Source organism: Cucumis sativus, chromosome 1, assembly GCF_000004075.3.
Source record: "Cucumis sativus cultivar 9930 chromosome 1, Cucumber_9930_V3, whole genome shotgun sequence".
NCBI classification, from domain to species: domain Eukaryota; kingdom Viridiplantae; phylum Streptophyta; class Magnoliopsida; order Cucurbitales; family Cucurbitaceae; genus Cucumis; species Cucumis sativus.
The window spans coordinates 17,829,141-17,901,229 of record NC_026655.2 but is presented as its reverse complement, the minus strand read 5'-3'; the positions used below and the strand labels follow the sequence as shown (position 1 = coordinate 17,901,229).

Sequence of the window (72,089 nt, the reverse complement as noted above, 5' to 3'; positions counted from 1 at the left end):
TTATATTTCATATCAAGGAATGTAAACACCCATATCATCATTGGTAAGTTATCATTGAATTGTATCACTTTCACATTTATTTATTTATCTTTTATTACTCACCTATATATTATCCAATAAATAACTTGTTTACACAATTTTTTAAAAAAGAAACGTGTTTTTCGTGGAGTTAAACTTGTGTTTAACGTTGTGTTGGTGTTAATTTTATACAATGTGGTTCGACTGTCTCTAGTATTTGATCTTTTTATTCTCTCGGTTGAATGCGTACGCTTGATATATGGAAGCGAAGTGATTCTTGAAGTTGGACTCTTGAAATAAGATTTGCTTATCTCCAAAGAACTTTAACTTCAAGGAGTGGGTTCCGTTTCTAGGAGTTACAGAGTCTTCTTGTTGTTGGTAGAACTCTCTTTAGGCTTTGTCAAGTCTAAATTTATGCACTCACGAATGAATAGAACTTCTTTATTTACAGAGTACGTTCTCATGTAAGCTTTATGAGCTTGGGTTTGGTTTCGCATTAACCTGACCTCTTGAACCCAATCATGTTAATTTTTGTCTTATTTAGCATTCAAGCTAACTTAAGCCTATTTTTGGGCGCAGTTGAACTTTGGTCCAAATAATACTATTTATTTGGACCAAAATAATTTTTTTATTATTTGGACCAAAATAGTTTTTTTTATTATTTGGACCAAAATAATCTTTTTTTATCAAAGGTAATGATGAAAACACATGGTAATTTGCCAAATTTATATCTTAAATTTAATTTGGACACATGTCAACTTTTAATTAGATCTATATTTAAATATTTAGAGTTTCATCATTAATTTGAGAAGTGATGGGGCAATTTGCGACTAGTAAAAAGAACTTCTCATTCAACGACATTATTTAAAATTATGTAACAACCTAATTAAGTTAGATAAAACATATCGCAATAGACATTCAGTAAATAATTTTCACTTTTTTTGTATCATCAATAGAGGATGAGAGATTCAAGAATAGACCTCGGAGCGATAAAACTTACTTCTTTGTTGAGTTATGCTTGTTTCGATGGTTTTAGGACAACCATCAATAATTAATTCGGACAATCTTTTCTTTTTTGTTTTTTCCTTTTTTTTATTTTTTTTATTGAGTAAAAGTTCGCAAAAATCTACTTTTTACTTTTAAAATTGTTTTTAGTACAAATTGGACAGACGGAGGAATTGGACCACAAACTTCTTAGTTCTTAAAATGCACTGATCTCGATTGACATAAACTGTTATAACTACCATCATCAACTAAGATTTCGTTTTTTTTTAAAGAAGGTTATTGTAGGAAGATTTACGGTAATACGAGCATATGGATTTATTTTTTCATGGACCACAATTCTTTTATTCTCATTTAATTTCTCTAAGTAGTAATTAAATTCTCTTAAGCACGATATTGAATGTTTTTAGATGAAAGTTAAGATTGTTGAGTTTTAGGCATTAAAATGGACCATTAAAACTGCTTGGGTATAACTTTATCAATTTCAATTTTATTAAGTTGCGTACCATCTTATCAATTTCATAAAACTATAGGAAGATTTATGGTAATACGAGAAGATTAAACTACAATTCTTGCTTTGGCCAACAAAACCATCTTATATAAACCCTCCGTTCCGCCATCCATTTCCACAAGATTAATCTTCTATTCTCCATTTTCTAGTGACCAATATGGAGAAAACACAAACAATTTATCTTCTCTTTCTATCACTTTTGTTCATAACCACAATGTCACATTGTTGTGGTACGTATTCAAGAATATTATTTTTCGTTTGTTTATATAAACGTATATACATATCACGTATGCATGTATTATAATTCTTTGTTTGTGTATTTACAGTGTTGCTTCATGTTGGATCACAATCTGATGTTGGCGGACCTCAAATGGTCATTCCACCACCTCCGTCACACAATCATCTTGATTCAGATGTTGGTGGACCACATATGGTCATTCCACCACCTCCACCATACCATCATCTTGATTCGGATGTTGGCGGCCCTCAAATGGTTATCCCTCCTCCTCCATCGCACAAGCTTCCACAATCTGATGTTGGTGGCCCTCAATTGGTCATTCCAACCCCTTCACCACACCATCATCTTAATTCGGACGTTAGTGGCCCTCAAATGGTCATCCCACCACCTCCTCTGCACAAACATCCACAATCCGATGTTGGCGGGCCTCAAATGGTCATCCCACCCCCTCCTCCACACCATCATCTTGGTTCTCACGTTGGTGGCCCTCAAATGGTCATTCCACGCCCTCCACCACACCATCATCTTAATTCCGATGTTGGCGGCCCTCAAATGGTTATTCCCCCTCCTCCACCACATCACATTCGCCTTTAAAATCGAACATCGTCAATGACCCCAAAATGGTGATTCCACCGCCCCCCTCTCCACATGTTCCATCCACAAAGTAATGTTTAGTGATATCATAACGATATCCCCTACCTCCTCTATAAAGCAACTTTTATTGCATGCAATTCGATCACAACTTTTATTGCATGCATTCATTTCTTGTCACTTCCCTTGAAGTATTTAGCATAATTAGCTAATAATAATAATAATACTTACTATTATAAATATTATATGTCCATGCATATATATAGTGTATTTAGAATCAAGCTTTTACTCCCCGTTCTAAAATTTCCATCTTTAAAAAGATGGTGGTGTGAGTCTACTCCTTAAAATATTCTTTTAAAACGTAAGATTTATAAAACACCCTTTTCAAGAGAAATGTATAATAATTTTGACAACACCTGCCCTAAAATATGAGGTAACCACACTTGAAGAAGTAGTCATTTTCACTTCTATAAAATTTTAAATGGAATTCAGATACTAAATACAACTAGTGTGTCTCATCACACACATCCAGACCGATTCAAAACTTTAAGTAGAGTTTAAGGTGCATACTACATATTAGATACATAAGTATTCAAACTAATTAAGGATCTTCCAAAACACAAGTCCATAGCGTCTCTCTAGAAGAGACTAACCACCTCGTGATGAATTACAAAAGTTTAAAAAAAAAGAAAGAAAGAAAGAAAGAAAGAAATTGAAGATCCACAAGAACGACTGGGCTGAAACAAAGCTTGGTCCCTGGGTCGCTACCTGGGATGGGGGAGAAAATATTGAAAACATAAGTTGAATGCTTGGTGAGTAGGAAGTAATTTGATACAAATACACGTAAAAATATGCTTAATAAGATGTGTAAATACGCATCGATAATAATGTGTTAAATAAAACAATATAATCACATATTCCCCAATCAACCAACCAACCTGCAGCCAATCCGATCGTGACAAGACGTCTAAACATACGGCCAAGAGTAGCACGAACATGATGAAGGAATCATGCAGCCACAACTAGGTCACACATATTTAGTACCCGCCACAATAGTAACATCCATCTAATCCGACCATGATAGCATACTAAACACACAATCCAGAATAGCTCACACGTGATCCATAACCACAAGGAAATTAAACACGTGGCCAAGCTTTTTAACCATACTAAATAGAGCTTTTAGTTCCACCTATACATTATTGGATACTCAACAAACTAGAGGCTTCTTGGAATTACGTGAAAAGTCTATGATCTATTTTCTACTTCAAAAATCATTCACTTAGCCTCAAAATTTGCTCAAATTTTATTCATGAAACTTGTTAGAAATTGAGTTAACTTTCAAACGGATCCAACTGTATATTTTAATTCTTCTTGTGTAGCTCAAACCACAATAAAAACCAGAGATGATTTGTGGAAACTATTCCAAATGTTACCAAGAACTCAACATAGTACCCTTGATTTCAATGGGCAACATCCTAAGTACCTTCTTAGTTCAAATCAACGGTCCACCATCATTGGTTACTTAAAGATAGCACTAGAATCAAACAGGTATTTAAGATTGACTTCAAGAAGTTTAGAAATTTACCAAATTTGTGTCAAAACACTCGATTTTGGGTTCTTAAACGGCTCGATAGCAGCTCCAACTCCTCTAATATTCATATCTAACATCCAAAATGTTGTGGAAAAAGTTAAATTTATGTCTAAACTTAATGGGTATTCACAATCGCCTAAAGAAAACAACCCCGAACCATAAAAATCTTACTCTAAGAGTAGGATCTGAAAGAAGAATGGATATGGACAAAGATTTACATGGCCTCTAGTGAGCTACCACGCACGACGGCTATAGGAGAGGTGTTGAAGAACCGGCTTACGACTGTGTTGAGGGCGACGTGGTGGGGCTTTGCTCACCGGCGTGCACGTCGTCGTCTGGTGAATCGAGCGACACATCATTAGATGGAGACAAGGCTTCAATACGACACCAAACGACGCGAAGGAGATGAGTGGCGCAGTTTGTGGCTGTCCTGAAGCGTGAGGAAGCGACGACGGGTGTGGCGGCCAACCAACGAAAGAGAACAAGGTGAGGGAGAGGGAACAACTGGAAGGAAGGGGAGGGAGTGCACTCCAGACCTCTTGTAGACGTTTCCCTCTTCTTTTTCTTTTAATTGCTTCATATAAGAAAAATACTAATAATAGATATAGACAAAAATACCCCTCATTTTCAAAATAAACTCACTTTTTGCCCCTATCATGCTCTTTTCAACACCTCAAAAAGTTGAAGCCTTAAATCAATCTAAATTTGTTCCAAACTTTCTTATTAAAACAAATTTACCTTATTAAAACAATTCAACCTTTAGACATTGACTACTAGATTTAAACTTGTTTTTGAAACTTAAAAATATTAATAAATAAAACGAGAAAAGAACGAGGACTTACAAGTTACTACCTCCTTTTTAAGAATTTCGTCCTCGAAATTCGATCATGGTGATGATGTGAAACGTTGTGGGTATTGAGCCTTCATTGCCTACTCAGTCTCCCATGTTGCTTCTTCATAAATATGGTTCCCCCAAAGAACTTTAACTAACGGTACGAATTAGTTCCTTAGCACCTGCTCTTTCTTGTCAAGAATTTGTGTTGGTTCCTGCTCGTAAGACAAGTTCTCTATCAAAAGAACTGGTTGTGTTTCAAGAATATGAGATGGATCAGAAACGTACTTACGCTACATCTACACATGAAACACATCATGAATCCTGGAAAGTTCCATAGGCAATGCCAAACGGTACACTGCAAGCCCAATACGTTCTAGTATCTCATAAGGTTCAACAAATCTTGCACTCAGCTTCTCTTTTCTACCAGAATGAAGCACACCATTCCAAGGAGATAACTTTAGAAAGACTTTGTCACCAACCTCAAATTTCAAGTCTCTTTGTCGCTTATCTGTATAACTATTTTGACAATCTTATGTTGTTTTCAACTTTTTTCTAATGATCACATTTTCTAAGGTGGTTTGTACTAATTATGGTCCTACTAACTTTCTTTCCCCAACTTCATCCCAGCACACAGGGGTTCTACAACGTCTGCCATACAAAGCCTCATAAGGTGCCATTCCAATACTTGAATGGAAACTATTATTATATGCAAATTTCATTAATGATAATGAGCATCACAATTACCTTTGAACTGAAAAACACAAGCTTGAAGCATATCTTCCAAGGTCTGATGGTTCTTTCTGATTGACAATCTGTCAGAGGATGAAATCTGGTACTGAAATGTAAATTGGTGTCCATTACTTGTTGCAAACTCGACCAAAACTTTAGAGTAAACCTGGAATCTCTATCAGACACAATAGATACGGGAGCTCCATACACACTTACAATATTATCAATGTACAATTTGGCCAACTTATCCAAGGTGAAAGTGGCCTTCACTAGTAAAAATCTTGTTTTCTTTGTAAGTTTGTCAATTATTACCCAAGTGCTATCAAACCCACTCGATGTGCAAGGAAGTCCAAATAAAAATTCCATGGTAACATGTTTCCATTTCCATTCCAGCACTGGAAGTGGGTTTAAAAATTCCGCTACTCTCTGTCATTCAGGTTTAACTTGTTGATAGATTAAACACTTAGCTACGTATTCTGCAGTTTCACATTTCATACCAGGCCACCAATAGTGCTTCTTTAAAGTTCTATATATTTTTGTATTGTCAGGATGCATTGCATATGCAGAACTATATGCTTCCTCTAAAATTTGATCTTTTATGCCTTGGTCTTTAGTTACACACAACCTATCATATTTCATCAAGGCACCATCACCCCTCAAGCTATAGTTCGTTCCTTGGTTCAATTTTACCTATTTTGCTAACTTTCTTAGCATTATATCTTCTAGTCTAAGAAATAATGGGGCAATTTGCGATATCATATTTCATCGAGGCACCATTACCCCTCAAGCTATAGTTCGTTCCTTGGTTCAATTTTACCTCTTTTGCTAACTTTCTTAGCATTATATCTTCTAGTCTAAGAAATGATGGGGCAATTTGCGATTAGTAAAAAACTTCTCATTCAACAACACTATTTAAAATTATATAACAACCTAATTAAGTTAGATAAAATATATCGCAATAGTAAATTGGTTAATAAATTTCATTTTTTCAAGATCAATAGAAGAGAAGAGATTCAAGCCATCGACCTACGAGTGATAAAACTTACTTCTTTGTTGAGTTATGCTTGTTTTGATGGTTCTAAGACAACCATCAATAATTAATTCATACAATCTTTTCTTTTTTTGCTTTTTCCTTTCTTTCTTTTCTTTTTTCTTTTTTGATTAAAAGTTCCCAAAAATCTACTTTTTACTTTTAAAATTGTTTTTAGTACAAATTGAAGAGGTGGAGGAATTGGACCATGGACTTCTTAGTTCTCAAAATGCACTGATATCAATTGACATAAATTGTTATAACTACCATCATTAACTAAGATTTTGTTTTTTTTTTTAAAGAAGGTTATTGTTGGAAGGTTTATGGTAATACGAGCATATGAAATTATTTTTTCACGGACAACTATTTTTTGTTACTCTCATTTAATTTCTCTAAATAGTAATTAAATTCTCTTAAGCACGATATTGGATGTTTTTAGATGAATGTTAAGATTGTTGAGTTTTAGGCATTAAAATGGACCATTAAAACTGTTTGGGTATAACTTTATCAATTTCAATTTTATTAAGTTGCGTACCAATTATGATTTAACTATAATTCTTGTTTTGGCCAACAAAACCATTTTATATAAACCCTTTGTTCCTCCATCCATTTCCACAAGATTAATCTTCTATTATCCATTTTCTAGTGACCAATATGGAGAAAACAAAAACAATTAATCTTCTCTTTCTATCGCTTTTGTCCATAGCCACAATAACACATTGTCGTGGTACGTATTCAAGAATATTATTTTCCGTTTGTTTATATAAACGTATACACATATCACATATGCATGTATTATAATTCTTTGTTTGTGTATTTACAGTGTTGCTTCATGTTGGATCACAATCAGATGTTGGCGGACCTCAAATGGTCATTCCACCACCTCCGCCACACCATCATCTTGATTCAGACGTTGGTGGACCACAAATGGTCATTCCACCACCTCCACCACACCATCATCTTGATACGGATGTTGGCGGCCCTAAAATGGTTATCCCTCCTCCTCCACTGCACAAGCTTCCACAATCCGATGTTGGTGGTCCTCAATTGGTCATTCCACCCCCTCCACCACACCATCATCTTAATTTGGACGTTGGTGGCCCTCAAATGGTCATCCCACCGCCTCCTCCGCACAAACATCCACAATCTGATGTTGGCGGTCTTCAAATGGTCATTCCACCCCCTCCTCCACACCATCATCTTGATTCTGACATAGGTGGCCCTCAAATGATCATTCCACCCCCTCCACCACACCATCATCTTGATTCTAATGTTGGCGGCCCTCAAATGGTTATTCTCCCTCCTCCACCACATCACATTCGCCTTTAAAATCAAACATTGTTGACGACCCCCAAATGGTCATCCCACTGCCTCCCCCTCCATATGTTCCATCCACAAGGTAATGTTTAGTGATATCATAATGATAATCCCCTACCTCCTCAATAAAGCAACTTTTATTGCATGCAATTTGATTACAACTTTAGATGTGTGATTCATTTCTTGTGACTGCCCTTGAAATATTGAGCATAATAAGCTAATAATAATAATAATACTTACTATTATAAATATTTTATGTCCATGCATATATATAGTGTACTTAGAAGCAAGCTAAGTAGTCTTCGCTCACTAATTCCATGGGTATATGTGGTCAATTTATTCTACAATCTTACACTCTTAGGAGGCGATTAAGGTGGATATTATTAGAGGGCTCGACCAAAGGTACAAAGCAGTGAGACCGGAGAGAGAAGAGGTGACGCCAATTAGACTTTTGGAGATTCTACCTTTGTGGATGAGTTCTTTTAACGTAGTTGGATTACAATAGTTTGTGTTTGGGTTTCGACTATTTTAGTTTTTGTTACAATAGTATGTGTTTGCTAGTAACTATGTTAGTTTGAGAAGGAAATAGTAAACATGGTTGCAAAACATTTAAAAAAACTAAAAAAATAAATTGTAAAAACGGTAGCAAAAAGTAAAAACTATACCAAATAAGATTTAAAAAAAGTGTTGAATGTATCTAATTGAGCAACTTTTAAATAGTATTTACTATAATAAGATCAAGTGGTTATTATAATCTTAAGATGGTGTAAAAATAATACATTAACGAAAGAAGACAATTAGTGTGGAGATAGTGAAAATTTTTGGAGAATTTCGACAATCACTACTACAAAACTGGCAATACTTGATGTCTACAGTTTTAATATTCTTGTAGAAAAAAAAGTGTCAAGAATAACCAATAATAAAAAATGCATAATTTTTTAATTTTTATTTTAAATACTTACAAATTAAAATCGTCAAAATTAATTTTAATTGTTTTGAGAGGTAAGATTTATTGTAATTGGTTTTGAGTTTGGCAGTCACACTTAGACATTCAACGTACTTTTCTTGGGAAAAAATGCCTTTTCTACCAATGAGTTTATTTGAATATCATTTTTGTCGACACAAAGCCAACAACGTGAGTAGGGAAAAATACAATGAGATTTTAGCCACGATGCATGGCCATGCAAAAATAATGTACGTCAACAGAGGTTTTGCCTATATTTTTCTTAAGATCTTGCCATTAAGATGTGTGTTCATCCTTCCCCATTGCTTATCCTAGAACTTTCCTAACTTCTTTAGTATGTTTACGAATGCATCCATATTCCGTTTATGTTTTCTTTTGCTTTCATGTCTATTATTATGAATTACTAAAATGCGTCCATTCAAATAAAGTTCATGTTCTTCCTTCTTATCATGTGTTGGTGAGTGTCATTTTTCATTGAAATAAATGTTTGAAATTCTAATGTTCTTCCTTTCTATGTCTATAATGTCATTGATTTCCTTGCGATCCATGTTTGGAGGACATTTTTCCCATCACGGCAAATTAAAGTTCAAATTCTTGAATTTCAATTCCTTAGTTGTGTAAGTTAATTTCCATTAAAATGCATCTTTCTAAATTACTTGTTCTTTCTTTCCATGCCTATAATGTTATTGATTTCTTAGCATTCCATATTTGAAGATGATTATTCCACTACATGAAGTTCAAGTTCAATTTCTTCTACGAATTTCATTCCTCTAAGGCACCAAAATACTTTCCCTTTCTTTCTTTACTTGTTTGCTCTATTTTCGCCGCTCACTGTTAACGATCTTTTCCTTTTTTCTATTGTATGGGTACATTCTGGATAGGAAACGGTAAGTAATCAACACTTTTATTTTCCATCTTCTATCAATATTATATATTCCTAATATTAATTTTGTTCATCATCTTTCCAGAACGCCCGAGTTCTTAATTTCATTTAAGAGGTACTAAGATTTCCTTGTTTTAATTTATTTTCCTTTTTGTTCGTCTTCTTTTCATGGTTAGTCACTAGTACAAAAGTGGGCTACGACGACAGTTATTTACTGTCGCGAAATCTTTCGCGACAGTTATTTTCAGTCATAGAAGCGGGAGTCATGGAAAGGCCTTCGACGACAGTTTTTGAAAACTGTCGCAATAGGTTGTTTTATGACATGAAATAAATGTCGTTAATCAACATTCAACGACATTCAATAACTGTCATAATTTATTTTATGACATTCAATAACTATCATCATTTCTTTATTAACGACAGTTAAATAATTGTCACGAATTCTATTATCGTGACATGTATTAATTGTCATGAATATGTTTTTCGCGACAGTTTTTTTTTGTAAAAATGTCATTGTTTAGTTATTGACGACATTTTTTTCCAGTCAACGATTGTGCAATCGTGACAGTTTTTCGATAACATTAAATGTCATTGTTTTGCCATTGACGACATTTTTTTCCAGTCAAATATAATGCAATCGTGACAGTTTTTTTTTTAAAAAAATTGTCATTGTTTATCTTATGACGACATGTTATTCCTGTCACATATAGAGCAATCGTGACAATTTATTTTGTTAAATAACTGTCATCGTTCTCCAATTTACAACAACTATTAACTATCACATTTCTCAATTTCCTATAGTTTTATTCTGTTCTCCATGCAGCTCCACCATTACACGAACCATTAGAATGACAATAATGTAGCTGAGAATGACAAATTTGAAATTATACAAGTTTCACACCAATGTACAAGAAAATAGCCAACACTTTAATATATATACACTATAATACGATTTATAATACTTGTACATCTTAATACAAGTTTCAGTAATCCACATGTACGAAATACTAACCCTTAATCAAAAAAATATCTTAAATAGCATTCGAATATATTTGACTGGACCAAACGAGAATGTTCGTTTCTGGAAATGATATTTGAAACAAAACTCATGAACTTGTCGACTCCAGTTGAACCTACAAAGAATCCATAACACATACGTACAGTCAATGAATAACTAAATCAACGTCTCAACAAAATACAGAACACAAACAAGAACTTCAACACTTGATTCCATGAAATGAAAAAAGAAGACCATGAGGACTATATTAGGCAAACACAACAAACAAAAACATACTGCTACTCTTTCTCTCTAGAATACACATACCAAAAACATACCCAGCTCACTCTTTCTCTCTAGAATACACATACCAAAAACATACCCAGCTCACTCTCCCATTCTCTATTCATTTTACTACCCCACTCATGGTGGTCCCTCTTCAAATCTGATAATGAAAATGAAGTTCCTAAGAAGAGGAGAAAGAGATCAAGGAGAAGAAGAACGTCCAACCAAATGGCCACTGCAAATTGAACAACTTCTTGGGTTGTTCCTAGTCCTTAGAACAAAACAGCCTACGACAATACATGTACGACAATTTGTAATCCTTAGAGTTAAACAGTTTGTATTATGCAATCATCGCCAATAAAGATGAACTATGAATATCTTCCCCATATATCATCAGCTGTAGTTAGAATTTACAATCAATTGACTAAATAGCTCTAAACTAGAATAGTATTACAAAGTAAGCAAATAAAATAACATACCAAATGAACATGAGACTATAAATGTTACCTTATAGGAAAATTTTCATAGCATTGGAGTGTCGATTTCTTGTCTTTAGATACTCCATAAAGAGTAAGCACAATGGCTAAATTCTCAATTGGAGATACCAAAACTAAAGTCTATCCCCTTAAGGTAAAGTCATTCTCATTAGTAGACATAACCAAATACAATCAACCAACTTCAGAAGTAACCATTTGATTTCTTGTCAATAAACTAAGGTTTTCAACTATTAGGAAATCAGATACTTAGATTTAAAATAATTTACATACATACCAAAACTAATGGACGTCCACTTCTAATATGAACCTTTATTTATCCTTGAACACTTCTGTGAGGAGCAACAGTTACTGTGTAAGAATAAGATAGCTTAGTCCATGAGAGAAAAACCGGAGTTAAATTTCTCTTCTAACTTTCAAGCATCTAAGGAAAAATTTAGCTAACTTGCATTCATCTCCATAGAGCACTATGATATAAGATAATTCTATTGACACATAATTTAATGAGTCATCTCATGAGGATAAAGAACATTAACATAAAAGGAAAAAATAAAAAGTAAATCAATTGTTAAAGTAATACATACTTCGAAAGAGTGGTTGATCAGATGAGCAATGCTTCCAGCCCTTGTAGCATCAATTATTCGTTCATCATCAATTCCAAACATGTAAGTGCCAGCACCGTAAAATAACTGGAACACATTAACTTTTCTCGGTCCAATTCCATTACAGTGGAAGAGGAAAATCCAAAATCTACTAGAGGATGCACAGAGGAATGCTTCTAAATTTACCAAATTCAGTAAACTCACAATTCACTTCTGTCCAGAGAACCATTTTATTTAAGCAACCGAACGTTTATTGAAAAAATAAAAGAACCAAGGGCAAACAAAACTCTATTCATAACAGAAATACCAAAACCAAATTGCAATAATAATAATAAAAAGACATACAACAGAAATACCAAAACCAAATTGCAATAAGAAAAACAAAAAAAAGACGTAATACTCATAAAAAGGAGTCAATGACTAATCACATAAAACAATCTAATAAAAAAGAACAAGATCATTATCACAATTACAAAAAGTCCTAGTGATCAATGCCCAAACTGAATAATTAAACCTCTTGATGCAGCAGGTTGGAGTACCATGCCAAATCCATTCTGGAACAAGAGAAATCTCATTCCTTAGAGATGAGAAAAAGCTCTCCAAGAACAACGTTCTATATTGGAAAGATATTCAAGAGGTTCAAATACACTCTAAATTGGCTATCTATAGCCTTACAGGAAAATAAGACAATTAACCAATTAACTAAAATATACTAATTATCCTTATCACCTCTCTAGCTTACTTTTTGCATTATGTTCCTATGTCTTTTTTTTGTGCTATGTTGCTCTTTTTCACTTCTTTGAACATTGGTCTTTTTTTTCATTCTCTTAATGTAAAGTCCCGTCTCTTTTTTTTTTTTTTCCAAAAAAACTCTCTAACTCCCTAGCCTCCCCTCTAAATTTCTCCACATAATAGCGAAGAAGTTTGCTTGCCACAACCTAGCCAAGTCTTTCCCTTTCCTTCAATCTAAAAGAGAAGCTCAACAAATAGGAAGACTATCAACTAGATCATTGTAAAGTTAACTATGATCAAACGTATTGTAGATGTTCAGTATATGGTTCCGACAACCCTTAAGGAGATAAATCCTCAAAGCGATTCTTGGTGTTAAACTAATTTTTTTTAAAGAATTTTTTCGGGAATGAATGGAATCAATAAGTGAACTGGTATTATCTTTAATAAATCCAAAGTAAACCAAACTTGCAAAAAAATGTGACTTTTGAGAAAATAAATATACATAAACTATCTTCAATCACTTAAGAGCTCTAAAAATGAACGTAATTCCGCAACTTGATTCTATCTTTTCACTCATGAAACGCGAAAGTACTATAACAACCTTGTAAACTCAGGTATAAGGATGTGTAATATATGAATGGCATTCTTTCAAAGGAATAAAAAAGCCCATATGAATATATCTTGGATGAAATCATTTTTCAAGATGCAGTCTTTTGACGTCCATTAAAGAGATACTTACCTTGGAGAATATATCACGGTTGCGCAAGTTGGATGTAGAGAATGAAAGATGCCATTAGAAGAGGAGAAAAAATAGGAAGAAGAAACGAATTAGATGGCTATAAGTTACATGAAGTTAAGAATAAGCAACGAAGGAGGAAGCAACCATGGCTACATCTACAACAAATCCAACATGTATACTCCAGAAGATAATACAACCCCATTGGAAACAGCAACATAGAATAGAGAGGGTTGTCGAAAACAAAATTGGAAGAGGGCGACGGTGGCTGCTGAAAATCCGTCACCTGGAGGTGGGCGCTACACACTGGCATTCAATGACTAAAATCAAAATCCCTTACACACCCCTTCCCCTAAAGAAAAAATCAAAGTTCAAGGACCCTATTAAAACGATTTTGAAGTTCAACGTCCTTTTAAAGACACAAAACAGAATTCAAAACCATAATTAAACAATATATAGAGTTATCAAATTCCCTTTCACACACTACCATTACTAAGAAAAAACAACAAACAAAAAAACAGGCCAATCCTTATTAACCCAATCATACTTTAGCGTAATCGTACACCCAATCTAAACGAGAATCACAAGTTCATATCTATATCTCATACCAACACAATCTACAATCTTTGTCCTGTCAACATACACACACTTATATATATCTTCCATGACATTCACGATATACATTCGACGTTATGTCTACTTCAATTCACATGCATTCATATATATTTTCAGTCAAACCACAGTATACATTCAACACACATACAGTTCACAATCACAATTGAGTCCAGTAGAAAATCCCTTACCTCGATTTCTATGCAAATTCTTCAATCGACTAAATCCAATGAATCAAATCCGAAATATTGGCGAACTGAACCCTCAACAATTCACAATTTGGTTGTGAATTTAAGGGAGCCCAAGGTTACTCCCAACACTCAACGCACGACTGTCGAACTCGCAGCAAAATCCTAAGTGTGGGTCGGTCAGCGGTCGGCTAAAGAAGACGTGGCCGGAGAATCGCGCGGCAGTGCAGCGGTTGGAACGAAGGTTGCGCGGCTGGCTTCACGGCGGTTGTGAGCGGCGAACGTGGCGGTTACTGGTTCACACGGCGGCTCGGGCTTCGACGAAGACAGAACCGGCGATGGAGACGGCAGATCGGCGCGCGGGACGACTGCTGCAAGGTTGCTTCGCGAACCGGAGATGGAGACGGCAGATCGCGGGCTACGGCTGGGCTGCGGCAGGAAGAAAACGGAAGAGAAAGACGGCTGGCTGCGGCGGGAAGGAAACGGAAGGGAAGGGAGAAGGAGACGGTGGAGTCGTCGCGGCGTACGGGAGGAAGGAGAAGAGGCGCGGCGGTTGCGGCTGGGGAGAAGGGGAAGGACGCACGGGGAGGAAGAAGGAAATAGGGAAAAGAAAGAAAAAGGAAAAAGAAAAGAAAAGGAAAAAAGAAAAATTTTTTAACCCTAACATTCTATGACAGTTAATAATTGTCGCGAAAAGTGTTTTCCGAAAAATTTCGTCTTTTCCCGCCAAAAACGCGAAATTTTATATTTCGTGACAGTTTTTTTTTCTTCTATTCATTTTTTGAGATATATAACTGTCATTGTAGGGTAGTTTTCTTCTAGTGAGTACATTGCCATACGTAGGAAACTTTTTCACAAACAATTATTTTGTAAAACATTGTATCTGGACTGCCTTTTTCTTCTTATTCAATACATTCGTTCCATTTTTTTTTCTTTTATGCAATTTCCAGTTTTCGGTCTAATTTTGTAGTACAAATAATCCAAACTACCTAGATTTAATTTAGGAAAGAGTTATGAATTACACACTTGGTTAGAAGAAAAAAGATAGGTCGAATTATTGTATGCATGATATGCTTAGGCATTTTATAGCTTCGGGCGTATTAAAAATTTAAGGTAGACATTGCAATGAATTCTTAACTTACAAAATTTGAAAAAAGAAAAATGGTTGGTAGAAAGGAAGTATTGGAAAATAAGGCTAATGCACTCTACCATATGGCATTTGTATGTTTTCGATATATTTGAAAATGGTAATTATAATTCTTTATGGGTTAATAAATGATTCACATATACGATCATTAGAAAAAATATACATACGAAATGACTTATAGAATACGTAATGCACGTTAACATTTGTGTTCCCAGTAAAATTTCATAATACACTTTCAATTAAACTTCTATTGCATTTTAATTAATTTAACAAATTTAGGGCACTGTGTCTTTTCAAATTCAAATTATAATGATTTATTGGATACGAGAGTGAGACATAGAATACTAACACCTGTTTAGCAAAAAGGTATACCAACCGACATATTTAAGTATTTGTAATTTTCAAAATAACTTAATGGAAAACGTACTTGAACAATTTGTTGTTTGCATCACCCAATGGATAGCTAGAATCCTTATTGTGTTCACAATCTCCCAACGTCAGTTACTAATGACGTTGGAGATATTAATAAATAACCAACAAGAGACTAAAACAACGTGAGTAGGACAAAATTGTCACAAATGTCCTATGAGTACGTGATACAAAAAGAGATTTTGTGTTTATTTTAGTCGGCTAGGAAGGATCCGCAGCCAACTCACGCATCCTTAGAGATGTTATTTCAAGATCGAACGGCCTGAAGGTTCGGAAGGGTAACTACTACCACATACTTTCCTTCAACAATATTTCAACCTTGAGGGTTTTCTGGTTCCTTACAAAGGACAAAGATATCATTTGCAGGAGTGGCATCAAGTAGTAAATGCACCTACAACAGCGAAAGAGTTCTTCAATATGAAACATTATTCTGCACAAAATGTGATTGAAAAGAGATTTTAGTTTGCTGAAGGGTCGCTGAGCAATCCTTCGAAGAAAGTCTCACTACCGGGTTCAAGCCCAATGTGACATGATACTGGCTTGTTGTCTACTGCACAACCTCGTCAATAGAGAGATAACGAACACGTACAGATATACCAGAGGATATCGATAAGGGTGATTCGACTTATGCAACTACTGTAGGTGACGACATTCACTACATTGAGACGTTGAACAAATGGAGTCAATGAAGAGATGATTTAATCAAAGATATGTTCATCGAATGGGAGTTACATGCTCAGTAGTACCCCTCGTGTAGAAGTAGTGTTGGCTTTTTGGCCCTTAATCTCAAATTAATTTATTTTAATTATTCAATTAGTTTATGTTTTGATGATAACAAATCTGATTTTTTTTATTGACAATTTTATTAATTTGAATAGACCATATCGTAGAGCTTGGAAAAATGATTCTAACGCCTTTTGAATCACCCAAATCGAAGTTTAAATGAAGAAAATATTGCTAAAAGAAGCTTAACGGAAAAATACCCGAGATGGTGACGTGGCAACCAAGCATTCAATTTGAACCAATTAGAGAAAGCCACTTGGAGCAATGAAGGAGTAACAAATGTGGCTTTTTGTTATGTTTTATTGGCAATGAATTTAAAAAGAAAACGACTTTAATATTATTATTTTTCCTTGTGTCTAACGGCTAGTTTTTTTAAAAGATAGTGAAGTGGCTTTATTGGTTTCTTTTTAAACAAAATATTTTGAAAAGACATATTATTATATTATTATTTGTATTGTGTCTAACGGCTAATTAAGTTTAAATCTCAACCATTCATTTTTCTTTTACTTATATCTAATGACCCAAAATGATTTTGAATTTATCTTTCCTCTATTTTTAAATACTTCACTTTTCCCAAATTTTAAAAGACAAGATCATTAAATTTTTACAAACATTGTTATTCTCTCTAAAGCTTCCAATTTTTATTATTTTCATCTTATTCTTGAGAGCTTCTTATTGTATTGTGAGGATTAAATTTGTGAGCTTCAAATTGTATACTCACTCTTTTAGAGAGTTTTCTTTTGTGTGATTTAAAAACTTCAACATATTGTAACGGTTGGATCCTAACTTGTGGAAAGGATCGGGTTTACTTTTGAACCCGAAAAAGGAGCAAGAATCGGTTCGGCTCAAATCCGTAGAAAGAGTCCAAAGAAGATTTTCAATCAAAATCCCAAGAGGTGCTTGGGAAAGTGGATGTAGGTTGAGTTTAACCGAACCACTATAAAATTACGGTGTCTTCTTCTCTAACTCTTTTCTAATTATTTTTTAATTTAATTTTAGTTACATATTCTTGTTGGTTGAGTTTGATTGCATACTTCCATTCATATATTTTTATCAATCTTATTATTTAACAAAGTTTACAAAGTTCTTTATTTAAATTTAAAAAGTATCTAATTAGTTGATTTTACTTTTTATTTGTCAAAAAGTTTATTTAAACCCTATTCACCCCCCTCTAGGGTTGCCATGCCGATCCAACAAGTAGTACATTTCAATTTTTTATAATGTACTATGTGTGTAACAACGACATCAATGAAGCACTAACAAACAACCTTAAAGCACAATGTATTATGTTCGATCTGTTTATGGTTTTTGTAACTCACCTAATTAACGTGTTTACATTTATTTTCTAGTATGGAAAGTTCTTCACGAACCTCTAAACACTTGTGAACGAAATAGGAGGAGTCCACCTTGGTCGAGTGCTTGGTGGAGTTGGTCTCCGTCAGTGGCTGGAAGTAAGACAATGGCACTTTAGACTCGGGTATCTGGTACAACTACAGAGATAGATGACGAAGAAGCTGCCAAGATGTAAAATCCAGGGTTCCCCAACTATTGATTGTAGGATAAAGATCCTGAAGAGAACATTCCAAGCCATATAAAAAATGTGTGGTCCATCATGTAGTGGGTTTGGTTAAAATGATGAAGTCAAGTGCATCATCGCTGAGAAGGAATTGTTCAACACTTGGGTGAAGGTAGGCAATTTAATTTTTGTCACCCATTATTCATTTATAATAGAAAATAAAACTAACAATTTATTTAAACATGTCCATAGAGCCATCATGACGCCAAAAGCCACCTAAACAAAATGTTTTCCTATTATGATAATAGGTGCTACGTGTTTAGAAAAGATCGTGCTACAGGAGCACATATGGAGACAATTTTCGATGTCTCAAGTCGAATGTACCTGGAGGGTACGAGAGATTTCCTGCTGACGATGGAACAATATGGAGATCCCTATTATCTATAGTTAGGGACTAGACATGTCACCTAACAACATCATAGAAAGCGAGGAAGCTAGACGGTTTACAATTATGTCAGACAACCTTATCATGTGGATCCAAGAGAAAGCGAGGAGGCTAGCGGTTGAATCTATGGAATCATTCACAATGCAATGGAATATGGAAATGACCATTTGAAGGCCATTGTAGAGTGGCTGAATTTACAATATCAAAATGATCGCACCTCCTGCGCAGAAGTCGTAAGACAGTTGTAGGTGTTAGGATTTATGTCCTAAAACTCATAGATTATATATATAATTCATTTACTGTTATTAATAAAGTGTCATTGTTATAATAAATGTTATTGATTTTATATTATTAGTTTTGTCTTCATAACCCAAATCCAATAAACTAACATCCTAAGTTTTTTTATGAGTCTTGAACAGTATGTAGAGACATACATGTATCAATGTTCGAGATCAGCTTAAAGGGTCTATAGTATAGGGATAAAGTTGGATACCTTATCCTAGTAACAGTATGCATAAGATCGGACCATGAAATAGTAACCACTAGATGTAAGTTTGTTAACTAGTTAGGTTTCTATTTCACTAGGATGACTTAGGTAACTTTGTCTTAATCCTAAGTGTATTATGAACTCCTATTTGCGAAGGATTGTCCTTTGATTTGTACGTGTGAGAGTGGCCAGATCACCGACTCAATATGCTTATCATTTTTAGGACAAGATCGAGTGGGGAGCTAGAAACATAATTACACAAGATGGATTTCACTCTTTCCCTACTTTAGGGTAAGTAGATGAGTGTTTTCTTAAATGGTGTCTTCGGGACTTGAACAAAATGTCATACCCTCTCTATAGCACGAGAGGGATTTTTGTTTATTGGTTGGACCATAAACAGGTTGTTCATTAGAAGAGCACTGATATTTAAGGACTACAGGTAACCTAGAGGTAAAACGAATTTGACCCAGTTGGTGTTGTGAACACTCGTGAAGGATTAACTTACTGTTATTTGTCTATATCCGTGGACAGAAATATATCTACAGTGAGAAGAGTTCAACTGTAAGTCTTTAGTGGAGTGTACACACAGTTAACGAATATTGATTAATGCAGTTAATGAGTTTAGCCAATTAATCTTATATCGTTGTAGCTTCTGATCTGTATGTTTATTAGGTCCCCTTCCCAACTCGTAAAAGGTAACGAGATTTATTTATATTGGTTGTAATTTGAAATGTTCAAATTTACTTTGGAAATTAGTATAATGTATGATGATACATTATAATATAAAGTTTATTTGTTAATCAAACTTTATTGTATCAATTTAATTTTGGATATTTATTTGTTAATCAAACTTTATTGTATCAATTTAAGTTTGGATATGATTCAAAATTAATTTATGAGAGATAATATATTAGAATGAGTGCAAATATTAATTTAATGTGAATTGAATTCATATTAAAATTATTGATTATGAGTTAAACTTAGAATATGATTCAAATTTAACTTAGGTTAAATATAAGATATTTAATTTAATTAGTTATTAATTAATAGTTGAGTTTAATATTATTTAATTAAATTAATATAAAACTATAAATATTGTTTTAATAATTGATTAATTATTAGTTGTTAATTAATTAGTTGATTTGAAATATTTATTAATTTAATATTTTTTAAATTAATAGAATGTCATGATTCTATCCTGCTCCCTTTCCTACTCCATGAAAGAAAATGAGTTATAGATATGTAGAAGAAAAAATAATTTTTCTTAATCAATCAAAATAAAAACTAATAATTTTGCTTTTATGCAAACTAGTTTCTCTCTAAAACGTTTTCCATTCCAATTGGTTCTCACAGATCAATTTCATCCTAAAGGATATAGGAAGGTCTTCGACAGGTGACGTCCCCTATTTGAAGTTTTTGTAGATTCAAAGGCGTCAATCTAAGTTTTTCTTTCTCTAATCTATAATTAGAAAGCATGCTTAGCCTTTATGTACCTATGATAGGGTGCGCCTTATGAGAATAATGATGTGCAATGTCGACAACATGGAAGTATTCTTAGAGGTACCTAACGAGTTTAAATTAGACTACTACACGGTCATTTTGAATCCATTTCCTTCATTTCTCCCGTCTGTCTCTTGATTAATCTACTTGAATGTATTTGCTGTAATGTCGACATCTATTTTAGAAAACTATTGTATGAATGATTTGTTGTATCAATGAAGTTATGTTTGAGGAAATGCATATTTGAAATGTTTTTTTGCATTGCTTTACTACGAAAGTTACAAATAGTATCAATGTTTGCTTCAATTAGGATGAATTACAATAACTCAATTTAATGATGTAAGCAGTATGTTGAGATCAGTTGAAACTGAATGGAGTAAGAATCATATGTAAGCAATTTTAATAATAGCGGTTTGTGTTTACATGTTTTCTATTACATGTGTACGTGAAAAAAAAGTCGTAATTAAGAAAATTAATAACAAATTTATGGAATGAACGTCGTAATTAAAAAAATTAAAGAAAATGATTTTTATAAAAATATTGCATCTAATGACAAAAATATATATGCATGGAAAACACAAATTAGTGGAAACACAAGATCGTAACTTAAATTATTGATATGAACGTTCAAATTAGGAAGCTTCTTTATTTCGATGTACAATATATATATATATATATATATGCATGAAAAAAAAACATGAAACATCACGGTAGATGCTAAATTTATTGAATGAATACCGTAAATACGATTGTTTAATAAAATCAAGGCTCTTGCAAATATAGCATAATTAGTTTTATAAATTAAACCCATGACACACCATTTTTGGATTTGCAAAAATGGCAAAAATCAAGCACAGTCCACATTTGAAAAACGCAAAATTACAAACTTACTCTCTAGAATTATAAACATTTTTACGAATTATTTGATATGTTGTTGATACACTTATGTGTTTTTGATACACTTGTTATTCTTGCCGATACACTCGATGAATCAAATAACACTTGATATGTTGTTGATACATTTGTTAAACTTTGCAAATACACTCAATCAATTAAATACATTGATGCACTAAGCATAATACATTTGTTGCATTGTTGTGATACATTTGTTACGGTTTGTTCATACACTTAATGAATTTAATATACTCTCTATAAGTTTGATACACCAAATACATTATTGATAAACATTTTATACTTCACTAATACACTCGAAAAATTTAATGCACTTGATACAGTTCATATGTTTGATACCCTTGATGTATAGGTACACTTTCTATGTTTACTGATACACTCAATTGATCAAAATACACTTGATACATTTGAGGTTTTCTGTTGATACACTTAATATACTTCACTAGTAAACATTGATACAGATTATATGTTTGATACACTGAGTTATATAATTCATGTACTTAATAATACTAAAATGAATTGCATTAAAATTTGAGAAAATGAAAATCATGTAGTAAAGTATATCAACCAATCAATACATATAATATAAGTATATATTACAACATTAATATACAAAACTAATACATATAACGCGATGTTCTAACAAATCAAAAACAATCATCTTCATTACATCCCAACTCAATAGATCTTGAATTAGATCTCAATGTCTTAAACTCAAAATTAGTCTTGACAGCAGAATGACTTCAACAAAATTTCTTTATTATGTACAAAACAACTCCTCCTTAAAAGCCAATTCATTCTTAATAGTGGTAATATCAACATCATTAAAAATCGTTAATTCACCTTCTAAATGAGTCTCAACTATTGAAGAAGAAGTTGAAGAATCAATTAAACATCCAAAACTGTATATATAAAATGAGCAACTAAAGAACATTGCGTAGATTGATCCTTAATTAATGTCAAGAACTAAGTCCATCTTTATCTTCAACAATCTTAAGAACACGATAAGTACCATTACTACCTATAGGCAACAAAACTGAAACTTCTATACAATTATTCAACTTGAATTTCAGTACGTATCAAGTTCACACCAAAAAAAGAATCAAATGATGATATCATTTCATCAACCAAAACACAATTTGTTTTGTAATTCACATAGCATTGACGCTCATCCATTGACCACATGAAAAACAATATTACTGTAAGCGTAACCATAACTACAATGAACTGCAACAATTTTGAAAAAATGAAAAATACATAATAAGTGTATTAGTCAACCAATACATATAATATAAGTACATCATATCACTGATATAAAAAACTGATACAAATTTATATAAAAAAAGCACCAAACATAAATTAATAAAACAAAGCTATACAAAGCTCCTTTTGGTAAAAGAGATGAGTAACAAATAAAAAGACAAATAAAAGAGATGAGGAAGAACAAATCCACATCCTTAATTTTGGATAGATGATGATCAATTCACAGAAGAAGAAAGAAAAAGAGATGATGATCAAAGTTCCTTACCAATTTCAGACACCAAAATATAGGAAAGAATATTAGGGTTTTAAAAAAGAATATAGGAAGAAATACATGCCTGAAGAAGAACGGTGTGGAAGAGGAAGAAGAAGACGATGAGAAGATACGTAGCGAAAAAGAGAAACCAAGAACGATAGAGATTGAAGAAGTGACAGAGAAGACCACAAAGAGGAAGAGAAAAAGTAACGATAACATGAACGATAAAAAGAGAATGAAAAAGTGATGGGGAACGATTAAAATAAAAAAAAGAAGGAGAAGAGAAAACAATGGACATTCAGAGATGGACATTTTTGAAATAAAGAAAAGATAAAATATAAAATATCAACAAAAATTAGAAATTTGCTATATTTGCAAAATTGAAAAATTTAGTACTAATGTTGCTAAATGATATTTGTATTGTGTCACCCAATACAATTTCCTAAAATCAATTTATGAAATTTGTGTATTTTATTTACAATAAAGAAAAAAAAATTGTCCAAAATTAAGGTTGTAATAATCTGCACCTCAAACGCAGACGATCATATACAAATTATGATAGTCTGCACCCCAAATGCAGACTATCATACTTCTTCCTCTAATCATAATCCTTCATTCTCCCAAAAGCATATAATTTAACACAGACAATAATACTCCTCCCCCAAACGCAAATTACCGTAACACTAAGACTATCATAAATCACTCATCGCCCCAAACGTCCCTTATGAGTTTAAAGATATATATTTTTTAAATGACTATAAATATGTTGTATACATATACCGACATTAATTTTTTTTTAAAGTTTAAATGTAATTTTGGAACTTTTGAAGTTGACCCAAAACATTGAGGAGATGTTTGGACAAGGACTATCCAAAGACTATAATAACCACCGCTTACTACAACTAATACTATTTTGTATTCCTCAATTAACTACCATGGACACTATTCCAAAATCTCCATCTTAATTTTTAATATTTTACATTCATAATTTTTTTTATTATTTGCTACCATGTGTTTACTATTTCATTTCAAACTATAAAAGCGTGTTTGATCCAAGGAGTTTGACTTCTTATTTGCCTTAAGGTATTTGTGAGTCTCACAATTGAAAACACCAATTATATAATTTATCAACTTCTTACTCTTTTATTATTTCATCCCTTACCCTACACATTTTCGAATAGTTTACCCCTCAAACACTGATATATTATTATAATCTATACTAAAATAATTTATATTTAAACATAAATTATTATAACTCAGCTCTAATAACCGCCTAACAATTTCTATCCATATAATAAAAATATTTTTGAACTTAAGTTTGAAGGCATTTTTTATACAAAAGTAAAAGTATAAAATTTAGCGGTCATTATATTCTGCATAATTTAGCTTTTCACTGTTAATTTGTAAAAGTTGAGCTATAAAAATAGTTTTATTCTTGAAAGAATAATTTGTTTCTTTCTATATGAAGATGATATAACCACCATATGTAATGAAAATCATATACCAACATTAAATTATGGTTGAAGAATGGTAATTGAACATACTAAAATTAGTCTTCTTTTCCACTTTTTCAACATAAAATATTCCCAGTGGAACATATATAGTCTGGGGATAAGATATGTTATAGGCCAATCGAATATGCTCATATTGGCAAGAAATTAAAAGACTTTAATAAACTCATCTGAAAAGTCCTAAATTTTTATAAAATATCATCCCAAACCCTAAAGCCTAAACCTCTTTTATGTGCAATATGTTTGACCATACATTTTTATCATACCTTAAACACAAACACACAAATGCACAAAATGGTCTAGAAAAATTAGAAAAGAGAACAAAAAAAAAAGCCTCAAAGTCAAATCGAAGAACACACAACTCCAACAGTAATTAACCTCCTTGTATTATCTACATGAAGAAGGTAATACAAATTTTTACAGCCAAGTTAAAGATGACAAACTTATCCCCCGTTCTATTTTAATCTACGACCGACTCAACTCAAGAGTCGAACACCAATCATTCCAAAGAAAGAAAGAAAGAAAGAAAGAGAAAAAGAAAAAGAAAAAAACTTTTTCTGTTTCAGTTCTGATCATCTACCATACCCACTGGGCGTCCGATGAGTTTGATCGATCAGTACCGTTCATTAATCCGAAACGGCGTCGTCGTGCCAGCACAAGAGCATGAATATACATCGTCTAAGGATATAGCATCGAGTCTTGAGACGCTTGAGCACCAGTAAACAGCGTTTCCTCCGCCGGTGTCTCCGCCGTGGGTGAGACGCCATCGTCGTCGAAGAGAGGCCGACTGTGAGGACCATGACCCGTAGGACAAATGAAGTGAAAAATGCGCGTGGGAATGGCCGGCCCAATTAATTAGGGGCTTTATAGGCGCATTTTTCCTTTTTCCTTTTCTTTTTTAAACCCCTACTTTCTAAATTGATAATTACCTACACTTAAAAACGAAAAAATATCAACTTTTCACATCATATCAATTTAAACTCGTCCTTGTTGTGAACTTTAGATACACTTAAATTGTAGATTTATGCAAATGTTCATTCAACAAAATTTACGATTATAATTTGAATGAACAATTTTTAAGTAAATCTTAATCAACCGTGTAAATTCGTTTAGTTAGGCAAGTTTATAGATTTACTCAATAAAATCACAAGTCTCAAACAATGATTATGTAATAGTATAAATAAGCGTTATTATTAGTGCACATATGGATGTCCACATTTTCAGTTGGATGTCATTTCAATAATTTCACTTTTCACTTTCCTTTTTTTTTTTTTTTTTTTTTTTGCTTTTCTGTCCACTGCACGAACAATGTCTTCAATAATTTTCTTGCCTGAACGAGGGGCAGGCAACATAGTACTCGACATTTCAGAATTATTTTTACGTCCATAATGCAATGTTTGTTACAATTATTATTTGTTTGAGAACTAAAAAATAATAATGAGAATAATTATATAAGAAAAAAAGATTGTAAGAGAGGCAAAAAATGGTGGGCAGGGGAGACATGTGAGACAGTGATGTTGAGAGAATAAGGGAAGTGTAGGGACGGAATTGAGGCCAAAATTATGGAGATTTTGAGTTCATCTGACGCGGCTCTTGTTTATGCCTTATCAAAAATAACAAAAAATGGCCCGTTTTATTAGGTTTTTTTTATAATTTAAATGGACCCTATTTGCTCATCATACCAAATTTCCCAATTCTTGCATTTGCTCTTCCTTTCGAATCTTGTGGGATTACTTATAGACCATTTTGGTCTCTTTGCCATTGCATTTCTAAGTTTGAGAGGTCCACTCATAAATATCTCTTTTTTAGGTAACTCATAATTACTTTTTGTTTGATTTTCATGTTTGTGTGTTTTTTTATTTATAAGGGGTTGTGAATGGATGTAGGCAATTTGTGAATGGATTAAGAGGAGAAATTAGAACAACTATTGTACCTATTACAGTAAGAAGTGATTATGCGCAGTTAGGAGAGGCAGCCTAGTAGAGAAGAGTTTGAGTGTAAAAAGATCAAGATATGAGTTAGGTAGAGGAGAAGGAAAAGGAAGTTTAGGAAATCTTAAAAAATCTAAGTCCATGATGAGTCAAGGGTCGCATTGGAGTAGCTATCAAAAACAAAAGTGTAATGAGTGTGGCAAGAGACATTTTGGAACTTGTAGGAGAAGAAGCATCGTATGTTTTCAGTGTGGCGAGAAAGAGCATTACAGGACTGAATGCTAAAGTAAATTTACAGAAGGCGAAGAAAGATCAATTCAAACAGGGGTGGTGTCTCACTCAGTACAACAACCTACGTGAGGAGGCTCTATATTAGACAAGGGTAAGAGGGTTGTATATGTAGAATTTAAGGGTAAGTAAGAAAAGAAGATGGTTGAAGTTTGTAGTTTTGTAATTATAATTTTTTAAGCTCGGTAAAAAGTTATAATATTACAAAAGCTAAGTAATGAAAGTAGAAATTTATGAAAGTTTGAAGTTAGTCTTTCTTGTCTAAATTTTGAGGACGAAATTTCTTAAGAGGGGAAGAGTTGGAAGACCTATAGTCTATAGTTAAGATAAAAAGTAAAATTTGACTAGTTTAAGTGAGAAGAGGTTGGTTAGTCCACGAGAAAGGTTATGCGACAAGATTTTGTAAAGTTGTGTTTTTATGCGAACAAGGTGTTTCACGAGATAAAGGATTAGGCGAGAATAAGTAAGAAAACTTTCTAAAAATTTTCTAAGTATGCTTAATAGGTCACGTGCAGAGTTTAAGTTCAGAATGATTAAGTCAAATTTAAAGCTTACACGTGCACCACTAAGAGCAGGAACTACCAAACTAATAAGAGATAAAAGGTGACTAAGCTTGTTTATGAAGTAGTATAAATAGAGGATGTGATTAGAACGTTAAAGATGATTATTACGAGAATTTGAAGAGAAAAGTTTAAGGGTTGAAGTGCTATCAATTTAAATGGACCATATTTGCTGATCATACCCAATCTCTCAATTCTTGCATTTGCTCTTCCTTCCAAATATTGTACGATTACTTATAGACCATTTTGGTCTCTTTGTCATCTTATTTTGGTTGGGTTTAATTAAGTTTGAGAGGTCCACTAATAAATATCTCCTTTTTAGCTAGGTAACTCATAATTATTTTTTTGTTTGATTTTCAAGTTTGTGTGTTTTTTGGTTTATAAGGAGTTTTTTAGTTTGAGGTTTTTCTATGTGAGCATTGATCATAAACACATCCAAAATTTTCTTTCATAGTTTTCAATTTGATTACTAATTCTGCGGTTGTAATGTCTGTCTCTCAGATCGAGAGCTGGTACCATGGATATGAGATAGTGAAGTATGAGTGAGGCGAGGAATGAAAACTTTCACTAATTATGTGAAAGAGATGTTATTTCTTATTGATTTTTATCACCAACTAGAAGGGTATTTATATAGAGTTTTCTTTATAACAAATTTTATAACAAAATAACTGAAATAAAACTAACTCTTACATATATCATACAAATCTCCCTCTAACTAATGTTGGCCATGAAGAGTTAAAACATTAGTTTGGATTTTAGTAAGAGGAATTGATTTGTAACGAGTGATTTAGTAAAGATGTCAGCCAGTTGAGTAGAGGAAGATATGTACTGAAGTTGTATGTCATTTTGAACCACTTTTTCGCGAACAAAGTGATGGTCAACTTCAATACATTTAGTTCTTCCTTGAAAAAACGAATTTCTTGCTAGTTGTCTTGCCAACTGGTTGTTGCACCATAAAGATGGGGGCTCATTGAAAAACACCCATAAGTCACGGAGGAGCTCCCGAATCCAATATAAGTCTATTGTTGTAGTTGTTAACACTCTATACGTGGCTTTAGTGGAGCTTCGAGACACAATTTTCTACTTTTTGGCTGCCCATGATATTGAGTTATTGCCTAAAAATATTACAGAACTTGTAGTAGAGCGTCTGTCAAGAGAGTTTCCAACCCCAATCCGAGTCAGAAGAAAGCATTTAGATTAAATGGTTTTGCTAACTTTCTAAGGAGGATTCCTTTGGAGATGGTGCCACTAATGTATCTTAGTACACATTTGGCAGCTTGGAGATGACAAAGTGCTGGAGAGTACATAAACTATGACAGTTTGCTGACAGTGAATGTGATGTCTGAGCAAGTAAAGGTAATGTATTGAGGTGCTCCAATGATACTTCGATGAGCTTTAATTTGGCATCCTCTATTGATCAGATTGAGTCTGGTATGTCTTTTAAAGAGTTGAGTGCAATGGGGGTTTTACATGGTTTGCAGCCAATCCATTCCGAACTTATGAAGTATGTATTTGGCATATTTGGACCGAGTTACTGATATGCATGTTGTTGTTTTAGTTACTTCAAGACCCAAGAAGAACTTGAGTGGCCCCAAACTAGTCATTTCAAATATCTTTCTTAATTGAGTGATTAACTCTTCAATGTAGGAATTGTCATTTCCTGTTATTATGATATCATCAACATACAATTGAAGGTATGTCATTGAAAATCCTTGTTAAACAAATAAAGATGTGTCAACAGTGGATGCAATGAACCTTAGAGTGAGTAAAAGAGTTGTGAAGTACCTGAATGAAGCACAAGGTGCTTGTTTAAGGCCGTAAAAGAATTTAAGAAATTTAAATACATGATTTGATTAAGCCTTGTGGTTGTTTCATGTATACTTCTTATTTAAGTTCTCCACGTAGAAATGAATTTTTTACATATAGTTGCCTTAGTTTCCAATTAAATTGTGTAGCTAGAGAAAGTATTATTGGAACAGTAGGCTTCTTTACTATACAGCTAAAAGTTTCTTAAAAATCAAATCCTTCTTGTTGGTGATATCATTTGGCAACTAATCTTGACTTATGATGAGCAATACTGCCATCTAGATTTCTTTTAACACAATACACCCACTTGCAGCCAATGACAAATTTGCCAGGTGGTAATGGAGTTAAGTTCCATGTTATTTGTTTTATTAAAGCGTCATACTCTTCTTGCATAACTTTCTTCCATGTTGATTCTTTGGAAGCTTGGGTGTAGGAGGTTGGTTCAATGTCAGATGAGAGTAATGGTTTTGTTGTGGCAACAAAGACTCTTTTCTTTGATATGTCTGATTTGCTTATAGTATGCATAGAGTGAATGTTAGTGGTGTTACTTGGATGTTCTTGGATATTGATGGTGAGTTTCTCTTGACTTTCAGTATGAGTACTCTCATTTTCAGTTGATGCAAGACTTTCATTGTTGGTGTTTCCATTTCTGTGATTCATAGTAGAGGTAACTGTCTTCATCACTTAAAATTGCATGCCCATTATTCATAGTATTTCCATTATCAATTAATATTAAGGTATAATCTATTTCAATATATTAAATGGGTTATCGTGTATTAAAATTGAATATTAGAGATAAGAGGGATTTGGTGTTGATTTTTGGATGAGTGAGGTGTAGGATTTTGTTGAGATATGGATAGGTTTGAGAAAGGGAAAAGTGGTTCGTCAAATATAACATGGCGGGAAGTGAAAAAATTACTTGAGCTCATGTTGTAACACAAATATGCTTTATGGTCTGGGAGGTAACTGAGAAAGACACATTGGGATGTTTTTGGTTATAGCATATGAGAAATGGGTAGCAAGCACAACCGAAGATTTTGAGGTGCTCATAGTCGGGTGGGGGGGGGAGGTAGTTTGTTTATTAGGAAGACAACGGAGGCAAAGGCAAAGGACCAAATTTTAAGGGGAAATGTTGTTTCAACTATATAACAGTATTTTTTTTTCGATTAAGTCATTTTGTTCGTGTGTATAAAGACATCATTTTTTTATGAGATATACCATAGGATTCAAGATAGAAGGAGAGACTCTATTAACAAATTATCTGTTTTCTCCGAACTCTTTAACTTTTATCGTTCATTATGCTTATTAACATATGTTTTCAAAAATTGTTTTTGTTCTTCCCTTTGGTAGCAAAAGTTCCAAGCTCCCTATGGAAGTTGTCATCTGCCCTTGCCATGGGAAGTTCTTATTTGTTAAGTTTGTCACATAGTTATTCTTTACATTATATGTTCGAAGTTATAGTCAGTTTGCAAAAATGTAGTATTTTGTGTTTAAATGTTGCTTGTGTTAGCTCATCAAGTTATACTAAACAATTAAGTCAATAAATGTTTAGTTTTTGTTTCATTATTTCTTTTTGTGATTATCGTAAGGAGCCGTTTGGGAGAAGGAAAGGAATAAGGGGGAAAAGGAATAAGAAAAATGGAGATTAAGTTGAGGAAATAATTATTATAATTCTTGTTTGGAGGAAAGACTAAGTTAAAAAAATATGGAGAATTATTTATAATTCTGGTTTGGGGAAGGATCATAACCAAAAAAATTGTATTTTTTTTCGTTTGTGTATTTTTTTTTATTTGTACGTTAATCCCAATATAAGAAAAAATACATAATTATTTTTTCTTAGAAATGAAATTATTGTTTTTTTTTCGCGAACCCAATACAAAATGAAAAATGTACTAGTATTTTTTGCATTTGTGTAACTGTTCTTACCGTAAAACCTCTGCAACCAAAAATTGTATTCAAATTCATTTTTTTAGTTAGATTGTACCCTAATCCAAGCGTTCATAAAAAATTTGTATTATTTTTTTTTTTGTTGATTTTGTTTAAATATATTTTTTACTTGTAACGTACATCTAATATATTTTTAAAAGTAAGGTTTTTTTTTTCTCATTTGTACCGTAGTTTTTTCTTTCATTTTTTAACATTAAATCAAGTACACAAAAGAAAGTGTATTAATTTTTTTTTTTGTGTAAAATATGTTTATGAAATTTATATCGTAAATTCAATTCACACAAAAATTGTATTATTTAATATTTCATTTGTCTTCAATTTGTAGTTTAATTTGATCCGTAAATCCAATACATTAAAAAAATATGCCTTATTTATTTATGACAAATATTTGTTTTTTCTGCCGCAATCTCATATGAGAAAGAAATTGAATTACATTTTTTTTCAATGTGTAAGAAATGCTTGTGGAATGTTTTCTATAAACCAAATACAAACAAAAATTGTATTCTTTTTTTTTTTTTTTTGCGTTTGTCTAAGCTTATTTATTTTATTCGTACTCTTTTCCAAAACGACGAAAAATTGTATTAAAATAATGTTTATACTTCATTTCTACTGTAACCCCAACACACAACAAATATATATTAATTTTTAAATTGATTTTGTATTTTTTTAAAAAAATTGGATCGTACACACAATACACAAAACACACAGCAAATTGTATTATTAATTTTTAAATTGATTTTGTATTTAAACAAATTTGGATTATACAGACAATACACAATACAAAGAAATTGTATTATATTTTTTCATTTATGTAAAATATGTTTCTTCAAATTGTACTGTAAATAGAATATAAAAAGAAATTTATATTTTCATCAATCCTATACAATAAAAAATTGTATTTTGTTGTTTTTATTTTTTTCTTTCATTTTTAATATTTTTTCTTTCATTTATTAATTTTTTTTCTTCATGAGAACGATAAGCACGTACTGGAGAAGAGGACTAATTCGTTTGGCACAAAGAGAACGATGAAGAAGAGAGATTAATTTGTTTGGGTTAGAGGAAAAACAAGAAGATTATTGTGGAGAGAAAAATAAATAAACGAGGAAGGAAAAGAAAGAGAAGAAAGGGAAGAATTATATTAAGAAATGTGGGAAATGGAATGATTATATTTGGAAAATGAAAGAACTAAGTGGGGGTAATAAATGAGGAAAGAGAAGGAATAAGGGGATTAAGGGTAGTTCCCCCCTAATCTAAATTTTAAAGGAAACAACTAAACATGGGTGAGTAGACAATGGGTTGGGAACTATTTTGTAATTATGGAAGTTGTATCCTTGGCGTCAATCGATTATCATTCCACCAAGGGATGTTGGCACTTCTTTTATACGTAACATTATCTCGTGATTTAGGTATTTGAATTTGGAGAGGGTGTGACACATGCATTCTCGTTTTCCATTGACAAGAGTTTTTTTTCCTCTCAACATATTGCTTGGGAATTGCTAAGAGCTTGCTTGATCTGACACCTAAAAAAATGAACTTAGTTTATGGCAGAGTGTATTTATAATGTTTTTTTTTATCTTTATTTAATATTATTATGCATTTTAACATTTAAATTTTAAATTTTAGATATATTGAAAAGATGATTTTTCAAAAATATAACCAACCACTAAAATATTTATATCCCATAGGACAATTCTAAAAATAGAAAAAGCCCACAAGCCCACGGTGGGAAATAAAAAAAAAATGCTTCAGTTAAGATGCTATTAATCGGCCACACGCGAGTAATCTTTTTCTGAACGATCATGTACTACCGTCATGAAACACGATCTTGTAGTTCTTTTTAACAATTGGGAAAAAACTTCAAATTTAACGATCGTGTTGACAATGCTAAACGATTATGTTGATTATGACAAGCGATTGTTTAAATCATATCAACATGATCATGTAGTTCTTTGTTAAACGATAGGAGAAAAAACTTCAAATTTAAACAATCGTATTGACCATAGTAAGCTTAAGATTAAAATTAAGTTATATTAGATATCTATAAATTACGAAATAGTCAGTTCTATTAAAGTCAATGATGTTATAACCTAAAAGCGAGCATTTCATGGTTCCAGTCTTATGTAAACTCTTTACATAAGATGCCTCTACTTCCATGTCTCTACATGAACAATTCAGAATCACATCGTTTGTGCTAACTACAAAGTGGGCCACATCCATAGTGTCCTCAGAATAAGGTATCCAATTGTATTCATATACTATAGACTATTTAGGCTATATACTCGAACTTATGCATATTTGTGTCTCTACATAAATTTCAAGTTTATTCAATAATAGCATCGGGACCTTAGTTTATTAGCTTTAAGATTATGGTATAAATAACGACTTTATTGAATGAAATATGATTACAAACTACGAGTTTTAGGACATAAATTCCAACACAACATACCTTTTTCGGTTTGCATCATCTCCACCATACTGAGATTCCAAAATTCTCCAGATATCTTTGGAAAATTTTTTAACCATAAATAGGTCGAACATTAGATTCGGCTTGTGGTTCAATAGATGCCCTCAAATTGTTTTCTTGTCCTTTGCGTATTTCTCGAGATCAGTTGTGGATACTTGCTTCACTTGGTCGATGACAATGGCAGGAGGACTCGTGGATGATTCTAGATTAGAAGTAGGTGCTAGAATGGTTACTAGAGGATCAGACAGTGGATCGGTGGTAAGAACATAGTCGACTTTCAACTGCTCGAAGAAGATCAATACTTTTTTGGACCATTGGCAGTAATTTATTCCATCTTGTAGTTCGAGTTTAGATAGATCTGGTAGAACTTTGTTCGAGGTTTTGATCGACATTGTGACCAATTGCTCTCAGATTGTAAAATAAAATAATGATAATGTGGAACTCAAAATAAATTGTTGTGTTGTGACAAACTACTACCTTGAAAGCAATTACAACCGATCAAGGAGCTAATTGTGTTCCCAGTTGCTCCTCAAAGTTAACATAGTTACATGCACTCTTCGAAATAAGGAATAGAAACAAACAAAAATTTCTCAAAACAAATTTGAAGCTAGATAGAAAATGGAAGTGATGATTCGGAAGAGAAAGTTTTAATTTATTTTCTGTGTTGAAATTTTCGTGAAGGTTTGTATTTATAGTGATAGTCTCCCAAATGTTAAGCACAAAAGAAGGGAGCCCAACGACCCACATGCATGCCAAAATCAGATATTTGGTTAAGTTGAAGATCCAGTCGAAGTTGAGCTTTAAGAATGCCAAAGCTACCGATCAATTTGCTAACGAGAAGAGTGGACCAAAATTGACGCTAAATGGTTTTGACCCACAATCATTTCCTACATCATCACCATTTAAATAGAATCTAAGTTCTTAATCATTTCGTATCACATACGTATGTACAACCATGCATCCAAAATTGTATATAAAATTCTTAGGATGAACTCATGTTTATTTGGCTTAACAACCCATTGAGATTATACAACTCCAACAAGAAGTCTTGAAAGTGAATGTCACATCTCAAGTTCAAACCCCCTAGATCGCCACCTACATATTCTCGGTCAACCTCATTTCAAACACTACCATGGCAAACAAACATGAGACATTCTGCAAGTGATGATAAAACTTGTAAAAAAAAATCGCTTGAAAACTTCACTACCCAATAGGCCAATTTATTTTGGCACCCCTTACCGTCCTATTTTTTGTTAGGAAAATTTTTAAAAATAGTAGATTTTACAAAATATTTACAAGCTATAACAAATTATATCACTGAGAGTCAGTGATAGAAAAAGTATTACTAAAAGAATCTAAAATTTTGCAAATATTTTAATTTGTTTTGTTATATTTAAAAATTTCCCTTTTTTATAGCAGATAAGAAAATATTGCATTGATTGAAAAAAAAGGAAGAAGATTGCCATGGGTACACGTGGAACGACTGCAACCGGTAATCTTGAAAAGAGGGACTCAAGAACATGATCACAAATTCGCAAAGAATAAATTAAGAAAGAAAGTTAAAATTTGGAAAACTATGAAACGTCGTCGTTGCACGGAAATCGAATGGATTAGGAATAAGATTACATTGCAACCGCAAGAGCAGGAAGTTGAGATGCTAAAGTTCACTCAGTATCCTCTCTCTCACCCACACTGAAACGGCCTTCCGCTTTCATTCGCTCTAAAAATGCTTCTTCACACTCCATCATCGCCACGTCTCTCACTCAAGATTATCAAAGCTCAATCAAAACCAGGTATGTTTCAATCCCTTTATCTCCTTAACTTCAGTTCCTTATGCTGAATAATCTTCTTAGTTTCTCAATTTACTATTCTATTTCTCAGATAATGTTCTGCTTCTCTCGGCTTTTAAGTCTTTGGTTTACAACCAGAGATTTGATAGGTCCATTTCCTTATTACGTGGAAACACCATTTCCAGTTCATTCACTAGAAATGCTGCTTCTACTGAAGGTAATTTTTCAGTGCTTCTCTGTTTGTTAAATCCACTTCTAGAACTGCGAAACCTTCATTGATTAATGTAGAGAGGTTTGTTGAGCTTTGCTAATCTTTAGCCAGATCGTGAATGAATTTGGATTTGGAATTTTTATTTATTTTTTATATTGGAGTCTGGAGACAAGAAATTCGATAAGTTGTATTTTGTTTTGCGCGGTAGAATTGCATTGTAGGTAAGGAGCAGACTTTTATTAGAATAGTAATTTTGGTGTGGCACGTGCGAGTAGTATTAGAAAAAAGAGTTGACGTCCTTTGCTTATCTTTACGATTTCTTGTTTAATATATTTCAGTTGTTCATGATAACTTATTGTATTATGGATGGAATGTATACGGAAATCACTGAATGTTTGCTTCGTTGAATGCTGTTGTTTTAAGTTTTATAATATGGTCGTCATTGTTTATTCATATTCTTATGTATGTATACAAATATACAGTGATTTAAGAGTTTTAGAACCTTCTTAACTTTTAATGTACGAATGTACAAGTTGTGTCTCAAAGCTTCCAAGTAGATAATTTCTTTTTAAAACTTAATTCTTTCATTGCTTCGGAACCAGTGTCTAAATATGCCCACATTGAGTTAAGGGAAAACAAAGGTTTACATATTTTAAAAGGTAAAAGAATCATGGAAGACTTTTTTTAGTTGAGTTCAAACAAGGTGGGGAATTGAATCATTGAGATTTGTGATGATAATTGGCGCCTTACATATTGAGTTATGTTTGTACAGGCAAAATTATGCAAGTTTGGAGAGATAGATAATAAAAGAATGTATATAAAAGATAATATTGGTTCATTCATCCAGTTGTCAATCTTTAATGGCAAATTTAAGCTAAAATAAGGAAACCATCCCATCACTTTGCATTTTTAGACGACCAAAAATGTATCCCAAAAGATTCAAAGAAAGCCTATACTCTAAATTTGTTGAGGAACAAGTAAGATTCGCCAGCATACAATACATGTGACTATAGACTTAGCAAAAGAAATCTACCTTTCGTACTATATGAAGTCCAGCTTATCAGCTGTGTACCAACCAATATCCATGCTTATATCCCAAAAGATCTCATATTTGTATGTTATCTAAGCAAAAAATTTGTCACATCAGTCATCACACAATCAAGTTGGTACAGGTGTATGGCACCAGAGCATTGCTTTAAAACCAATTTGTTCTTGTTATCTTTATATCCAATATTAACCATGTCGTGAAATATTTGTTTCATCAATCATATTATAACCAAATTATATCTTCTGTTTTCTGTAAATTGTAGCTGGTGCTTCTGTAATGTCCACTGAGACGGCTGAGACTGATGTATTAAAAGCCTTGTCACAAATTATCGATCCAGATTTTGGAACAGATATTGTCTCATGTGGTTTCGTGAAAGATCTCCAAATTGATGAGGCTTTAGGAGAGGTTTATTGAGAGCGTAGAACTGACAGTTTTCTCTGTTATGTCTTATTATTGTTAATAAACTAGATGATTTTGTTGGATCACAGGTTTCTTTCCGGTTAGAGCTCACTACACCAGCATGTCCAGTCAAGGACATGGTAAATGATCCAATCATGTTGTTTGAACAAGAACTGACATATGTTTGGAAGGGTAGACTTTTTGTTTTTAACCACAAGTTTTTTAGAAATGGAACTGATTTTTGTCATCCAACATGGTTCTTTCCATGATTTTTCTCTGTAAATGTGCTACAGTAATTTCATTAGTTGGTATTTGTTTTTGTTAACTTCAGATAAGTTTCTTCCATAGTTCTTTTAACATACATTGTGTGACAGTTTGAACTGGGTATTTTTGTTTATTGCTCGAATTCCATAATTAAAGGTTGCGTACATTGCATGACAGTTTGAACAGAGGGCAAATGAGGAAGTAGCAGCACTTCCTTGGGTTAAAAATGTAAAAGTGACAATGTCAGCACAACCGGCAAAGCCTATTTATGCTGGCGAACTTCCACCTGGTTTGCAGAGAATCTCAAACATTGTGGCAGTTTCTAGTTGCAAGGTAGGCTACTCATTTTCATCCATTTTCAACTCAACTTGATATGAATGTCTATCCAATGTGTAGATCATTAACTTCCAAGATTGACTTCTTTGCTGGAAAAGAGTTTGTTGCATGATTTCTTTAAATTCTCTCATGTTATATTTGTGTAAATTGATAGGCTCTGCCCGACAAATTTATTTATAAACAAAATAACAAGGAAACAAGGGAAGATTTGTGAGCTTCCCACCTCTCCCAGTCTTCAAAAAGAATGTCCATACAAAACACAGCCAAAAAATGACACTCCCCCCTAACAGACAATCCGCAGGTATATACCCCCACCTCCGTGGCCCTCCTGTCCTAACTAACAAAATACTATGGTCAACCGAAGTCATGTTAACTCTTCTCTCATACGCCCTCACTCTTTCTGACGCATTTACATGGAAGCGCTTGTGTAATTTGGGGCCTATCATAAACGTTATGGAAATCTGCCTTAAAAAATTTGCTACTGACTTGGTGTTCTTTTTTGCATCAGAAAATTCTGTGTGTTCTCTTCTTCTTTCTTGTTAAAGTAGACGGCTAATGTTTAATGCAGGGTGGTGTAGGGAAATCAACTGTAGCTGTAAATCTAGCGTATACTTTGGCTGATATGGGTGCTAGAGTTGGTATTTTTGATGCTGATGTTTATGGACCAAGTTTGCCCACTATGGTTTCTCCTGAAAACAGACTGCTAGAAATGGTAACTTTTCAACATTTCAATCAAAATTTTCTGAGAAAGTGATGATAGATTACGGATGTATAAAATTTCTACAGAATCCAGAGACGAGAAGCATTCTTCCAACTGAATACTTGGGAGTCAAGTTGGTATCTTTTGGATTTGCAGGACAGGGTCGTGCCATAATGCGAGGTCCAATGGTTTCTGGTGTCATTAGTCAGCTACTGACTACTGCTGAATGGTTTGTGCCCTTGGTAAACAAATTAGAAATCAGGAATACATTAGTAATGAAATCATATTTATTATGCATGTAACAAACCTAAACAAATGGTTCCAAAACTAATGAAGAAAGAAACAATTCAAGAGTAGTTTCAAGGTAAAAAATAAACGAAATGTTCTGCATATTTTCTCTCATGCCTGGACAAGTATATGTTTGAAAGTTCTAATTAAAGATACCATTTTCAAATGTACAAACTTATGAAGTGTTAAAGTCTGAACTTCTTTTGGTTTAGTTTTAATTTAATTGCTAAATGGTTCCACAACAACGTGTTATATTTTAAACTAAGCCAGTTGTTACATTTCATATACCAGTTTACTGTATTGAAGCCAAAGGTTTTAATTAGTTTCTTCGTCCTTGCATCATCAGAAAAAGAGGATGATCTGATTCGACCTTAAATATCAAACTTTGTAAACTGATCTAGTAGGCACATTTAAAATACAGCCTACCTATTTAGAATGTAATTATCGATGTGTTCCATTGTTCCATAACTAGAAAGGAAGAATGGTGTAGCTACCAAATTTCTCTTTGCTTATGAGGCCTTAGGAGCTTACGTTTTTTGTATCCTGCTGGTATTTTCCATAATTATGATATGAATACAAGAATTTGATTTTTTACCTTGTCGTCCTAAATAGCAATAGTGGTTGCCTATTATTAGTGTAAGGATAGTCAACCATTTTCTAATCCTAATCAGCTGTAAATAATGTAGGGGTGAGTTGGATTACCTAGTTATTGACATGCCCCCTGGAACCGGTGACATTCAACTCACTCTTTGTCAGGTTTCTTTCTAATTTTACGTTAAATTTCCTTTAACTGAATATAAGAGCTCATTGATATTGTGGTTTCCCTTTCTTTGATGTATTAGGTTTCTTACTCTTCTTCTTTAGAATGTAATTTCTTCCTTGGGTATTTTTGTTGCTTTATTTTGCATTGTTATTTTTTGGTGTATATTTAAATTATTGTAGATAGCCTTTCTACATCTGAAGCCTAGTTGACTCCATTGTTTGCTCTTGGTGATCTGATAGAGAAACATTTTCAGGTGGTCCCATTAACTGCTGCTGTTATTGTAACCACACCTCAAAAATTAGCTTTCATTGATGTTGCTAAAGGAGTTCGTATGTTTTCAAAACTTAAGGTTTGAGACTTCTAATGAAAATTTAATTGATTGTCGTTGTGTAAATTTTTCTTATTGGGGAATCCATGAACTAACTGATAGAAAGTTCTTATGATCAGAAATACTCTAACTCCAAGATACTGCTCTTACTCTAGGTGCCCTGTGTTGCCGTGGTTGAGAACATGTGCCACTTTGATGCTGATGGAAAACGTTATTATCCATTTGGCAGAGGTTCAGGTTCTCAGGCACGTAGCATCCTTGAGAACTGTGTTGAAGATAGAAAAACTTTATTCAACTTTAGCTAAGTAGTGTATCAATTGCAGGTTGTCCAGCAGTTTGGAATTCCTCACTTGTTTGATCTTCCCATTAGACCAACAGTAAGTCTGATGAAGTTCCCTTGACGACATTTATGAGTGTATTCTGGCCGAATTTATTTTATCGTTTCAAAGTTTGTTCTTTAATATGGACAGCTATCAGCTTCAGGAGATAGTGGGATACCTGAAGCGGTGGCTGATCCTCAAGGTGAAGTCGCAAAGACATTTCAGGATCTTGGGGTCTGCGTGGTGCAACAGTGTGCCAAGATCCGGCAACAAGGTATTCTGTTTTCACCTTCTAACAGTTGTGCTGGTATTACCCTAAAGCTTGCCTAAATTTTCCTAAGAACGATTTTAATAGTTCATGGTTCAAAATGGATGCTGATTTTATTATAATTCTCTAAATGCCAGTATCAACAGCTGTTACTTATGATAGAACGATCCGAGCAATCAGGGTGAAGGTACCTGATTCTGATGAAGAGTTCCTTTTGCATCCTGCAACCGTGAGGCGAAATGACCGCTCTGCCCAGAGTGTGGTATGTTCACTGATCTAATTGATTGTAGTTTATTCCTTCGAATTATAATTTATTACCTAATTGCAGCCTTTTGCATTCCTACATTATCCAATCGTAAGGTAACTCAAAGGACAGTAAGATGCTTTAGTAATGTTGTGCTAACTGCCAGTCGAAACCTCTTAGTAAAATCTTTTGGTGGAATGGCATGCGTGTAGTGACAAGCTGCTCTTATTAGTGAGCACTAGTTAGTGTCAGTGAAGCTAGATACTTGTATATGGCTGGATAGCTTTTTTCAGCGCATGAACAGGTTTTTTCTTCATACATATTTATTATTTGATTAGATATTAAAATTTAATAGCTCAAGCTAAATTATCATGGGTTATCTTACGGTAAAAGAGTCATGGATTTAATGAACGGCTTAAAGGAAATGAGTTCAATCTATAATAACCATCTACCTAGTATTTAATATCCTACGAATTATGAGTTTTCTTAGCATCTAAATGTCATAGATAAGTGGTCTCTTCAATGAGATAATCTAGGTGGGTATGAGCTAGCTAGACTTTAGCAAATTAAAAAAAAAATTACACAAGTTGAATAATGATGTCATTGAAAAAATAATTAAAAATTCATTTCATTTTACGAATATGAGAACTGTTGAAGTATATTTTCTTCATCCTCAAATTTCCTTCAAAAGTTGTGTATTATTATGATATGCCTCACATCACACACACGTACATGAGGAACAAGGGAAAATTAGAGGGTAATGAGTATGTGCTTTAGAAAATGTATGCTTGTATTTTGAGCCTTAAACTCTTTTTATTATATCAATGAAAAGTTGTATTTAAAGCCCAAAATAATAATAAAGAAAATGTCATTTATGTTGAGAAGTGCAACAAGAGTCTCAAATTTGTTAGACAACGGAAAAATCATATATATCGAAGTGGGAGACAACATCATTATTGGTACGAGGTTTTTTAGGTGAAACTAAAAACAAAGCTATGTCAACCTATGCCAAAAGTGGAAAATGTCATACCATTGTGTAAATATGTAGAGGGTTGTTATAGTCCTTATCAAGTGGTATTACAATCATGTTGGTAGAATCCTTGGTGCCAAACAACGATGTGATAAGCCTAGGAAGATGTAGTCACAGTGAAGATTCGCGATTGAGCTCTATCAGACTGGTGGCTTGTCATTGAGGAGAGGCTCGATCGAACTTTATTCGAGAAAAGATTATTGTGTATGCTACTAGGGTCTCATGTTGACTAAAAATGAGAAAGATCAGAAGTATACAAGTGAGAGACTTTACTCCACTTGTATGGGACAATTTAGGTGAAACTTGATCAAAGTGGACAATATCACACCGTTATAGTACAGAAAATGGAAGGTTTCTGTTGTCGGTAACAATGTTATCAGATAAGATTTGTTATAAGAGGAAAAGGGAGTAACGAGTGAGTTGTTGGGATCATGGTCAATGCACACTAGTTTTTCTGTATTGATGCCTATTATACTATTTGTGTATCTCATCTTCTTTCATTGATAGAGTACACTTTTTTTCAATGCATTGTAAAATTATTTTTTATTATTATTATGATTAGTTTCTCTCTAGTCACCCAACATTTTACTAAAAGTTTATCATCAATTTTTATTAAAGATAAGTTTTTTTTTTTCTTTTTTTTTTTTTTGGCTTTTTTGTCGATATTTAAAAGAAACGATTGTTATAAGAAGGATAGAATAGAATGGCATGGTGAAAAGGAAAAAAGAAAGAGATGAGGCTAGCGAGTCAGTTTCATGCTTGTCACTGTATATCAGCTGACTGGAAAACATATTTAGGGGTAGAAAAATTGAATTGCAATAAAGCTATTAAACCCAGCTCCTCCATAGCGATGATTGTTATGAGTCGTCATATCTAGGTGAGAAGAGGATTCTAGTGATTGAGACTTTGGTTGAAATAGCAATAAATAAATCACATCCTAAACTTTCAAGTTTCTACTAGATTATTTAACTTATTTTTTCTTTGGCATTACTTGATCATTTAATTCAATCTATCACAGAAAACGATATGTTCCTTGTGGGAAGAGAACATTAATCAGTCTTTCTTTATGGTTGAGTAATGTCATGATTAAGATTTTAACCCCTAACACTTGGAGTTTTATTTTTCCCCCAAAACAGGATGAATGGACAGGTGAGCAAAAACTGCAATACGCTGATATTCCGGAAGATATACAACCCGAGGAAATCAAGCCCATGGGAAACTATGCTGTGACAATCACCTGGCCCGACGGATTTAACCAGGTTAGCAAAGATTGGATTTGGAAATTGTTATTTGAGGAGGGGATCGTTTTTTTTTTCCTTGGGTAAAATATGGATTCACTGAAAAGAAAGAAATACCGGAGGGTAGGATGAGCAAACAAAATTGGGCTTTTCTATATTGGAAATTTGACAATTTAATATCCAAATATCAAAGAGAGAAGTCAGCGCAATAACTAACCTTATCTCTATCTTCAAGTGGGAAAAACACAAAGAAAAGGATCTCTACCATTATAACATATACCTAACACTGATGTCACGAATAAATGCGAAGGATATTGACTCGCTTCCAAACCAACCATTTTAAAATCTGGGGCCAGGTAGCTAGAGTAATTACTGTCTAGTTATGATTTGTGCTTTAGGAAAATTCTACGTTTTCTTTTTCCTTCCTCTGACACCTTCTGACTCCACGCCCCGCCCCTCATACTAGCCGGTGAGGATCATGCAATAACAAAAACGTTAACAAAGAAAGAACAACTAAAAAAACAGGACAAAGACGCATTAAGTAGAGAATGATTTTGAAATTAGTAAAATCATTTTTTAATATTTGAAATCACTCCAAAACCACTCAAAATGAATTCATTGTTTAATTTTACTCTTTTAAACACAATTTTTATACCTATTAAAATTGATTTTAAATGATTAAAAGGAAGTGATTTTACAGTTTATCAGGGTCATAAAACTCATATTGTTTTTGTATTTTACTATTCTTGCGTCTATCTAGAAGAAATTGGTTTTGGTTTAAATTAAGAACAAATCAAATTATTTCAAATATGTAGCCTGCTAAAAGTTAGCACCCGTTTGAGGATTAGGAAGGAAAGAAAAAAATCAACTATGTTTTATAGACAAGTTCTGATATAAACCTCACTTAATTTGTAGATTGCTCCTTATGATCAACTGCAAATGTTGGAAAGGTTAGTTGATGTTCCTGAGCTAACTCCTGCACAGGTAAATTATAGAATTCCTAAATTTTGTGTTTATGCAAGTTTAAGACTTCTCTAATAATTCTCCCAATATTGTAATTTGATGGTGTACTTTTCTTGTAGGCAGTGTAGAGTTCAAGCAAATTTGAAGATTAGGCTATGAGAAATCAAGATTGTTAAATTAAAAGCATACCACTTTGGATGAAGTTAGTGATAGAAATCCCCTTTTTTTCCGGTTATTCTGTATGTAATATTGTGAGCTTGTAATGTAATTGATGCTTAAAAGCAGTTGAAATAGTGAAATATTGTATCAATTATCATGCATGTAAAATTAGAGAAAGTATTTTGTTCTATGATCATAGCATGTGGTGGAGAAAATCAATATCCACCGATTTCTTCGCCAATCTTGGTAAGATTTCTTGCAGTTCAGACTGGATGAATTAAATATAATAACTAATCTTTCATTTACATGAACAGAAAAGTCATCAACGTCTCTATCCCTTCAAAAACGCTGGAGGAGAAGGGAGCTTGGATGAAGACAATAATATCTTATGGGGAATTTTCGAGGAGTTGATTCTTCTCCATCAGTTATTTTTGGTATTATCTATAGATGATTAATTAAACACCAGATATTTTGAAATATATAGCAAAACTTTATATATAGTTCATTAGCTTTATATGTTTTAGTTTAAACTTTTTTTTATATTTTTAAAATATTTTAAACAGTGTTGTCATTACTTTAATTTTTCTTTAAAATACAAATAAAATTAAATAGATTCATAGGCTTATTTTTTAAAAAACAAGTTTGAGATAAATAGTAAAGATTAAAATATTGAAATGTATTGAATTTGTTATTTAACATTTTGAAACCTTCCGTCTTTATTGTGTCCTCAAACCCTAAGTTATGGAGTTTATTATTTAGAGATAATGATAAATAGAGCATCGGGTCTCAAATATTAGCGTAATGCAAGATAGTTTGCACATATACTACAATTTAAATCTAAGAATTAAAGTTTATCAATGATAGATTATATTAGTTATATGAGTCGTCAGCAATATTCTATCATCGATAAATTTTGTTACATTTGCCATTCTTTAAAAATGTTAAAATACACTTAATTATTAGTTCGTTATTAAGTTTTCCTTTTCGATTTTATTTGGAAAAGTGCAGTGCCTAGCTTTTTTAGAATAGTATATAGCAAAAATGACACATGGTTTTAGAATTTTGCAAATATGATAAAATTCATCCATTCTAAAATATTTTCCATCTTAAATTTATTATATTTTTCAAACTGCCAATGGTGTATTTCTTCTCCCACCTTTTTGAAAGAAAAATTGTATTGGGTAGTTTTTTTAAAATATTATACAGTAAATATTATAAACAATTTTAGAATTTTGCAAAATTCTCATTCTTCAAAATATTTTTTATCTTAAATCTGTTGTTATTTTTCTAACCTACCCTTTGACATATTTCTTCTCCCACTTTTTAAAGCCATAGTCATTGTTTCTTTTGCAATTCGTTCTTTTTCATCGATAGATTTCGATTGGTTTCTGAAATTGATAAGGGTGTCTTCATTTGTGAATCATTTTTCTCATTCGAAACTCATATGAAGATGAATTTCTGATTTTGATTTGGTCCTTTATTATTATTGATTTTGATTTTCTCCTTGAGATTTTAGAAGTTCAATTTTTTGTACTTTTCAACGATTTGAACTATTTTTTAAGTTTTATTTTTGGTTTTGCTTTCTTTTTTTCTGGTTTTGAGGTGGATTTATTGCTATTATGCATCCACGAATTCTCTTCTTTTCTATTATATTAAATTTTGACTTTAAGATATCAATGGTACATTAAATGCAATTTGATATATAATGGTTGTTGATATGAAGAATTTAACTTCATCTTTGTTTGTTCTCTCTTTCTTCGATGCGATTTTTGAAGTTGAATTTGATTTCAAATAATTTTGTTTTAGTTTCATTTTCTTTTAGTTTTACTTTGTAGGTCAATTTTGTATATCAATGTTATATACTTATATTATATGTATTATTGGATTCATATAGTTACTATGTGATTATGACTTCACTTTTTAAAAAATTTTGCAGTTTTTGTGGTTATGGTCAAGTATACAATAAATTTGGTATCAATTGTATAAACCAGTGTATTATTAAGCATATGAACGATATAACTCAATGTATCATTATCAAGTATATCAACAATAACATATTAGTAAAGTATATCAGCATATCTGCATATGAGTAAAGTGAATCATATTATTAAGTTATCAATCAAGTTTACAAGTGTATATCGATAATGTATTAACAGGACTTCGAGTATATCAAGTGTATTTAAATCAATCAAATTTATTGATTAGTGAAGAATACTAAACGTATCTGCAATACATCAGGTGTATCAAATTATCAATCATATCACGTATATGAAGCGTTTCAAATTGGTGAAATGTACCAATGAAGCATAAGAAGTTTATTGATGCATCAAGTGTATCAAACTTATCAGCGAATCATTTAATTAAGTTTATCAAACTAATCAAGATCAAGGCTCAACGGAGTATAAGAAGAATTAAGTGTAATAAGAAGTATTAGATATATCAAGATGTTTCATGTGTATCAAAATGTATTATGTGTATCAAAAAGTATCAAGTGCATCAAGGTTCAACATGTATCAAAAAGTATCAAATATATCAAGTGTATCGAGTGGTATATTAGATGTATTAAATGTACATAAGTAACGATGACATTTATGAAATTTTACATCGATTGAACTTTGTTTTTGTCATTTTACAAACCATAAGTATGTGTGCTGTAAACTTAATTATTATAATTGTTTTGTGTTTTTGCTTCTTTTTGTTTGTGCCTAACATGTTTAGTACCTAGAGATAGGTGTCATATATAAACAACTTTTATCTTTACCCATTTTTGTATTTTATAAGTCTATTGCTTCTTAAAATAATAAAATTATTTCTCTGTACTACCTATAGATACAACAAACTAGCTCTTTGGTGAACCACATAGATGTGTGTGCCAATTTTTTTCCTTTTTGATTCTAGTCCATCCATTGCTTTTACAATAAAGGTGATTATGAGTTGTAGGTTATGGAATCTACAACAATCCAAATGAATAGGAAATAATGTGAAAGACATATAGTGACGCTCCAATTTTGTGGTGGAAGAGAAATGGTTATCTAAAAATACAATGAATTAGAAACCGTCCTATTAAATGAGGGGTAATGGCTGCTTGCAGAGATATTTGAAAAGAAAAGAAAAGAGAGAAGGCAGTGTTTCTTTTTTTCTTTGAAGTTTTAATAACAGAACCCACAAACGAAAGGGAAAGGGAAAGGGAAAGGGAAAAGGCAATGTGTGTTAATGAAATGCTTACTTTCGTCAACCATTTTAATTATTTATTTATTTGTTTATTTTGTTGAGCGAATAATGGGACCCATCCTCCCCTCTGTCCATCTCCGCCATTAAAGGCGATGCTTAGAAGAAGAAGAAGAAGAAGAGGAGGAGGAGGAGGAGGAAGAAGAAAATCAAATCTTTTAAAATGAATATATAATGTTCAAACAAATGGAGTGTCCAAACCAAGAAATAAATATTGATGGACATAAAACAATACTCTCTCTCTCTCTCTCTCTTCTTTTATCTCTTTCGGCTGATCCAACGCCCCCACCTTAACGTTTCTCTTAAATTTCACCTTTTGGCTTTAATTGTCACTTCTAACCCTAAACCCCACAACTCACATTTACACTCTCTATTTCACGTCCTCCCCCCACCTTTTTCTTTTTAATATCTTTTGTCTCTTTGTTTTGGATTTTTTCTTCGACTACAAAGATGGGAGCTACCCACACAACTTTCATTTTTAGGAAATAACGTTGTATAAACTATACTTATTTTCATTTAATTAATGTAATTAGATATGTTAATTTACTTTACTATTTCTACTTTAAATATACTTCATTATACATCATTAGAAGTTAAATTTTGTGTTTAAACAATAATATTTATTTATCATTATCATGATGTGAGCATCCTATATCAAAATATAGAACATAAACATTATAATTAAAAATTCAAACGTATTTAAACCGAAAATTTAATAAATTTGCAAGGATTCTTAAAAGTACATGGCAAAATTCATGACTAGACATGAAAAGTGTTGAGATAAAAAAAAAACTCATGCTCTTATTACTATTTTAACAAAATGAAATTGAGATCCAATCATCTTAAAAATGTAAAATCATAGCTAGACATGAAAGGTGTTGAGAAGGCATGTTAAGATGTTGAGAAATAGCACATTAATAAAAACATGGGCTACTCCTTTAAGCTATTCTTTTTGTTTTCAATCGATTTTGATATGAAATCTTATACTATTAAATATATATAAAAAGAAAAGAAAATTCAACTTCCAATGTAGGTTAGAGATAAATTGAATAAGAGAACAAGTTTTATATTAAAATTGATAATAATAACAATAATAATTTTTAAGAAAACTTTTGCTATCATAATCTCCAAGTGACTATTTATGGATTAAAGAAAACAAGAAAATTAGTTAAGATTTTAAAATGCTAGTACAAATTAATCTAAATTAATAGTTATTCTCCTCCTCCCTCGTTTGTTTTGGAACGTGAAGATCCTTGAACATCTCTCTTTTGGTTCATCAATTTTTTAGTCAAATGTCATTTTTTTTTTTTTTTTTTTGTATTGGTTTCTTGGGTTTCTAGTTTGTTCTACAACTGTGGAGATGAGGACAATTAATATGACAAGCCATCGTCTACCTAATATAACAATTAAGGTTAGAGAAAAGGGTATAATCAAAAGTTTTTTTGTTGAAGTGTAGGATTAGGTAATGCATATGATTTATACACTTTCCCTGATGGAGTTGGTAATTTGTTTGTGTGTATTTATCACATTAATCCATTTATTTGCTTTTACCAGAAAATCTCGAAAAGGTAAGAAATATATGTTTCTTTTTTTCCAAGTGGGGCTGATTTCACCATCCACCTTACCTTTTTCTTTCCTTTTCACTTTTGCCATTATCCTTTCGCAGAAAACAAAAACGGTTTTCTTCTCATTTATTTATTTGTTTTTGAGTAAAGATAGATCAACAACTCCACCACCTAAAAAACTGAAAACTTGTTTATCCAAATCAAACAATTATAAGTTCATGATACTGCCAGAGTAGAAATGGAGCAAAAATAAACTTTAACGTCTTTCATAGACAGCTATAGCAAAAAATTCACCCACAAGTCAGGTAAGTTAAGTCATATAATAATCTCACACTACCTTCAACAAGTTATATAGGAAAAAAAAAAAACTGAAATTGATTGATTTTATGATATATTGCAAATACTTTTCATACGACCCTATGAACAGTGCACAATTCCAAAACCATCAAAGTTGACTTATCATATCCAATTATCGTCCTTGCTGATGTAACACTAAATTCTTTTCATTGTAATAATTTACTTTATGAATTAAACATTTTCCTACTTAAGAAAGACAATATCAGAAAAAGTAATATGAAAATATTCTTAAATTTATAATATATATTAAAATAAATCTCCATAAGGATCGTTTTTTGAACTAATTCTAAAATATTCCCATTCTAAAGTTATAATTCATAGAGTCAGAGAGAAACAAAAATCTAAAGAAAATTGTTTATTGAAGGATGTAATTACCTTTTACACAGTGTTCTACACAAAATTAAAATATATCTCCCCTTAGTTGAATAAGGAATAGGAGACTGGGTTCTTTTTAAACTGTGTATTAGAAATCTTTTATAAATTCTTTGTTTGCAAAAATTAATAGAATATATATTTGAGCCTAAACAAAAACGGTTAGAAATGACTAAACTATTAAAAATATTACAAATATCACAAATCTATACGTGTTTGACCAGAATAGACAATTATGTGTGTTTATTGTTGTAATACAGACTGATTGTGATATTTTGTTATATTTATAAATATTTTGATTTATTTTAGTATACTTATAAACAACTTTGTTTAAGATGATCTTATTCATGCTTTTGAAAATTTTTTACTAAAAGAATATTTTCACACACATTGTTAACCTAACATCTAACAAATACATATATTAAGATTAATAGAGAATATGTATATATTAAAAATAAAAACTTTGACAAAGTCATAAAGTTTGAACTTAAGGTCCCTCACCCAACGTGAGGATTGAAGAGCTTTGTCGGATTATATATGTACATACATATATATATAACATTGATATGTATGAGAATAGTGGCAAAATAGTGGAAATTAAAAGAGAAATCGGCCTAATTAAATATTTTGAAGTTAGGTATCATTTCTCTCATGAGTAGATTTATAATAAAATTATACACACACATATATATACTTTTTGACAACTAATGAGATCTAAAATAGATATTGACAACCAATTTTGAAAAAACTCAATATCAATTGAAATGAAAATTTCAATATGATAGTATTCAATGGATCAAGAGTGAGAAGGACAAAAAGGTTGTGGGAGAAATATTAGTTTAAAGTTATGAACTACATCCCTATACTATATATTAAATTGTAGGATTAAGTGTTATGTTAGGAAAATTAAAAAAAAAAAAGAAGAAAAAGTATGTTAATTATAGTCTCCTACATTTAATTTTAATAAATAAAAAAAATGTAGGCAATGAAAAGAAGTGGATTAGAATAATGAAATGGAGGGGAGAAAAGGTGGATATGAATAATTGATGATTAGAAAATGGGGGAAGCAAACAAAAGTGCACTTTTGGTTGCATCTTGCGGGTTTAGTGGAAATAATTGGTAGTGATGAGGGAAGATGAGTGAGGGGAGAGTTTTCGTGTGAGAAAGGGAAGATAACGTGGTGGGGACAGAAAGGGCATAAATGAGAAAAGTTGGGTATTGGACTTATCTTCCTTTTCAATCCTCACTTTCTCTCATTTATTTTAAAAAGCATATAAAAGACAACATCCTACTTTTTCATCCTCTCTTTTTCTCCATTAATGTTTTCTCTCAATATTCCTTTTTAAATAACTCCCAAATTATCAAATTATTACTCAAATCTCTACATTTAAACCTATGGGTTTACATTATACAGTATCAATTATTCACTACCTTCTTTTTATTTCAAACTCTATCTATTCAAAACTCACCAAAACTACCATACTTTTTGTTTTCCTTCCTAACAGTCACAATTTCTCAAATTTTTTATTCTAATTTATGTGTTTCATACTTATAGAAATCTTCTTTACAGCGACAATTTTATATAAAATTTAGTAAGATTATAACGAAATTTTTTAAACTTTTTCGCCAAATTTTGCTCTAGATGAAATGAGATTATCAAATTTTTAAGCTTTTTTTTGGTGCAATTTTGTCCGGATAAATTCAAATCCATAATTTTTTTAAAAAAGATTAAAAAAAATTTAGTTAAGGTTTGGCGTAAGATTTGGAAAGATTTGAATAATTTTTTTTGAAAAGAAAAAGTTGAAAAAAGATTTAGAAAGATTTGAAAAATGGTACAATGTAGTCTAATTTCTACCAACCAAAAACCAAAACAATTGGGCTCCATATTTGACTATGATTACGTAACAAATGTAATACAACAATAAATGTAATCAAATTATTACCATGGATAGATTATACTTTCCCGTAAAGCAAATATCACCCAAATTATTAGGTATGTACTTGACCTTTTCTAGTTGTTGATTACTTTGATATTTGAACTTTATTAAAATCACTATTGAAATATTTTCAAAGTTGAAAATTTAGAAAGCAGTTATTTCATATAGACACGTCCTAACCAGTAGAAAGACAATAATATATAAAATAATAGAGAGAATTAAAATGACTCTGCTTTAATACTTTCAAAACTTGAAATTTTGAAAAGTGATTATTTGATACAGAGATAGTTGTTACACAAAATGCTCTAACAAGTAGAAAGATAATAGTAAAATAATAGAGAGAGATCTCGAGGGTAGTGCGTCCAAGAAAGATAATCTCTAATAATATGGATAGAGTAAAACAATTACAATGTTGTACTTATATGTATCTCTAATAATTTGAAATTTAGGCTTCCTCTAAGTATATATGTTGTCTTAAACTTATATAATTTCCTCTTCACTTGGGTTCCTTTTAAGTTAATGAGAACTTTAAACTCGTTCTGAAGTAGATCAGATTCAATATAGTCTTCCATTAAACCACTCAGAAGTACAATAATCACATACATAAATGGATATGAATGCTTTGAACTCAATCAAACTTCTCTCAAAATAACAACGAAGTACAATTCAAAACATATATGGCAACACTGATAATGAATTGAACAACTTTTGAGACAATAATATTTTGAGACGTATGTTAGAATAACCACGTAAATATAGCTCAAGAGCATGCTTGAACAATATTATTTTGTGGAAACAAACCATTGGTTTTTAGTTACCTAACCAAAATAAAGACTTGAACAAACTCAAATACATAAATCAAAATAGTATTTTAACTTCATTTCCTCCTAAAACATGCATATTTAAGATATTTTACAACCTAAAGTACTCAATTAAATTTTGTAAAAATACTTTTTTCAACTACATATTTTCAAAGTCAATTAATTAACTTTTTTTTATTATTATGAAAAAAACATAAAAGCAGACATCATAATTTTTCAAAAAGAAAAAAAAAAAAAAGAGTAAAGGCCACATAGATATGTGAAAAAACCTTAGACCATATATACACACAGACATATATATATATATATGCATATAAAAATCTGGAGTATGCCCCATTGGGTTTGAAACTTTGATCTGTGAATCATAAAAAGCCAATTACAAATTGGGATCTAATTGTTTTGATCACATTTTTTCTTTCATTATGTTTAATAACAAAAATATATATCGTTTTCATTGATGAACATGTGTGTTAAATAATATTTCTATTTCTTGGCCATGAAATTATATTTCGTGGCTAAGAACAAATCTGCCGACATTTTTAAAACCAAAACTCAAAAACCCATTATTTTTATTTTTTATTTTTATTTTTATTTTTATTTTTATTATTTATTTGCATGGATTTAACCTTTCTGATTATTCTCAAAAGAAGCAATAAACATAGGCGTAGTTAATTAAATGAACCCATAATAATAAGCGCCATTTTCTTTTTATAAAAGAAATAATAAACATACAACCAAAATAATTAAAATATTTAGAATTTTATAAACAAAAATACTCAAAATATTTAGAATTTTATGAACTTGTATGAAAGTTTGTCATCGATAGAATTTGAATTTATTAAATAAAATATATTTTAAAAAATCTAAAATAATTAAAATATTTAGGAAAATTGTTTAATTTCTATTCATCTTGATTATTTTTTCACTTTTAGATTTATATAAGGGTAATATATATAGCAAAACTTTTATATGGACTAGAGAGCTTAAAAAATGATTGCAACTTAAATTGAAATTTTCTACCTATATAGGTTTTAGTCAAACATATATTAAATGACTCAACGAATATAGCAAATCTTTTCTTTTCTTTTATATATTTTATAGTTTTTTTTCCTTTTTTTAAATTTCTACGTCGTGTAAATTTTTTTTCTATTTAAAAAGAACCATTATTATTCTGTCACTCTTTTGAATATATAGTTGTAAATTTATACACTTAATTATATTATATTTAATTAATATTGTAGTTGACATTAGTTTAATCTCTTTAGTTTAGTTTTAAATATCTAATTAGTTCTAATACTTAAAAAAAATGATGATCAACTCCTTTAGGTTTTAATAGTGGTGTGCATTTATTTAATCTCTCCATCTGTACTCAAATTAAATTAATAAAGTCTCCAAATTACCTTTCGTTTAAGTTTATGCCGATAGAATGTCTATGATATTAATTATGGTAGACGAGCACATTGACCGCTCTAAGAATTAAGGCTAGCTATTAATACCATAATAACTTGATTATATATATATATAGTTCAACCATTGTAAAGTTTGAGATCATTATCATAAAAGGGTTAAGATTAAAACATTTTTTTGGGTTAAAAAAGAAACTTGATAATTTCTTTAATAAAATATAGAGAAAATATCTCTTTCACATGAGGTTATTAATTTAGTTTTCATCTAGTCTCTAATTTTCAAAATACTATATACTATATTTCTAGTCCTTCACAGTTTGACAATTTTTCTAGTTTAATTTAGACTTTTACATTTTTTTTATTGATACTCACTTCCATCTTTTATCATTATTGATGTTTATTAATTAATTTTGAAAGTAGAATTATCAAAATGAACCAAACCCAAAAGTACAAGAACACGATTATATTTAACCTATTAATAATTATGAAGTAATTTTTTTAAAAAAAATTAATAGCAATTGAAGCTTAATCAATATTTATAATTTTCTTTATTACTTCACATCAAATATCATACATTGATAATAAAGGTTAGAAGTGAAAAATTAATACAAAACTTAAATTTTAAAGATAAATTTATAATATCTTAAAATCCACAGAATAAATTAAAATTTAAAATCAAAACTTACATAATAAACAAATCTTAACATTTTAAAATGTAGGAGAACAAATTTGCCCATACCCCCATCTTTGGTATCATCTCAAGTTATTCTTTGATACAGAAAGATTCTTTTCCAAATTCTACCATTCTCCTCTCATTTATGTGGATGATGTTTGGGTGTAAGTGAATTTTGGTTATTTGTAGTTGGACTTTTAAGAAAAATTCAAGAACAAATAGAAAATAAATCCAAAATCTATCGATATATACTCTTTTTAACTATATATTTTAAGAGAGGAAAACAAAAATTTATAAAAAATAAATATATATAATTAATTAAAATAATTGTGGAGTATTTAAAGATGCATGTCTTTCATATACAAAACGAATCAAAATATTTTTAAAAAGATATATGTCATATAATTAACTATATAGATTAATTTAACCCAAGATGCATCTAAATATAAGAAACTATTTTCTTAATACAGAAATATGGAAAATAATTTATTATATTTTATAAATGTTTTGATTATTTGAAGACAACCATTCAAATAATATTGTATATATTTGGGAATAATTATAGTTGTGTTTACTTTCCAACAACCGCCCCTGCTTTGTTGAGTGTAAAATAATGCCTATAAAAGAAAGACAGAAACACCACATCCTCATTTGTTAATAGTGGAGTAGTAGTTGTTGGGTGTGGTGTTTGATCATCATCAGTAATAAGAAGAAGAAGAAGAAGAAGAAGAAGAAAAATGGTTGTTAATAATAACAATAATAATGGGTCGTTGTTGTCAAGGGGTTTAAACGCAAAGATTATGGGTTCAGGGAAAGAAGCGATGGTTCTGGGTCATGGGTTTGGAGGCAACCAGTCATTGTGGGACAAAATAGTACCAAAGCTGAGTCAGGTGTATACAGTGGTTGTGTTTGATTGGAGCTTTTCAGGTTCAATTAAGGATCCTAATTTTATGTTTGATCCTAAAAAATACTCATCTTATTCTGCTTTTGCTGAAGATCTAATAGCTCTGATTGATGAACTTGGCCTTACTTCAACTATTTTCCTTGGTCACTCCATGTCTGGCCTTATTGGCTGCCTTGCTTACACCAAAAGACCTGACCTTTTTCAAACTCTCATTCTTCTTTGTTCTTCTCCAAGGTAAGTTCTCTTTGTCTTTTTTCTTTGAGGTCAATATATATGTTGATTGGATATTTTGATCGATTCTAACATCTTTTAGTTGGGCGGAGTTTCAGTTTGTAAATAACTATTTGAGTTGTTATGTTTAATATAATTGAAATTTAAACATGGATTAGATGTAGCTGAGATGTAGGTCTCTTCTTTAATTTAAGTGACATAATTATATTAATATATATAGCCTATCTTGTTAGTATAATTAAGGGGTTTTGTGATCTTTTGATACCAACATGTAAAAAGTCTTGCTTTGATTTTTTCTTCAAAGGGAGGATTTGAAAAAGAGGAAAAATAAGAAAAGAAAGGTATTGGAAAGTGAAAATTTGTTTTTAGTATAAATGAAACGGACAGATTTGAACTATAAACCCGTCGATCTTCCTGACATAAACGAGATATTTAAAATTGTTTATATCGATCTTCATGGCATAAACGAGATATTTAAAATTTGTTTTTTTAGAAGGGAAATGATAGGTGGATAACATAGCTATTTATGTAACAGTGTATTGATTGGGTTTATCTGTTTTTTTAAGAAAAAAAAAAGGAAAGAAATGCTGTGGTACAGCTTTCATTATTTCATAAATATATATATATTTAATATCACCATTAAACATGGCTTCTCTTTTTAAAGCCATGAAAAGTATATTCCTATATTAGTTAAAGTCATTGTGGAGTGGTTTTTCCTCTCGGCATAAATATTTGTCATCGTATCTCTTTTAATATCATATTCTATTATTCAAAAAGGAGCTTAAGATTTGCTCTCAATTTAATAATATATATTAATTATCAATTAGCTTTTCTTCTTTATTACCTCTCTCATTATTCTTTCCTCTTATCCGGATGAAATTAAGTTCTGTTTGGATATTTCATGGGTTCTCTTTTAAAATCATTTCTAAAAACAAATATATACTTAACCCGTTTTAATTTTTTTTTTAATTTTTTGTTTTCAAAAACATAAAAACGAGAATGAATCACCCAACAAATCCTATCATTCCTTTTTCTTCTTTTTCATAAGATGACCAACGAAAAATCAAACCCGAATTAAGTGTGATTATGTGATATACTACTATTTGATTATGTGTTGTAAACAAGAGTCTAGCCAAATAGATAGTATTTTGTTGTATTTATAAATATTTTGAGCATTATTTAAAATAATTTCTTTTAATAATATATATTTTAAGTTGTGATCCACGTCATCATTTTGATTATTTATTTTCCTAGGGACTAATGGTGATAGGTTTCAGCATGACGAAGTCCTTTTCACCCATTAATAAATATTATGTTAATTTGTATAGTTGTTTATTATATGCAACTTTTGTCAAACAAATCTGAGCATAAAAATGTATAGAACATTGCGATGGTTTATTTAAAGTCCTTAATTCATTCCCCACCTTTTCAAATGTTGATCTAAACAAAAGACTTTTACTGAATAACAATTACAATTCTGGAAATGTTTGTCCTCCGATATTAAAAAACATGTATTTTAAAATTATACCTATTTAGTCATAAATTTAGAAACGTAGACTCCTTTGGTTTTTGAATTTTCAAGAGTACATATTATACAAAACTTCTAAAAATATTTTTGGATGATCGTCACCTTTAAATGACTAGAGCCTATTAATACACTAATTTTCCCTACAAGCTTCTATATTATGTGAGCAATGGTTTCAGAAACAATTAACTGAAAATAAAAAATGTTATCAAAAGGAGGCCTAAGATATTAGGGTTAATCTCAAATTCTTTAGCTGTTATTTGTGTACAGATACAAAAAATAATATAAAATTTTCATTTATTATATTTTGTGATTCCCCCTATATTATTAGTGCTAATCAATTTGGTTTATGTCACTTAAACCATTGGTTCAGCTTACAGAAAATGCTTCAAAAAATTTCATCAGGTTTGGTTAATTGCAAAAGGTATTCTTAAAGTTACCAAAATAATTTTACTCTTAATTCCTTAACATATCAGTTTTAACATGATATCGAAGTCAAAAGCAAAAGATGTTGATGATCTGGTGTTCAAACTTGTACAATGTCATTTCCTCTTTGATTTATATTAATATTAACTTTAACTCATCAAATCTTCTAACAAAATCTCAACTCCATGTGAATGAGTATTGAAGTATTCATTAATGATGGATCATTGCTAACACAGACAATTGTGTTGTTAGGTATATAAATACAGAAGACTATGAAGGTGGTTTCAACAAATCAGACATCGATCAAATTGTAGCAAATATTGAATCCAACTATGAAAATTGGTCCACAAACTTTCCTTGTCTTGTTGTGGACGAATCCGATCCTCAGTCACTGAGTAGGTTTCAAAAATGCTTGAAAGAGATGAGGCCTGAAGTTGCAACACCCTTGGCCAGGACTGTGTTCAATGTAGATGAGAGAGAGATTCTCGAAAAAGTCGACATTCCATGCATCATCCTGCAAACAAAAAACGACATTGTCGTCCCTGCCTCAGTTCCCACTTTTATGCAGAAGAAAATCAAAGGAAGTTGCACAGTGAGAGTTATCAACACTAATGGACACTTCCCTCACTTGACTGCACATCATGAGTTGCTTCAAGTTCTTGGTGAAGTCTTGGGCTTTTGAAATGTAATAGATCTTAGTGAAATCTTGGGTTAGGAAGGAAGTGAATAATGTAAAAGTCAGTGTGGAATGTAGTGTGTTTATAGTTACTGGGGGAAGTTGATGAAATTAAGATTGTTTTGTGTAATGGGATTTGAGGTGTAATTTTGTTGAGGTGTTTTCATTTAATAGATGTACCAAAATTTAGTCTTCTTATTTTATTCTCTACAGCCAAGCAAGGTTAGGGCAGTCTGTTTGCTTCACAAATACATCTAATGAGCAAGAAAGTTCTTGGAAAACCATAAACAATATAGTATAAAACATCCAGATTTAATGTTTTATAAGATTGACCTGATTTCTCTCATCAAAATGCATCGGCAAATTGTTTTATTCAGAAGCATGTCCCACCTCTCAAACTCTGCAGTAGCTCCAAGTACCCCGAACTTTCGGGTTTAATGTATCTGCAAGTTTTTAAATGCATTAATACAAAATATTGTGGATCATATAAGAACAGCCTGAGGAGTGGTAATTAGCATATACTGGGTTGCTTACACACACACATGTAGAAAGATTTAAAACATGGAAGAAATAATGGATTTATAAAAGTTAATTTGGTATCTAATGCAAGTTTAATTCCTTTTCTTCAAATTTACTGAATCAAATGAATTCATTAATTAATTGCTATTTGATGGACTTTAACAAGAAGGAGAGGCTTGTACAAAAGAATTTCATTTATTCTCTTATAATTTATTTACAGAACCCAAGTTCTTTATATAGAGGAACTTGGTAACTTCTATCTCACTAATTAACTGGTAAACTACATAACAGTTTGTAACAAACTGACAGTTTCATTGTTAATACTCCCCCTCAAGTTGGACGATGAATGTCAATGATTCCCAGCTTGGATATTAGTCTAGATAAGGTAGATGCAGGTAGTGCTTTAGTGAACATATCTGCTAGTTGTAGGCTGAATTTGACAGGTAGGACTTTAAGAAATCCATCAACTATCTTGTCTCGGACGAAGTGGCAATCAATTTCTATATGCTTCGTTCTTTCATGAAACGTTGGATTAGAAGCAATTGCAGTTGTTGCTTGATTGTCACATAACACTGTTGTTGGCATTAAGACTTTCACATGAAGGTCAGTAATAAGCTGTGTGATCCATATCACTGATGCTAAGGCCCTGTACTCGGCTTCTGCCGAAGATCGGGAGACAGTTGCTTGCTTTTTGGATTTCCAAGAGATTATGGAATCTCCTATGAAGATGCATAACCCAGTTATAGATCTTCTAGTGTCAAGACATGATCCCCCTTGATCCCCAATCAACATCCACAAAGGCCTTTAGGTGAAAGGAAGTGATAGGTCTTATTAGAATACCTTGTCACCGGAGAACTTTTTAGGTATTTTAATAAGTGATGAGCAGCATCTAAGTGGATCTTTGTAGGACTTTGGATGAACTAGTTGTGGCAGTGAACAGCAAAGCAAATGTCTGGACTGGATATCTGAAGATATATTAGCCTTCCAAGTAGTCTTCTATAGCAGGTGATGTCTTCTTCATCAAGGGGTTTTCCTTCATTTTTTGATAGTTTCAAATAAGGATCCATGGGTGCTTTAGCTGGTTTGGCATCAAGAAAACCAATGTCTTCAAGTATCTGAAGGCAGTATTTTCTTTGGGAGAGCATGAGTCCCTGTTGGGACCGTGATAACTCTAAGCCCAGAAAATATTTTGCTTGTCCCAAATCTTCATTGAGTTTGAAGTGTCCCTTGAGGATGTCTTTCACTGAGTTGATTTGGGGAGATGGTCCAGTTAGTAATTTGTAATCTACATATACTAACAACGCTACAAAGTTGCTTCCATTACCTCAGGTAAACAGAGACTAATCAAACTTTGATTGGTGAAAACCATGTGAGGATAGAGTTGCTGCAAACTTTAGGAACCACTGTCTTGAAACTTGCTTAAGGCCATATATGGAGTTGATAAGTTTGCAGGCTAGCTTTTCTCCTTTACCTAGCCCCTGTGAGGTTTGATAGCCCAATGGTAAGGACATGTGCACTTCTTCAAACAAATCTCCATTTAAGAAGGCATTATTTATGTCCATTTGAGTAAGGGACCAATTGTAGAATGTAGCAAGGGCTAGATGACAGTGACAATTTCTCTTCCATTATTTATGTCCATTTCTTCTGCCATAGCTTTTCTCCAATTCAGTGTTTTACAGCTTGGTGATAGTAGGAAGGTTCATAAGTGGAGGCAACATTTGGTAGGTAATTTTTGTGGTTCTGGGTATATGCAGTATATGAGAGGTATTTGGTGAGGGAAAAGGCTGATTTCCTTTGGGAAGTGAGGTTGCAATGGAAGTCTTTTAGGTAGGAAGGTGGATAATGTGGTCGTGATGGCCTTCTTGGTGCCATGGATATGGTTTCTTGGGTAGGGTTGTTGGTTTCTTATGAGGTTTCAATGTGGGTATTTAGAACATCATCACCGTGGTTGTCTTCATAAGTATTTTCTGATGTGTGAGTGATAGGATTTCCAGCAGTGTGTTGTGTGATGATGCCTTTGCTAGCAATCAAATAAAGGGCTGATTTCCTTTGGGAAGTGAGGTTGCAATGGAAGTCTTTTAGGTAGGAAGGTGGATAATGTGGTCGTGATGGCCTTCTTGGTGCCATGGATATGGTTTCTTGGGTAGGGTTGTTGGTTTCTTATGAGGTTTCAATGTGGGTATTTAGAACATCATCACCGTGGTTGTCTTCATAAGTATTTTCTGATGTGTGAGTGATAGGATTTCCAGCAGTGTGTTGTGTGATGATGCCTTTGCTAGCAATCAAATAAAGGGCATGGTATGACAAATTGTTCAATGAGAGTTGTCATCTTCTTTGATAGAATGAAATGGAAACAGTTCTTCAAGAATAAGACATCCCTGGAAAAAAAGTTCTTCTTAGTTATGTCATACAATTTGTAGCCTGGTGGGAATCCCATGAAGATACAAGCTTGTGCTCTTGGATCAAATTTGGATCTGTTTGTTGGTGTAGAGGCGTAAGCGAGGCAACCAAAAGTTTTTATAATGTTGTAGTCTGCATCTTTGTTAAACAAAGTGGCGAAAGGGGTGCTATTTGAAAGCAGGACCATGGGTGTCCTGTTGATCAAGCAGGCTGCACTCAAGATACATTCTCCCCAGAAGGTAAGGGGAACATTGGACTGGAACATCAAGGCTCTTGCTACATTGAGAAGGTGCCGATGTTTTCTTTCAACAACCAAGTTTTGTCGAAGAGTATAGGCACATGAGAACTGGTGGATGGTTCCAGTTTTAGCAAAGAAGTCTCTGAAATTTAACTCAAGAGCATTATCAGAACGAAATGCTTTGATCATCTTTGAGAATTGGTTCTCAATAAGCTTGAAGAAACAAAGGATGACTTATAGAATTTCATTTTTATTTCTCAAAAGATAAATCCATGTATAACTTGACTTATCATCAACAATGGTGGCAAAATAAGAATGACCAGCATGTGTTTGCGTTTTAAATGGATCCCATACATCACAGCGCACAAGATCAAAAGTATGTTCATCAATATTGTTCAAAGCAAGAAAAGAAAGACGCCTCTGTTTAGCTAAGGAACATATATGACAGACTTCTTTACAGTTTAAAGAATCAGAAATTTCTATCAATTTTTATAGTTCTTTTATTCTACTGACAAAAGGATGTCCCATGTGGTTGTGCCATGTGGATGTTGAGGCTTTACAGATCAGTGCAGTATGTTGGATGGGGTAGTCTTTGCTCTTTTCTACTTTTATTTTGAGTAAGTAGAGTCCACGGGTTAGTTCAACCTTCCCAATCATTTTCAAAAGTGAATTGTTCTGAATAATACAATCAGAGTTAGAGAGGATACAGAATATCTTTTATCCTTGAGAAGGACACTCACTGATAGCAGATTGTATTTGAAGTCAGGAATATAAAGGACATCTTTCAGTATCACTTGCTTTGCTCTGGAGATGTCTCCTATGTGTACTCAACCTTTAAGCGAGTTTTAATGGGCAATATAACTGACATATTTTGAGTGCTGTGAAGGTTATTGAACATGGATTTGTCATGGCATATACGTGAAGAAGCACCAAAATCAATGATCCAAACTGAAGAGTTGGTGAGTGAGGTAGAGAGACAAGTACCTGCTATATGAGTGGTTTCTGTTTTGGAACTATCACCATTTTGGTAAGTGTTGAGGCGTGTTTGGAACTTTGGAGCATATTTAAGAGTTGTGAATATTGATCATTGTTAAGGCTTGCAAAGAATGCAGACGGATTCCCTTTAGGAGCTTCTGTTATCTTCTCACTTTCGATTTGGACAGAATTATTCTACCTTGTTGATGCACTGAATTATTATTTGCCAATCTGTGTCCTGGTGGGTATCCATGTAGCTTATAGCACTTGTCAGCAATGTGGCCTCTGCAACCACAATTAGAACATATCGGCTGTGTGTTTTTCTTCTTGGACCTTTCGAAAGAGAATCTATTCTTAGTATTAGCCATCAACGTAATTCTTTCAATGGAAGGGGAAGATCCAATGGATCTCTGTCTTTCTTCTTGGATGATAAGAGAGAATACTTTATTTATTAGTGGCAAGGGATCAATAAGCAAGATTTGTGCTCGGAATTGGGAGTAGGACTCATTCAATCCCATAAGGAAAATCATCTCAAACTCAGCATTTAAAAAAACGATCATCTTCTTTGACCCTTCACAGGTACATTCATCCATAGGCCTATATTAAACAAGTTCTTGCCATATGGTGGTAACCTTTGCATTTTATGTTTCAACTGAGAGACTGCCTTGAGTGGTGGTTACCAAATCTTTTCGCAGCTGGTATATGTGAGGCCCATTAGACTGTCAGTATCTCTTCTTTAACTCATCCCATATTTCTTTTACACTTCCATTATAGACTAGGTTGGTGGCAATTTCCTTTGAAATGGAGTTAATGATCTAAGAAGCTGTTACGTCATTGTTACACTTTCAAGCTGAAAGAAGATTACCTTCTGAAGGTTTCTCGTTTGCACCGGTTATGAACCATCTTGTTCTTTCCAGAGAGTGCAAGCATCATAGCTCTGTTCCATGAAGAATAATTGTTTGATCCTGTGAGTGGTGTGGAGACTAGGTTGGTGGTCGGAATAATCGAATGGTGCAGCACGAAAGGATTCAGTTGGGCCTCAAGTTCAGAAGAAGTAATCGGAGTTGAGGCATTGGAGCTTCCAGACATCGAACTCTCAGGTGTTGTCATGTTGAAGACTGCACAGGGTAATAAGGACGTTCGGGTATGGCTTAATCCTCTCTTTGCAGAAATTGCTCTGGTACCATAACAAGGAGAGGTTTGTACAAAAGAATTTTATTTATTCTCTTATTTACAGAACCCAAGTTCTTTATATAGAGGAACTTGGTAACTTCTATCTAACTAATTAACTGGTAAACTACATAACAGATTGTAACAAACTAACAGTTTTATTGTTAATAGACTTATTTATGAAAGTATCAGAATGTGTTTAAATTATATGGGTATAGGAAGTGAATCTTTTCAAAACATTTATGCCTTTTCACTGTTTTCAGAATAAAAATCTGCTCATCTAAACCAAGTGAACAACCACGTATTAAAAACTTATGAAAACATGGAATATAACTATTTTAACTCCCTTGTTAGATCACCAATCAACTACATTCTATGTGGTTTAGGAAAAAAAATGCACTACTGAAAATTTGGTTGAACCCACGAATATTTATAACCAAAACCTACAATAGAGTTGTAACTAAATAAAATAATAGTCGAGGAACAAAGGTACATTCAGAGAAGATAGTATATCGTACCCATGTCGAAACAGGAAATCGATAATAACAAGAGAACAATTAGGCTTGAAGAACTGTGTCCTCCGGATCACATTTGCAACATTTGTCACAGGCAACAACATGAATCCTTCAACCTCTCCATCTAACAAAAGTACAGTCAGCGAGTTAGTGATGAGATTTCAAACTATTCAAAAATTTGTAATGAAAAAAAAAAACAAATTGCATGCATAGTTATTTATATACACGGGATATGAAAAAAAGAGAGTAGTTAGGAGCCAGTCAAATGCAATGTACCACACTTTGTAAGTTAAATATTGAATTGCGATGTAAAGAAAAAGTTATCAGTCTAGCTAACCTTGATTCTCCGGTACAAAGCTTTCAGGAAGCTTTAAATCGTAACAGAATTGAACATCTCTCTTGTAACCATAACCTTTGATGTCTGTGTATGAAATGGCACCAACTGGTATGGCCCTAAATCAAAAGCATCATATGAAGCCACTAGGTCCACCACAACTGTGAAATACACGAAGGTTACATTCGTGTGCAATTGTCATTAAATTCTTCATAGGAAATTACTCTTTTGATATTGATCTCGGTATGCCTGCTTCCTCCTGGCATTCTTTCATCAGATTCTCCCCACAAGGGATGCCCTGTGGCTGTCAAAATCAAGATGTAAGGGAATAGCTACGAAGGCACAATAAGTGCAGTATTCAGCGATCAAGATCACATTTCAAATTTTACATTTGTCTTTTTTTCCTCTGATTAGTATCAAGGTTTGCATATATAACTACGTTTTCAAATACAGACTTTCAAACTGCTCCGATGAGCATCATCATATTTCACACCCCTCCATACAACACACTGCTGTTTAACCAATTAATTTATTGATGAGTTGTAAATCGTCAAACAAGAAAAAAAAACTGTAGTATCAAAACCTTGTCTAGTTTTTTATAACTTTTAAACTTTAATATCCAAATGGACGGTCAAATAAAGTGAAGCTCAATAATTGCTGTATATAGTATATACTAACTTTATCAAACTAGAGATGCAAACTGAAACACAAACAGATTCTTTTATAGCAGGAGCAGGATGTAATATTACTAACCAGAAAGGTCAAATATATAATTCAGCCTCTAAAGCTTACATCTATATAGGTATCAAAATGTTCAATCAAGCCCTTAGTCAATAAAGACGATGAAACTATATAAAACAGGGTAAATATATATTATCTTACCTTACTAAAATAGTAAATAAGGAGGTTGGAGTTTTTAGGTAAATAGGATAAGATGGATGCTTAACATTCAAAAGACTTTTGCGCATACAAAAAAATATTTCAAAATTCCATGTCACCATTCTTTATCAATATCAACAAATAATATGAACTTTGAAATATTTTGCTATCTTAAGGGTAAAATCAACCCTTACAACTTGGAAATTATTATGAACCAAAATTGAAAAAGAGTTTGAAGGCTAAATGATATATTAACCCACTGGAAAGTATTTATATAACTACAAATACCAAGCAGAAGAAAAGATAAAGGTTAAGGGAACTAACACACCATAACATCCAATCTTAAAAAGTAGAAAAGTCTTTACTTTTCATATTTTAACGGGACAGAAGCACATGTATGGAAACTTAAAACAGTTAGCTATTACATATTACATACCAGCCCTCCAGCTACTAAATGATCCAACATTCCAGGAAAAGTTGGCTTCGTTTGGCTTCTTTTAGCAACCCACAAAAACTTCTTTCCCTCCTTCTCAACATAACCATTCATATGAACGCCATAAACCTGTGCTAAGAAAAGCACCAAGAGAAGGCAGGTAAAAGTTAGAGAAACCAAGTAGTGAAGTAAACTAACTTTCATAAATCTACAACCAAGCCGCCAGTTTCCATCTCCAACATGCACATTTAACAACCATCATGGATTGGCCTAGTGGTAAAAAAGTAGACAATAACTAACTAAGAGATCATGAGTTCAACTCATGCTGGCTACTTACCTAGGAATTAATTTCCTACGAGTTTCTTTGACACTTAAATATTGTAAATTCAAGCGGGTTGTCCAGGGAAATTAGTCAAGGTGCATGTAAGCTAGCCCACAAACACTCACAAATATAAAATAAAGAAGAAGAAGAAGAAACATGCACATTCAACAATAGATTTCCCTTCAATGTCTAGCCACTTCTTTTGCAAGTAGATCACAGTGTATGAACAACTTCAAAGATCAGCTATGGTTATGTATGATTTACCCTATGCAAAATGAATTTTCCATTTACACCATGAGAGATATTCTATATATATAATAACCCTTCAAAGAGTTTCACTTAACCTGCAAAACTAATATTGCCCTCTTGAGCTACTTTGAGGCATGACCAATCATTTCCTAGTGAACCATAGCATTGAGGAATAAGGCTAAACAGATATTTTTCTTTTAGGTACTGTTCTTTGGCATGGGCTAGGGAGCATAAGAAAAATCTGATCCTTCTGGGAGCTTAAAGTTCCATTGTAGTTTATTGTTGGCAAACACTGCAAAACAGGTATCAACCATGGTGGTAAGAGGTGGCACATCACAAAATCTCAAGAAAGGTTCTAGGTTTATCCAGGTGTCAATGTCAAGCCCTAAATACTCTCATCATGCAAGGAGTCAACAAGTCATCGATTTAAGTAAAGAAATATCTTCCCAAATATTACCAGCATTAAAATTTCCTCTTATACCACTTCCCCATACATCTTTTATATATTTCTGTTGGCTAAGCTGTATAAGCTTTGAAAGTAACCAAAGAGCCCTGCAGTTTTCTCCTAGAAGCCTCCAAAAGATTAGCCTCACCATGATCAACAACCTGGAGGATGTGAGGATATCTTGCAATATGTTTACCAAGAGCTAATACTAATAGGACTGCTGTGCGGGTTATTTCCATGACCAAAATTTATTCCCAACATGAATTTAGTGTAGTTTAAACTTCAGAGTTTCAATCAAGGGAAGATTGAATTTAGTCCAATATCAACGGAGGGAAGATGAGCAATTAAAATGATTTTAGTCTTGTTATGTAGGTTGTCAAAATGATGGCAGAAGAAGCAGAAAAGAGGATAAAATACTGGCTTTTTTGTGTGCGTCTCATATTCCACGATTAAACCTCTAATTGACACGTGTAAAAGAAACACAGTTGCCAACTAAAATTCTTTAGCGCCCGAAAGTTTGCAAAATCATGTTATTTCAAATCTTTATATTCGGATTTTTTTTCTTTTATATATCTTTGAATGTCCAAATCAGCTTACGCACCCCTCGAGTAATCTCATGGGACAACCAGCCTAACTCTGCAACATTTGTGCATCAAGAAAACTTGTAAAAAATTAATTCCTAAGTAGGTGGCCACCGGCCACCATAAATATAACAAGTTCCAATTTTATTTGGACCTAACAATCAAACTTATATGAACAGATTCAACAAATCAAATGGCCTACTATTCTCAAGAGCCTAACAAAAAGCAGGACTAAAATATAGTTTCCCAAGTGCATTTCACAAAAATTGAACAAAATTTTAAAAGTCCCCACAAAGCAGTAAAAGGGGAACATTTGTTTTGCACCTTTATTCCAAAATAAGGGGCTGCAGCACGTTCGAGTGAAAAAAAGCTCAGCGCACCAAATGACGAAGTAACAGGGAAAAGCTGAAAGAGTTTATAGTTATCCACAGTTAGCCACATGAAGTATTGTCTTCTTCTAAAATTACCTTTCTAAAATGAAGCAGTTTATTTCCAGCATTAAACAGAAGAAGGAAATTCTTTCTTCTTTTTTTTTCTCCTTCAATCCAACAGTTGCAAACACGTATTGAAAAGTAAAGTAATCACTGCTTTAAATTGAAATCATAAACCAGTACCTCATTCCGTGTACCTGGAATGACTTCTTCACCCAAGCATTTAACTACATCTCCAACTGCACGCGTCCTATCTTCAGGTGTCTTCAAGGATTCATGCAAGGTTAAGAAAGCCCCAAATTTAACAGAATCGTCTCGGGTAAACACCTTCGGATACTGCTGCAGGTGTTTAACGAAACTGCATAAAGCTCATTAAAACAAACCGATTAAACCTATCCATTGTATATAGCAACCGCACACGAGATAATGTTGACAAAATGAGTGTAAATAAGTGGCTTCGACCAAACATAGCTAAAAATTTGGTCATCCATAAAGATACAGAAGCCTCACCCGTGGTGCATGTAGCCTACAATTTGACCATCGATGACAAACGGAAAAAATTCGGATTGCGTATCCTGTAAGAAAATTTTAGTCCATTCAAAACAGACATGGAATCACATTGCATCAGTCTATAACTTTTCCTGCACTGAATCTAAAAAACATAAAAGCAACTAATGCGTAAAATTGGTACCGGAATGAATGCCTTTACATCTTTCTTTTGTACAGCGAAACAAGAAAAGAAAAGGAGAAAGAGACCTACTGATCCGCGATTGCAGAGCTTGACCTTCTCGAAATAGCCCGTCAAATCCGCAGGATCATCCTGAAAGCTTTCTGGTAAAGAAACATGGACAACGTCGTCCCAAGTGAGACTGCCGGCGGTGACCGATACAGGACGAGAGGCGACCGAAATCGAGCGGTGTACTTTTGGGCGAAATGTAGAGATTGTTGTATACGTGGTCCGGGAAATTGTTGAAGCGTTGCAAAAGGAAGAGACGGTTGAGAAATTACGAAGGCTGTGAGCGAGAGATTTGGAGGCCATGGAAATGGATTGAAGCAAAGGTCGCCGGAATTACCAGAGACTATAAAGTCATAAACTAGAGGGGCGAAAGTGATTGGCATTAACATTAACATAGAAAACTTTCGAAACAACTGTACAGAGGACCCCACCCTTTGATAGAAAATGACAAATGGGTCCCGTTTTTGAAGAAGTGTGAAATGCTCCTTTGCGGATAATTTAGCGAATTCACGGTATTGTTAATTACGAAATTGTAAAAAATAGGCCAAGAGCAAGGTAAAATGTCAATTTTATCCTTAATTTCCATTCTCCTTGACTGAGTTCTGCAACTCCCCCGAAAGCTGTATTCATCATCTCCTCTAGTGAATGCCAGTGAGGCAATGGTGAACTTTGAAGTATGCCTTTCTATTGGAGTCCTTCGATCTACATTCGAATTTCCTTTACTCTCGTGCATGTACATTTTTTTACTACTGTGCATACAATATAAATTTGTTGTAGCTATTGTATTTATCATTGCAAGGTGTTTCTTACCCTCACTCAAAACTTTCTACCACTGACTTGTCTACTTATTTGTTTGTTGAAATTAATTATATGTTTTTGTTTACTGATTTGGATTAGGTGTAGATTATTTCTATTGTTAGCTACTTATTCTTATCTTAGAATATGAGTTGTTTTGGTTCGAGTTAATAGAGAATTGTTGTAGATTAATGTGTAATAGTTGAGTTGTTTTTTTTACAACATTTTCCATTATCTTGTACATCTCCAAACTTCCAATCTTGAAACTTGGAACATCTAACTACAAGCCTCTATTTTTCCACCCTAAATCAAAGTGAGATCATTGTAGGTATTTTAGGAGGCTTTGAACATGTTTTAGATAGGTTTTTTATCTTATTGTATCCATTTATTATCCCCAAAACATCTCACATATATTGCAACCATTACTTGTTTTGGCCTATTTAGAGTGCTTTCGCTCATGTCTTAGAGATTTTTTTAAGTTTTTCATTTGTCTCACATTCACCTCGTTCCAAAATTTAGTTTTGTAATCCCAAAATCAACTGAGTACCTTTATTAAATCGTTTGGAATGTCATAGACATGATTAGGAGGCCTTCTATAGCTACTTATGTATCATCTCATTCCAGACTTTCACTATGTATTTTGTAATCAAAATTTTACATTTGTTAAGTCTTTTGGAGTGCTTTCATGCATGTTTAAGAAGCCCTTTTAGGTACTTATGTATCATCTCGCACATTCCAAACTTTCACTATTAGTTTCAAAATCAAATTTCTACCTCTCTTAAGTCCTTTGGAGTGTTTCATGTTTAGTAAGTCTTTTAGGTATTTATGTTTTACCTCGACATCTTGAACACATTTAGCACATTCAAAATTTTCAATACTATACCTCCTAAAATCAAATTTCTATCTATCTTAAGTTCTTCAGAGTGTTTTTACGAATGTTTAGAAGCCTTTTAGGTACTTATGTTTTATCTCGCACACATCTCACACATTCCTAAAATTTCACTATGCATTTTGTCTTTCTTCAGTCCTTTGAAGTGCTTTTATGCATGTTTAGAAAGTCTTTTAGGTATATGTCTCGCCCCGCACACATCTCGCACATTTCAAACTTTATTGTGTGTTTCAAAATCAAACTTCTACCTCTCTTAAGTTCTTTAGAGTATTTTTATACATAATTAGTAAGCCTTTTAGATACTTATGTTTTATCTCACACACATCTCGCACATTCCAAGCTTTGATTGTACAGTCTCATATGATTTAAGGTGAATTTAAAGTGCTTTTCACATGGCATAGAGACCTTTGTATGTTTTTCATTTATTTCTTCATGTTTTCCATATGGGTCACATTTGTTCCTTTTGGTGCAACCTCTCTAATTAAACCACATCTATTCCCTCTTGTTTCCGACTTCTGTTATGACATCAACATTGACTAACACACTCATGTACAAAATTAAGTTGTCTAATCATTTTCAGGCTCTAGTAAGATGTTTGTCTCATTTGGAAAATACAACGTGTAATATTAAGGCCAAACTCAAATCGGATCAGTTAGCCTTATTTAGAAAAACAAGGTTCGTCCACTTTTTAGATATAAATATCGTCTTTAATGGGCCACTCATCCATTACTTATTGTTAAGAGATGTGAAAGATGAAACGAAAGATCATATAAGTTTCTTGTTAGGGGGTGTTGTTTATACTTTTGGCAGGAGGAAGTTTAATATTGTAACCGATCTATGGGTCCCAAAAAGAAGTATATTCAGTCCATTGGGAATAGTAGATTGTTGGAGAAGTTCTTCAAAGACAAAAAATTTATTTATGTAAGCGAGTTAGATGACACATTTTTGGAATACGAGGGTGACAATGATGATATAGTCAAATTAACTTTGGTGTACTTTATAGACTTATCCTTATTAGGAAAAGATAGGAGAACCAAAGTGGATCAATTTTTTTTATAAATTATTAATGATTTGGGACACATTTGATAACTATGATTGATGTGAGATTGTGTTCGAACACACACTTAATGGCTTAAAAAGAGCCTTAGACATGCAACATGTCAAGTGAAAGAGGAAATCCACTAAGACGAAATATATTATCATGGGATTTCCACCTGCGTTACAGGTATGCTACTTTCTAATTTAAACTTACTTTTTGTTAATTTCGTACTAAATGAACTCTAATTTTGTTTGTCAAATGTGTTGAAAGATGACTTTCAAGATCCTTAAACAAGTGTTAATTATGTTTACTCACCATTAAATGTCCACGACAATCATTGGGTTCTATTATTCTTGGATGTGGTAAGTCATTGTCAAGCCAAGGTATGAGATTCACTTTTGTCGCTTAAAAGAATCAAAGAGATAAGAAACATATTACTGTTGATTCAAGAGTTGGTGTCAAATTTGTTAGATAGTACTGAATTATTTGCTAGGAGAGGTGAATCATCGACACATAAGAAACCTTTGCCACTTGCCATCATCGACTCCATTCCAATCCAATAAAACAACAGTGATTTCGACATATTCACCATATTTTAAATAAGTAACTTCTGATTTTATTTAGTTTCATTAATGTCAAGAAACATGTGTTACTTTAGAAAACAATTGGCCTTCCAATTATGGACCAACACTTCTATGTATTGAATTTTGTTGCGAAATCTGTAAGAATTGTATATCAGGTATGTTGCAAAATTTGTACACAAATTGGTTGAATTTGTAATGAATATCATAAAATGAATTATCATTATAATGTTTTAGCTTATGAGTCTAGAGACTGCATTTACTATTATATATCAATTATGAATTCGAAAATTTGGAGAAGATATTATGAATTTATGTATTTGGAATACAAGTTTCAGATTTGTGAATAAGTTCATCTCTAGCTTTCAAATTTGTATGGAATAATATATGGAATACAAGTTCCAATTTGTGTTGCATTAATTTGGGGCTGTAATTTTTTTAATAGGTACTTTTTTATATTAGATCGGTAACTAACTCTTACCACAAAC

At 32.5% G+C, this 72,089-nt stretch overlaps 5 protein-coding genes and 2 long non-coding RNA genes across 12 annotated transcripts; 4 read left to right on the top strand and 3 right to left on the bottom strand.

Moving 5' to 3' along the window:
- Positions 1-5,085: 5,085 nt before the first annotated feature.
- On the bottom strand, positions 5,086-5,884 carry LOC116404327. The gene is made up of 4 exons (XM_031886509.1): positions 5,685-5,884; positions 5,534-5,601; positions 5,393-5,485; positions 5,086-5,297 (listed from the first exon to the last, which is right to left on the bottom strand). The coding sequence occupies exons 1-4, from the start codon at positions 5,882-5,884 to the stop codon at positions 5,086-5,088; spliced, it is 573 nt and encodes a 190-aa protein (XP_031742369.1).
- Positions 5,885-7,202: 1,318 nt separating this feature from the next.
- Positions 7,203-7,877, top strand: LOC116404325 (carboxypeptidase Y-like). Its single transcript, XM_031886505.1, has 2 exons — positions 7,203-7,275; positions 7,372-7,877. The coding sequence occupies exons 1-2, from the start codon at positions 7,203-7,205 to the stop codon at positions 7,875-7,877; spliced, it is 579 nt and encodes a 192-aa protein (XP_031742365.1).
- An 18,455-nt stretch (positions 7,878-26,332) lies between these two features.
- On the top strand, positions 26,333-30,755 carry LOC116402818. Its single transcript, XR_004215466.1, has 2 exons — positions 26,333-29,856; positions 30,540-30,755. It is a non-coding gene; the product is annotated as an uncharacterized LOC116402818 (long non-coding RNA).
- Positions 30,756-35,236: 4,481 nt separating this feature from the next.
- LOC101217851 (fe-S cluster assembly factor HCF101, chloroplastic) lies at positions 35,237-44,199 on the top strand. Its single transcript, XM_004148663.3, has 16 exons — positions 35,237-35,393; positions 35,482-35,607; positions 36,912-37,054; positions 37,138-37,188; positions 37,490-37,645; positions 38,217-38,360; positions 38,435-38,577; positions 39,323-39,392; positions 39,653-39,748; positions 39,883-39,972; positions 40,051-40,104; positions 40,198-40,321; positions 40,453-40,577; positions 42,726-42,848; positions 43,743-43,811; positions 43,910-44,199. Exons 1-16 carry the CDS (start codon positions 35,327-35,329, stop codon positions 43,916-43,918), a joined length of 1,590 nt encoding a protein of 529 aa, XP_004148711.1. The 5' UTR covers positions 35,237-35,326; the 3' UTR covers positions 43,919-44,199.
- Positions 44,200-54,900: 10,701 nt separating this feature from the next.
- Positions 54,901-58,273, top strand: LOC101218326 (probable strigolactone esterase DAD2). The gene is made up of 2 exons (XM_004148665.3): positions 54,901-55,446; positions 57,647-58,273. Exons 1-2 carry the CDS (start codon positions 55,046-55,048, stop codon positions 58,074-58,076), a joined length of 831 nt encoding a protein of 276 aa, XP_004148713.1. The 5' UTR covers positions 54,901-55,045; the 3' UTR covers positions 58,077-58,273.
- On the bottom strand, positions 57,501-68,677 carry LOC101218086 (nudix hydrolase 20, chloroplastic). 5 transcript variants are annotated; one of them, XM_031881903.1, is made up of 11 exons: positions 68,322-68,674; positions 68,072-68,136; positions 67,745-67,919; positions 67,455-67,535; positions 65,537-65,662; positions 64,446-64,525; positions 64,225-64,340; positions 63,891-64,011; positions 63,068-63,379; positions 58,404-58,513; positions 57,501-57,908 (listed from the first exon to the last, which is right to left on the bottom strand). In XM_031881903.1, the coding sequence occupies exons 1-10, from the start codon at positions 68,598-68,600 to the stop codon at positions 58,444-58,446; spliced, it is 1,425 nt and encodes a 474-aa protein (XP_031737763.1). In that variant the 5' UTR covers positions 68,601-68,674; the 3' UTR covers positions 57,501-57,908; positions 58,404-58,443. The 5 variants fall into 5 exon arrangements, with proteins under 5 accessions (XP_031737763.1, XP_031737770.1, XP_031737766.1 ...); XM_031881910.1 differs by having other exon boundaries at positions 68,318-68,611; XM_031881906.1 differs by lacking the exon at positions 67,455-67,535 and having other exon boundaries at positions 68,322-68,677.
- Positions 58,766-63,061, bottom strand: LOC116402514. 2 transcript variants are annotated; one of them, XR_004214915.1, is made up of 2 exons: positions 62,212-63,061; positions 58,766-62,105 (listed from the first exon to the last, which is right to left on the bottom strand). It is a non-coding gene; the product is annotated as an uncharacterized LOC116402514 (long non-coding RNA). The 2 variants fall into 2 exon arrangements; XR_004214916.1 differs by having other exon boundaries at positions 58,766-61,369.
- Positions 68,678-72,089: the final 3,412 nt, after the last annotated feature.

What these genes read in the sequence shown, in the direction of transcription:
- LOC116404327 (XM_031886509.1), bottom strand. Translation starts at nt 5,884, where the DNA reads ATGGAATTTTTATTTGGACTTCCTTGCACATCGAGTGGGTTTGATAGC. An exon ending in GTGTCTGATAGAGATTCCAG is followed by an intron (nt 5,602 to 5,684) that starts GTTTACTCTAAA and finishes ATCCTCTGACAG; the next exon opens with ATTGTCAATCAGAAAGAACC. An exon ending in TTGTGTTTTTCAGTTCAAAG is followed by an intron (nt 5,486 to 5,533) that starts GTAATTGTGATG and finishes ATATAATAATAG; the next exon opens with TTTCCATTCAAGTATTGGAA.
- LOC116404325 (XM_031886505.1), top strand. Translation starts at nt 7,203, where the DNA reads ATGGAGAAAACAAAAACAATTAATCTTCTCTTTCTATCGCTTTTGTCC. An exon ending in CACAATAACACATTGTCGTG is followed by an intron (nt 7,276 to 7,371) that starts GTACGTATTCAA and finishes GTGTATTTACAG; the next exon opens with TGTTGCTTCATGTTGGATCA.
- LOC101217851 (XM_004148663.3), top strand. Translation starts at nt 35,327, where the DNA reads ATGCTTCTTCACACTCCATCATCGCCACGTCTCTCACTCAAGATTATC. An exon ending in CTACTGACTACTGCTGAATG is followed by an intron (nt 38,578 to 39,322) that starts GTTTGTGCCCTT and finishes TAAATAATGTAG; the next exon opens with GGGTGAGTTGGATTACCTAG. An exon ending in GGCCCGACGGATTTAACCAG is followed by an intron (nt 42,849 to 43,742) that starts GTTAGCAAAGAT and finishes CTTAATTTGTAG; the next exon opens with ATTGCTCCTTATGATCAACT.
- LOC101218326 (XM_004148665.3), top strand. Translation starts at nt 55,046, where the DNA reads ATGGTTGTTAATAATAACAATAATAATGGGTCGTTGTTGTCAAGGGGT. An exon ending in CTTCTTTGTTCTTCTCCAAG is followed by an intron (nt 55,447 to 57,646) that starts GTAAGTTCTCTT and finishes TTGTGTTGTTAG; the next exon opens with GTATATAAATACAGAAGACT.
- LOC101218086 (XM_031881903.1), bottom strand. Translation starts at nt 68,600, where the DNA reads ATGGCCTCCAAATCTCTCGCTCACAGCCTTCGTAATTTCTCAACCGTC. An exon ending in GTAGGCTACATGCACCACGG is followed by an intron (nt 67,920 to 68,071) that starts GTGAGGCTTCTG and finishes AGCTTTATGCAG; the next exon opens with TTTCGTTAAACACCTGCAGC. An exon ending in ATTTAGTAGCTGGAGGGCTG is followed by an intron (nt 64,526 to 65,536) that starts GTATGTAATATG and finishes TGATTTTGACAG; the next exon opens with CCACAGGGCATCCCTTGTGG.